This window comes from Rhipicephalus microplus, chromosome 8 (assembly GCF_043290135.1).
Source record: "Rhipicephalus microplus isolate Deutch F79 chromosome 8, USDA_Rmic, whole genome shotgun sequence".
In the NCBI taxonomy this organism is placed as follows: Eukaryota; Metazoa; Arthropoda; class Arachnida; order Ixodida; family Ixodidae; genus Rhipicephalus; species Rhipicephalus microplus.
The window spans coordinates 19714855-19785480 of record NC_134707.1 but is presented as its reverse complement, the minus strand read 5'-3'; the positions used below and the strand labels follow the sequence as shown (position 1 = coordinate 19785480).

Genomic DNA, 70626 nt, shown 5'->3' with positions numbered 1-70626 from the left:
GTCAGCCAAGACGTACGATCCCCGTCTCCCTACAATTAAATAAGGGCGCGCGAGGGACCGTCGCTCCCCTCATTTAAGTGGGGCAAAGTACGCGTGGGAAATTAGAGTGTGCGCCGCCGCGCATTCTGGTGACGCGTGCTCATTGCGCCACCATGCTGATAATGCTGAAAACACGATAGTTCCCCCCGAGATTCCCGTGAGTAGCGGTAAGGGGTAGATATAGATAGCTTGTAGTTTGAACGGTGAAGGAGGGGCTCCTCGGTCACTCAGTGGTTAACGCCTTGCACTCTCACATTTGAAAAGACCCAAGTTTGATTCCGCGTGCCGTAGTTTGTGGGGTTTTTTTCTTGCATTTTCATATATAAAGATACGTATACATAAACGGTGAGTGGCACCAACGCCAAAATCTAGCCGACAGTGTGCGCATGCGCGCGTGCAAGAGCCCATAGTTGAGGAGAAAGTGCAATAATGTAAAAGGGACTTTCCTTCTTTGGTCCTTGTCGCGAGAGGGCGCTACAGGTGAAGCGCCTGAAAGGGAGTAAGTCGCTGCGCCGAAGGAGAAACAGATCCTGCTGCTCCATTTTCGCTCCCACTTTATGTTAGTTTTCTGTTGGGAGGGGGTTAAATTTTTGGTAGACATCTATATCCCCGTGCCGCACTTCGGCATCGCCCATGGTGTTTCGTCATTGACTGCAGTCTAGCAGAGTGAATGTTGCATCCACTAATAGGGTCAGGATCTTCCTAGGGTGCAACTGTGTTGTAATGTTTTCTCTTCTTTTAGATAAACCTGACGTCGTTTCTCGCTACCTTATTCGAGCAGTCCCACGTGTACACCAAGGAGTCTTTAATCGCCGTCAACTCGAAGGCCTATTTCCACCGGCTATTCACCTACCTTGACACTGGCGTTGACGAGTGAGTTCCTGCTTTAATAACCTACATCCCTTCAGGTACGCTTTGCACTTCTGTGTTCCATGCAGAACAGTTGCAACAGTGCCATATATCAAATTACGGAGAGCATCTAATGGGAAAAACCCCAGGTGGACATCGGTAGCACAGTTTGTTCTCTGACGAAGAATAATTTTACACTGACACTGCTCTTAAATCACTGGGCTGTCAATATTGTCCGAAAAAAAAAGAAAACTTCCGGTGATGGCTTATGCTCGGTTGCTTCGACGTTCATGTGTTCAATCAAAGAGCGCTGAAACGCCATCCGAATGCTTATGTTTTACTACATAAAATGTCGGAGCTTGCTGTGTGGGAGTTTGTCAGCTATGCTCTGCGACTGCTTATTCGTTGTATATAAATAATTATTTTCAATTGATGTTGTTGCCGTCCCACTGTTAGTATAATTTTCATAAATAAACGACCATTTGTGCAGGTTTGAAGGATCTTTTTTTGAAAGGAAGACATGTCGATATTGGAAAAATGCCAACAGCAATTAAAATTTGTACCATGGTAGTCATTAAAAACCATGAGAGGACGTGGGAAGCAGCATGGTGGTGCATTCTGGTGGCAGCTTGCAACGCTCAGAGTGGACACACGCGTCTTTTTTAACCTGACTGTCTGCTTATTCACTCGCGTGAAGTGCGAGCCCACCGGAGTTTCATAATAAGCACAGGTGCAACCTTTGCAGTAGCCATGAAAGCACCCATTGATGTTATCCTAATGTAAAAAGCGAGCTGTTACTTGCCTTGCTTGGTTCGCCCCACACTCTACATATTGTTCAAGGATGATCCACATCAAGCAAAACATGCTGTGTCTCAGTTTTTGTCATGTCAACATATGTGATATGATTATCCAACAGATTCATTCGCGAAATTCGATCACGCATGCTTTTTTTTCAATGCTCGGATGAAGTGTCCTGGGCTCATTCATGAGGACAAGGAATTAAGAAACTTGCATTTGCTGTTTATAGTACAAGTCTACACAAGGCATGGCACATGCCTAAACATAAACAAACAAAAACAAACATAAACATAAACAAAAGAATTAATGACGTCTTCCTAAAGAGAACCTTGATGAGATGCGAAGCAGAAGTGTTGCTTTGGACGTGATCCGCGTTTTTAGCTCGCATCTCGTCGGTTTCCTTGGTCTTCTGCTGCCGGCGCTTGCGTCGGGCTTCTCTGGCTCGCTCCCCATTGGTTGTCAGGAGCGACGTTGCCATTCGCTAACGCAATCGGCTCTGATAGCACTCGCAATGCTGGTGATGGCTGGGTTAGGCCAAATCGCTTTGGCGCAAGGTTCGGCGGGCGAACGAGCTCCGCTTTTCGCGGTCCTCCTAACTGCAAATGAACGAGCCAAAATAGCGTTCACTCGATGTTTCGCTAGCACGTTGAAATTGGGGGAGAGGATGAAACAAGATAAAGGTGACATGCGGCGAGAGCGCGGCAGGCAAGGGAGAGAGTGATGCACTGCACACTGCGAGAGAAGGCATGACCTACTTGGCACCGTCCCCACACCTGCGGCGAGGGAAGCGCGGTGCAGCGCGTTGGCACGGAGACACGGAAGGACAGCTTTGCAAAGGCTAGTCAAAGAGTGGCTTAACATCTTGAACAGCACTGACAAAAATTTGTTCTCCACTCTGAATTACGATGAGAATCTCGTCAAATGGAAATCTTTTCAAGCAGACAATCACTCGGTGGTTTTGCAGTGGTACTTAAGCGGCATCTTGCGTTATCTCTGGCGTACTTGGGCAAGCGACTTCTAGGAGAGCGAAAGAGCAAGTAGGCGAAAAACGACGTGCGTGCGCAGTGCGCACTCTCGAACATCTGAAGCAGCCGTCAGAAAACATGGTGGCGCATTTCGCCCGCCACGCATTCCTGTGGTCTTTATTATTTTTATAGCCACTCTACATATCCTAGGCACGTGTAAAAAATGCTCATGCACTCGAGCCTATTTCTAGGAGATGGTACACTTGTTCGTTTATCTAATGTCGTCTTTTTCTTAAATAAAAGCGACATGTTACTTAAATACTAAAAGTAAACATAGCGTGCTGGTTATTACAAAACACCTTGTGTTTTGCGCACCTTAGCTTCACGGCCGTAAACCAAGTGTAACACACTATATATGAATTAGGGATGGCATTTTAGAGGACGCACTGTACATAGGTTTCATGTTAACTGCCTAAGCAATCCGTAGCAATGCGCATTAGCCGAGGGCACCAGAGCGGTTCTATTTAAAAAGGGCACTTGCCTCCAAGTTTTTAGGCGTAAGCGCTATGATGAGGAGTTAGTGCCCAATAGCTGTCATAGTATTTTTTAGAGATCATCTTTGTACTGGTTTTCTGACTGTTCTCCCCACTTCACCTTGCTGTACATTTATTAGTATACGCGTATATATTGTCACGTAAGAGTGAGGGTAGCCCGAAGACAGGAGACCGGGAGGTTAGTAGAAATAGAAGGAGATCCGTTTATTTGGCGGACTTGCGCCCACTAAAGGAAGAAAAGACACACTGGCTTAGCGGGAGGCGAACAGCGCGTTCGACGGGCATCGGGCACAGAAAATGAACGCAAGGTGCGTTCGACGGCCGTCGGGTAACAGAAATGTCCCACTGGAACGCAAGGCGCGTTCGACGGCCGTCGGGTAACAGAAATGTCCCACTGGAACGCAAGGCGCGTTCACCATCCGAGACACAGTCGCCGTAGCGTCTGGCGCTATCTCGTTATCAACGAATGGTCGACGTGCGGGCCATGATCTTCGCAGATGAGTCGCGGTGCATCCTGGACCACGATAAGGCCACGTGCCGGCGGTATCGGCATGCGCAACACTATCCGCAATACGCCTCGCGGCAATATTGCGCACTCCTTGTACGACTGACGTAAGTGTTTACGCAGGCAAGCTACGTATATATTTCTGTAATAACGTTTTGGTCATCTCAAAACTGCTTGAGACGGTGCTCTTTGGCCGAATCTGGCCTTTACCTCTATGAAGTCTATTCATCATGTGTGCGTGTGCCATCAACTTTTGGGGCAGTCTTCCTGCTGGACAGACCTTCTCTGACTATCTCAAGGCACTCGAATTGAGCCATTAAGTCACTCTAGCACCCGCATTGTAAGCCACTCTCAAATTTTGTAACAGTCGTACGGTCCAAAAGAAGCTTAAAAGTACGAAAGGACCACTACACCCAAAAGAAAGCATGCACACATGATTAAGCCTTATATTTAACTACCTGAAATTTGTTCCCAAATAGACCTTATTCCTCTGCAATAGTGCCGAATTTTTATTTTCGAATCTGTATACGTTTTACGCATTTTATTTGCACACTTCTGTGGCAATTTCACGAAGACATATGTGATTATTGGAATGAAATCTGGGACGTTTTCAAAGAAACTGCAAGAAATTACGGCTGACCTGCATGAAAGGCAGAGACAGAAAAATACGTAGAGACAGAAAAATAACCTCGCAAAATCCAAATGCACCGCAGGTCGACCGTGCTGAATTACCTCGGCGTATACTTGTGGGTACACCTGTCTCCACTGTTCCCGGACGAACACAGCAGTGCGCCGCACCTGCCCGGGTTGCAGTACGGAATGCCGGGTGCATCCAAGCGATTTCCTCTGTGCCTTCGCTACGCAGAGTCCCTCTGCCCACAAGGAATGTTCGCGTTTCTCACCGTAGCACTGGGGCAGACCAATTCGTCCGTGGAATTCGTGAGGCCGGTACGAAGTGACGCTGCAGGCACAGTTCACGTTCTCATTTAGGGAGATGACACTTTTTTCCTTCGAAAAGCTTCCGGTTGCTTATCTTCCTGCGTGGTTTTCGATAACTGCGGGGCGAAAAGAGCCTGTTCTCGACCCATTTGGTATTTTAACATTGTGAGACAGAAGTGAACGTTCGTCGCGCATGAGTGAAACACCAACGCGATGGTAGGGGCTGCTTTTTTTTTTACGGGCACAGGTCAGCGTATTTTATCACTACACAAGATCTATGTGAGCAATAATTACTGAGCTCACGTGAGTGAAAATAAACGCTTAGTAGCACTGAATGACTAAACATCGGTGAATGCACTCACTTTCCCACTTCCACCCAGGCTGACATGCATCTACCAGAGCAACCAGCTACTCCATCGGGCCCTCAGTTTTAGAACATTCTTCACTAAAGCCGACACGTGTAATCAATACTTTAATATTATCTGAGAAGTGATGCACTGTAAATACAGAACATGCAAAGGGCTCATCTTCGAAATGCAAGGAAAATAACTGTAAAGGTTTACCGCCATAAATTGATGGCATGACTGGCCGTGACGCCGTAGTGAGGCAATCCGATAATTTCTCAACCTCGGTATTTTTTTAACGTGCATCCCGATTCAACTATTCGGCCTTGAGCACTTGTGCCTCCGTCCAAAATGCGACCGCCGCGACCAGGATTTGACGTCCCGACCTTCAGGCCAGCATTTGACCGCCATAACTGCTTAACTATTGCCATGTTCCTTCCTGAAGTTTTTTTATCGCCCTTTTACACTGTACGTAATTCTCAGTGCAAACCACAACGACAGTGTTCAAGAACCTTCGAGACTGTAGTAGATCAGTTCGTTAAGATCACGCCCACTTCGTGAACAATACAGAATATTCTAGAACCTACATCGCCGCTAATGATAATGCTACGATATTAGACGACACGTGTTCATCGATGGCGGACGCTCTATTCGTCGCTACTAGTGGAAGGGAAAACGGAAGGCTTTGATGTCTGAGAGAGATGGAAATTCTCACATTGCGCTGGTAGCGTCATATGTTAACATGGTTGACGTGGCGTGGTTGTGGAATCATTTGCGCAGCTCGAATGGTGGATCGGTGATTTCAAGGACCTCCTCCTCAGCTATACCAAGCGGCTAACATGGCTGGATGAAGATACGACGCAAAAGATGTTAACCAAAGTGAGCCATGTTTTTTTTTATTTTATGTGCCCTCGTTAATTTGCGCTCTATCGTCACTAATGAACCAGTACCAAGAAGCTCCAACCAGAATTCTGCTAGCCATCTTACTTCTCAGTTTCAATCCAGCTTTGTGAAGGTACCAGCTGATTTATGGCCATTTACAATTTGGAGCTACAACAAAAAATTGTATTTTGTGGTAGTGCCTGTTTTAGAATGTTCGAAAACTGGGCTTGTTGGTGACCGTATTTGAACATTTTTGGCACAGTGCAAAAGCAAGAGGGTGAAAAGAAAAGGACAGACCACGATTCTGAGGGCGCTGATTTTCTCTTCTTCCACGTTGTCGTTCCTCTGTGTCAAAAATTTTGAAATGCAGTGCCTGCTTGCCAGGTATTTTTGTTCAATTTTGGCGATTATTGCACGTACCTGCTAACCTTCAGGCTTTTTAAACTGCCTTCAGTGCACTTGATCACTTAAAAGCATTGCAAACGAACATACCTTCTTTGATGACATTGTTTACAATAAATATGTAGGATTTCATAACTTTAGTGGTGAAGGGAAATGTTCAAGTACAGTGTCTGTATGCCGGGCCCCCTACTTGTAATTTCTGTGAGTGTGACCCCAAAAGAACGTTGAATTTTGGGCTTTTTTCCAACAGAAGTAGTTGAAGTGCCAAATGAAAGTGAAGCAGTTACCAGCTTTTGTTGACATAGATTTGTTTTGCTTTCTCCAAAGGTGGAAAAGATGCGCATCTCCTTCTTAATCCCAGCATCGTTGCTGCAAGAGCCCAATGTCTTCAAGTGGACGTGCGAGGTGCGGCATTAGCGATATAAATTGTGTGTGGTCAGCTTCTTGGGTGTCAGGCCTTTCAAAGAAAAAAAAATCCGAAACCTTAAAACTTGCTATTCGATAGACGCATAGCATCTTAGCTTAACCAAACCCCTCCGCGGTGGTCTAGTGGCTAAAGTACTCGGCTACTGACCCGCAGGTCGCGGGATCAAATCCCAGCTGCGGCGGCTGCATTTCCGATGGAGGCGGAAATGTTGTAGGCCCGTGTGCTCAGATTTGGGTGCACGTTAAAGAACACCAGGTGATCGAAATTTCCGGAGGCCTCTATTACGCCGTCTCTCACAATCATGTGGTGGTTTTGGGACGTTAAACCCCACATATCAATCAAATCTTAGCTTAACTAAGCATCATCATCTTAACCAACAAGTGCGACAATCGAGTATCAACTAACAATTGGATAAGTTAGATATGAACAAAATATGAACACTCAACTGTACAACGGTTTAGAGGATATATGACATGTTGGGTCAGGAGTACCATACTTTCGCCACTGCTTCAACACCGCAGGGGTCTAGAGACCATCAATTCAAACCAACATTTTTTAGGACCCGTAGTGATTAATGATTCGAAGAATGTTATGCCTTGGTTCAAACTAACCTTATTGATCGGATCGAGTGGCGACTTTTTCAAGCATGATTTTAAATATATTTACTTTTTCATCGATCGAGAACATAAAAAAATCGCACTCTCAATGAAATCACGTATACATGCGTGTACATTACGCTTTGTGAACGTCCTAAAGCATGTAAACTTTCTCACCGGATATGTCTGTAGCTGCCCATTATGTTCACTGTGTTCTGATTACCAAGCGCTTGCTTATACACGTACATCCACTAGCATTACTTTAAAGATGCAGCTCGTTGTGTCACATCTTTTCTACCGGTCATACAAATACAGATTAAGTAGATAAAGTGTCTGATAGCGGTGGTCAACCATTGTATTTGCCACAGAGCTATGACGTGAAGTTTGCCGCACTGCCACCAATTCTGCATTTCGTCGAAGCTAAGGCGACTGTCCTACGGAGCCACTGGAACCATGTGCACACAGGCGTCTCTCTGTAAGCAAACAATTGTTGCCAACTTCACCTGGCGAAAGTTACGATATTGCAGGATTTTCTGAGTCGCTAAGCTGATATTGCTCGGGATATATATCACGTTTAAACAGTGTACGCAAACCAACTGTTTGATCTTGCTTCCTTAGCATACGTCCTGAGTTCTTTACAGATGCCTCCAAATCTAACTCCTCTGTGTCCTACGCTGCTGGCGGCCCATCCTTTTCGGATGCTGGCCCTTCACATCCAGGAATAAGTATCTTCACAGCGGAAGCTTACGCGATACTTGTGGCGGCTAAACAGATCAAACAATTACAAATACAAAAAGCAGTAATTTATACGGACTCCCTCAGTGTGGTAACGGCTCTACAAACCCTTAAAAAACTAAAAACCTTGCCCTCGTCTCACTTTACTCCATTTTTACGCACACTCTACACACTCAAACAACATGTTGTGGTGTGCTGGGTGCCAGGGCACCGTGAGATTCAAGGCAACGTGATGGCGGATCAGCTTGCTGCATCCGTCCATGAAAGCACTGCCCCTACACCCATATCAATCCCGGCCCTTGATCTGAAGCCGTCTCTCAAACGAATGCTCCGGGACTACTGGCAGAGCAAGTGGGATAGACACACACAAAACAAACTATACATTATTAAGCCGCACCTTGGCCATTGGCTGCCAGTATCAAAATCACGTCATGCACAGGTAACACTAACGAGGCTCAGGATAGGACACACATACATGACACACACATATCTTTTGTCCGGAGGCGATCCACCATTGTGTGACAGATGTGGTGAAGCACTAACAGTTCTTCACATTTTAATCCAGTGCAAACAGTTAGAAACTCTAAGAAAACAACACGTTCCATTACCCTACCGACAACATGTACCTTTACACCCTGCAATGTTCGTTGGTAGGGAACCACTTTTTAGTCATAAAGCCTTGTTAGCGTTATTAAAAGAAATTCTTAGTTTTCATATCATATACCCGGGCATTCCGTAGCACGACCTCTCCAGAGAGCTTTTCGCTGCGGTTGCTACGCAACAAAGCACTTGCCTCACGGCCCTTGGACGCTAGGGTATGAACGAGTGAGGCACTTGTGCTAATGCCATACATGTCCACCATCGTTTTCTATTATCACCAACTTTTGTCATCTATTCACACCACACACACATTTCACGGCATGGTCATGATTTTATTACTTGTATGTTTTTACCCGCCTTACCGCGAGGAACTTTATGGCCCTTATACAGCCGCTTATCACAATAATTGTCCATATCTTTAGTAAGATGAACTGACGCTCTTTGGCCGTGAAATGGCCCTTGCGCCACAAAACATCAAACATTATCATCATCATCCTTAGCACAAAAATGGAACCTGTGAAGGAACAGAAAAATCGGAGTTCATGCCCGCGAAAATATGTTGCGTTGTCGTCAACGTTTTCTTTTAGGTTGTAAGAGTCGATTGCGGCATGCTACTTTGACTTTGTTTAAATGTTGTTGGTTTTGTATTGTTTCTTTTTTACACACTTTTGTCGCTGTATGTACGTGTGAAGTGTTAGTTTGTTTTCTTGGAAAAACATCTTTGTGCCGAACAATCGCATTAGTCATGTGCTGATAAGACAAAGGGAGCACATGCGCATCAGTGAGTTTGTGTGATGGAAATTATCTCAAGTACAGAGTAAATACTGTTTTAAAAGATGGCGAGCAAATACTTTAACCATTTCACTGTCGAGGACGCGTATTGGGATTAGGCGCGTGTGCTCAGATTTGGGTGCACGTTAAAGAACCCCAGGTGGTCGAAATTTTTGGAGCCCTCCACTACGGCGTCTCTCATAATCATATGGTGGTTTTGGGACGTTAAACCCCACATGCCAATCAACGCGTATTGTGATGAGACTTTAAACCAAAGTGACAGATGGTGGTTGTGTTCGTTGGCAAAAGAAATTGGTCATACACGTAAACAATGAAGACTGCGCTTATCACCTTCGAGATTGCAAACGCGCCGACGTGCTGTCTCGGAGGTCATGCTATACTCGTAATCGTTGTGTTTACCGACGCTAGATAGCCCCACTTGTCCATGTTGTCCCACACTTGTGTCTCGGCTTTCATTTTCTTGGCATTTATAACGCTATAGCGTTAAAAAGGTCGTTTCAGACAATTTATGGTTTTGGTGCCGGCATCATTGGTTGTGAGCGAAAAATTGTCGTCTTGCGTGACTGAAACAAATTTACAAAGATGCGATAAAATAAAGAATACAAATTCTCTTTCTGAATGGGGATCAGATTCGTGTAGTTTGCGTGGCAAGCGGAGGTTTTACCGCACGGCCACGCTTCGCCTTGTGAATACAGTGAAAACAACTTCCTCTGTTTGAAACTGCGGTGAAAGTATCTTTCGTACTTTACAAACACACGCGTGCTGTATACATACTTCACAATACAGCATGAAATATTGCCGTAATAATGCGTGCTACGATTGCACATTTACATCGGGCGTCATAAAATGGGAATATCATATGACCATCAGAATTTAAAGCCCTCATTCACTACAAAAGGTACACATACTACTGCACCCTTAAGGCCCCATAGTTGGTTCATAGCAAGTTCGAGAAAGTTTCATACACTATAATTGAAGTACGCACTACGAACAGAATGTCGCTGTAGCTTGCAACTCATACAGGCGAAGCTTAAAGGTCCCCCTATTTCTCATTTCATTGCTAAGAGCTGAATCCACCTTCCAGATACTTTTTCTTTTTGCGTGAGTTGTACAATATAGAAAAGCCTATTGATCGTAAAGAATGGTACTGTGTAAAACCAAGCAAAAAAATTTTCTAGAAAATTTGGCAGGTTTTCTTTTCTTACGGTGCCAGAAACGATATTTTTTTGTAATCAGAGACGTCACGTAAGGACATTTTCATATTACCTTATGGTTACACTATGTCAAACATTCTTTTCCCAGATTGCGTCACATGCAGAGTTTCGATTACAAGATTCGTTACTCGCATGACACCAACACGCTAAGTAAGTACCTTTCTTGGCTGTACGCATGAAAGATTGAGTGGCGTCTCACCCATTTGCGATAAAAAAATAGTGCACGATTCTCGAAGCATGAACACGTATTTCTGTATATTCAAGATGAGAATTACTGAGTGTGTCTGCGATGAATTTTTCTTCGCAGGTGTGCCAGCATCGTACTTCGGAGAACTTCTCAAGTCAACACCAGTTCTCAGGTGAGCAGATTGATACATATTAGGGTTATTCACGGCCATAGCAAAGTTACTAAAAATCAAAGCATACCATTGGGTCTATTGACGATGCATCGTTCTTTCAGCAATGCGCCGACAGTTTTCCGTCATCATTATTGCTCAGCTGATGGTTGTCGCTTGTTTTCTAACGTCTAACGCCACAAGGTGCTATGCTCATGGAATTATGATATTGTAAAAAAAGCGACTTCAATTAAAAGAAATTCCAGTGCATGTGTGTGTTTTTTTACTGCTGCTGCTGCTTCTTTTGTTGCTAACTTGTTGGTCATTTCACGTGGTTTTTCCTCCAAGCTTTATCTGAGTATTCAGAATAAGTGTTACTACAGGCAAAACTCTTTTGAAATGGTATACGTGAGCAAGCAGGCTATTACTATTCCATCTGGTGTGTCATTGCTAATTTTTATTCTTACTGTAGGGCTTATTTTGTTATCTGGTGAAATGTATTCATGCAACGTTTGTACTACTTACCCCTACATAAATGTAAAGGGGAACATGTAGGCATACGACCTTATGTTAGAGTTCTAGCAACATTCTCTCGGATAAAAGGGCTTAAAAATAAGGTAGATGCTTCGCCCATTACGGAATTATCTAGCAATATTACAGATAACCCATCAGACAAGCAAACACGATCAAGGGACGTAGCTGAACCCACGACATTGTGTACTATAGCGGAGAATTAGATGCGCACAACGGTGCTAGCGGCATCCTAAAAAAAGAAAGAGAATGACGCAGGTGGTGACATGTTGCACCCGTGTGGTCCTATACGCTGATTCAGTACGCTCCACACGTGCTCGTACTGTAGAAAAATGTGATGCTTCAAGAACCAGTTTTAGCGCGAGTAAATTCAAAAGGTGCTATGCAGATCATACATGTGCACGTGCGAGTAGTTCAAATAAGTAATTTGTTAAATAGCTAGCTATAGGTGCGCACATCAAATTTCCGCACCGCATTTTACCGCATTGCATTAACCAGTTAATATAATTTTGAAGTGATAATGATGGGCACGAAACACTGCTGGCGCTTCTCGCTTTGAAACAAGAAGAAAGTCATTGCTGCATGTTTTTTATGTACGTTTTCAGCCGCAAGGTACACATTTATTTATAATCTTGCATTCCATAATGAATGCAGTGCAACTCTAATGTATATTGTTTTGTCGCATCAAAGTTTAAGATACCTATGTACAGTGACAGTTTGATTTATATTGTTTGTTATATAGAATTTTGTCCGACGTTTTTAAAGCGTGTGCTTTCAATTACTTGAGTTATGTGTAGTTCAGTAAACACCTAATCATTTTCGTATGGAAACTTCGGCCTTCTTTTTACAGAAGATTTTACGCAGTGAAAATCCTGCCGGACGCTTTAGAAGAAGTACTAAAGATCCTGCTTAAGCAAGGTATGGAACGTATAATAAAATATTTTTTTCTTCCTCGGATAAAACTACTTCCTCGATTAGTTCTATGACCAAACGCCACTCTTTTGGCAGCTAGATGTTATCAGCCGTTGGGAAAAACGAATATTTTGTGAGTGTTAATAAGTACTCTACTATAATGACTTTATCTGTGCAGTATTTCTAATAGCGAACATTCGCAGCGTTCAATGTTCTCACGCGAAAGAAAATGCCTCGAAAGTGGGCCTTTCTTGCAACTTGTAAGTGCGTTTCATACTCATGTGCGTAAACATCACAGCTGTTCCTAGTTGTGCTCCTATATCAGAACAATTTCTAAATGCTGGTGCTAAATAATTTAGGAACACACGTTGAATAATCATTAATCGCAGAAAATGACTTGCGCTAGTCTCCAGTTGATCGTCGTGAAATGGTTGTCGTACATTCCCTAAGCGCAGGTAGGTTTAACTGCTCTGTCTGTCAGAAATTGAACGTATTATATCATCATTTCAGGATCTTATTCGCTCAAGAACTACACGGTTATCTCGTCGTGGACTGAAAACGCCACATTGCGTTTCAACGCCCTGGAAGACTGCCTCTTGAAGACATATATTGACAGGCTTCTCGCGCCTCTTAACTACACGGTGAGGACGGCAACCTACCTCCATAAACTTGATAATAAAAATATTCGTACTAATAAATAGTAATGATAATAATAATAATATACTATAATAATAATAATAACAATACCTGGGCTTCTACATCTCAAAACCACAATATGATTATTATGGGAGACGTCGTAGTGGACGGAAATTTTGATTATCCGGTGTTCTTTAACGTGCGCTGACATCACACTGCAGACAGGCTTCAACCACTTCGCCTCCACCAACCACGTGGCCGCAGTGGCCGGAATCGAACCCGCGACCTTATGGTCACCAGCAGAGAACCATAGCCCCTGAATCTATAAACTTACCCGCCTCAGTGGCCTAGCGGGTATACGGCTTGACTAGCCAACCAAAAATCGCAGCAACAAATTTCGGCAGGGGTCCTAGCATTGCGATAATATCGAAGTGGCAGTGCCCGTGTACTTGGGTTTCAGTGCACGGTAACAAAGACCGGGTGGTCAAAATTTCTGGAGCTCTCCTTGATGGTGTCTCATAATCATATCATGGATTAGCGAGCGAACCTAAAAGATTTACAACTAACTGTACAAAACAAAATGTTGTAGCAGTAGTCAGCTGTCAGTGTGCAATGTTTGGAGGCGAAAGCGATATTTCGGATACTTATAAGAAGCATTCACAAGCCTCTTGTCTCCCAGCCTGTGACTATCGATAATAAGAAAAGGTTAGTCTCTGCTTCAATGTGATATATCAATCGAACAGCCCACTAGGACGAAGTACTAGTTACTTCGGCCATCCTTGATCCCTTAACGTACTCCTCAATAAAAATGTATAATCAATTTTACGTCGCTTTCTCTTGACCGTGGCGGCACAACCAGAATCAAATCGTGTAACAAAATTGAGCAGCACGACGCCATAATCATTCGAGTACATTGACTTTTTTTATGCTGAGCGTTCTTCCACTTACATTTTCAGTGAAAATTTTGGAAATACCCCTGGCCGTGCGGCTTACGCGCGCACGCAATGATGCTTGCGTACAAGACTAGTTTTATTGCTTACGCTTCCGAGTCGCAGCTGGAGACGACATGTCCGAACGGCCTATTATTGTGATTTGTGTTGTAAACAGCACTACACTCAAAATTTATAAAATATCGATAAAGTATGCGAACGATGTAACCTATGTGTTTGTTAGTTACATCGGTGAGCACCGCAGTATTGTGTCTAAATAAAAACCTGGGCTTCTGCTTTCTACGTTTAAGTTATAAACCCTTTTCTAACAGACTCCCCCTCTTATTACTTTTGAATTATAGCACATCGGGGCTCTTCACTGCAGGCTCAATGGCTTTAAATACCATGCGAGGTTTTGTAAAGGTGAAATTCTTAGATACCCCATGAAACGTCAAGACAGACCGGTGTCCCACGTCGGCGGTGCGAAATATCAGTAGTTGATGACACATCCATGTGACTTCATCATTACACCACATATCGCCCTAACTTGGGCATTCGTCACGAACTCATACATTTCGACGTACTGTAGGGAAGTTATCACGTGACGTCGTTGCTTGGTCAGAGGATGTACCAAGCCCGGAGCCAGTGCAACCTTAGGTCAGGTGCAAAGACCTTGCAAAACCAAGAGAGCGTGTGGTTGACCATGTCGACTTGGAAAGAAACAAAAATGGCCTTCGCCCTCCATTTGACTGAGACATGCACGAGGGAGCTTGTATGCGGGGATGTAGGCAAATATTTTTTTTCTTGAGGAGGGGGGGGGGGGACACCTCCTTGATTTCAAAAAGGGGGGGGGGCTGCAGGCACCTCTCTGACATGGTAACTTTTTACTCTATTGCTATGGGGAAAGAAAGTTTTAGGCGAAGACAGGACGGGCCATTGTGCCTCCCTTTAGTTATGCCACTATTGGTCCGTTATTGTCGAGAGGGTACACTCCGAGACGCCATCTGGCAAAAGAATGCTTTGCATTCTCCGCCGTGAACCAAGTAGTGCTACTAACTCTTCCGTTATTTCACAGGCATAAATACCCAAGATTATGGGAAAAGAAGCGATACTTTCCATAGTTAGGTTGGCGTGAAAAATTGCATGCGTAATGCGAAGGTATACTCGCTTCAAATCACACGTAGCTCCGAGTTGTTGTTCGCTGCGTTGACTTCATCTTGGCTTCATGTAACGTGTATTAAACCTAAATTAGAAGCTAGAATCAAAATTTATTGAACTTTTACTGCTTTCTGGCTTGACAGCATTTTCTAATAAAAAAATATAAATGTCTCGATTCTCTCTTCGTTTTTCCGTCACTACGCTTCCTAAAATTGTGGACCTCTATTTTCTTTTATTGCAGCTATTGAAAACCAATTTTCCTTGGGTGCTGGCCGAGATTGTTGAAGCACGACTGGCCCTCGATCTTTATCTCGAGGTAAATCTATCCATATGAAGTGTTTCTACATATACTTCTCTCGTATTTGTGCCTATGTGATAACGATTAGTTAACCCATACTTGTGCGCATTCTAACTAGTCGAAATAGAATATAGAAGAAGGTAGCGCAAACCAGAAGTGTTCTCCAACGTAGCTCTACAAAGATTATAACTAACCACTGTTGTGTTTTAAAGGAGCAGTGACATCAACTTTACGCAAATCGTGTTTTTTTTTTTTTTTTGCGTCAATGCGAAGTTAGCGATCCCCTAGTAATAATTCGGTACTGATAATGCAACAGAGGAACAAACAGTATGTGTAATAACGATTAGTAGGACCAGTAAAGAACGCAATACACAAAATTATGCAGTCACCATGTGTCACGAACACTCTAGTTGTCCCCGTCACCCCCTTCCCTTTAAGCGGCCGTGCTGCGAAAAATGGCAGCATATCCACGGAGTGGAAGATAGGGAGTTGGGCGAAGCATTCGTCCGTCCATTCGTTCTTGCTTCCGTCCGTTCCTGCGTACGTCTGTGCAACCGCCCATGCGTCCATCCACCCGTCCGTGCGTGCGTCTGTTCGTGCGTCCGTCCCTGCGTTCGTCCATGCATCCGCACCTGCGTCCGTTCATGCGTTCATCCATGCATCTGTCTGTGTGTCCGTTCGTCCATCTATTCAGCACTCCAAGTACCACCATCTCGCATCTTTTCATCATATATTCTCCGTATAGAAGCACCGCCATCCAGCGGACATTTCAAGGACTAAACGGGAGGGGGCACATGCACATTTTCTTACGGCTTGCGCTTCGTGTTTACTTCCCACCTTTAACCACCTCGAGTTCACGGTATATACTAGTTATCTGTATTCATGGCTATGCAGCCCAACTCTCGCTAAACCTTTCTAAAACCAAGGAGGTTACACCCAGCGAGTATAACGTAGCAACCCTTTCTTGTCAGATCGTGCTCAATGTACATGCCAATAGCTGCTAATGGGGATCGCAGCGTGCGCGTTACCTAAAGGCCTAATGCTCCTGTCTCTCACTCCCCCTTAGCAGCCATTAACATGTGCATTGAGCACTATCTTTTATTGTTCAACAACACACAGAAGAAATCTCTCACCGGAACCACTTTGGAGGTCAAAACCGTAAGGACCGTTATTATCGGGTGTGTGCCACTGGTGGTTACGTACTACGAGAGACGCACAAGCCACGCCATAAGGAGCTTCGCCCCTAAAAGGGTGCAAAGCCCGCCAATATTTGGCGTTGCCAGCGCTGCGAAGCGGTCACCTCCCGCAGTCCCATGCCATCGGATCACGCAGCCCCACGAAACGGTGACGCGACCTTCAGTTGCTATTTCGTCCGCCCGGCGCGCACTTGTACAAACATGTCATCGCCACCGTCATCAGCAACCACAACCTAAGATGAAGGCACTGAGGAATGTGCAATCGCGGTGATTGGCAGCGTCGATGCTCCACCGCTGTGGTCTAGTAGCCAAGGTACTCGACTGCTGACCCGCAGGTCGCGGGTTCGAATCCCGGCTGCGGCGGCTGCATTTCCTACGAAGGCGGAAATGTTGTAGGCCCGTGTGCTCAGATTTGGGTGCACGTTAAAGAACCCCAGGTGGTCGACATTTCCGGAGCCCTCCACTACGGCGTCTCTCATAATCATATGTTGGTTTTGAGACGTTAAACCCCAGATATCGATCAATCAATCCCATACTGCAAGACTTGGCCGAGTGAGTCAGTAGCTGCACAACTACTCGCTGGCTGCTTCCCATGAAATCGATCGCCACAGTGCGTGAGATCTGCCGGGGGTTTTGTTTCTTGAAAGCGGGATTGACCAGTTTCAGAGGAATTTGGTAACTTTCCCGATTGTAAAGTCACTAAAATGAGCAATTCTTCTTTTTATTGAATAAAAGATAACAATTTTGGGGGAAAAGTATTCCGCAAAAAGGACAAAAAGTAGATCACAGATTGGGATTAGGAAACATTTGTCTTTGTATTTACCATTTTGCAGCGTGTCTCATATGCCCTCTATAAAGAATAAGCCCAGTAACGAATATTTTAGACAGAGTGTGGCAACATTTTTTTACTTTGAATTTTGTCGCGTTTCTTTTACTACTTTGCAGTTTTACAAGAAGATTACTGCTAAAGCTAATCCAAATGACTCCGGAATATTTCTGCGAGGCTTCAGTCCATTTACGGCTGAACAGATGGCGTTCATTTTTTACGCTGAGGTAGGAGCAATACGTTCACAAGCGCATTCTTTTGTTGACTTAATGACTTGTACAAGAACCATAGAGAAACATACTTACATAAAAAGCAGACACTCCCGTAGGGCCCTGCAATCCAGCTACTGTGCTGGTTGGTCTGACCCGATAATGTCTTCAGCATAAATAAAATAACATTTTTTTTTTGACGCTGCGATTTGAACCCGCACGCTCGTGCTCCGAAAACGAGTGTCTTTACTACTAGGCTACTCACCCGTGTTTTCGTGAAGGAAATGCATGTACAGCACATCTAAACCACAAGAATGTGTCTCTTTGTGCAAACCGAATGCAGAAGGACAACACTTTCTAGTCATACTTTACTGTTTTATGTTGTGATGCATTATATGTCCTCAACGGGACATGATGTAGAGCGGATATAGAAAATTGCACAAGTTCATAAACTTTCTATTTTGCGAAAAATTCATGCCAAAGTTGAGCAATAATTGTCCTCCTGAAGAGGCTATCACATTTCTTAAAAAGGAAGCGAAGGCGAGGATGGGTACGCCATCTATTGGTTGGTCAGACCCTTTATTGCTGGGCTGTGAATAGGCTCCAGTGGCCACTCTTAATATAGTACGCTTCTCTGTACAAGAACTGCTATAGTGCAATATGTCAAAGAAGAAAGGGCCTAGCAGACTGACTCGAGGACAACTCAGCTTTAGGCACAAATTGCATTAAAATGTATAATTGTGCAGGCATACAAAGTACACCTGAACGTCACGCCAAGATGAGACAACGCCATCGCAACGTTGCAGGCCTAAAATGCATGGACGGCTTGCCTGATACCACTTCATGCTCAGATGAAACCAGTGAAAGACACCACCACGCGAGATACCCTAAACTTCTTATTCCAGGTGTATTCGATCGCAGCATAAAAGAAATCATTTACCTGCCCTCGAAGGGGCTCGGTTGCGAGATTATGCAAGTTTTGAAGGGTAGAAGGTTTAACACTCACGTTACTTCGAGAAGCTCATCTCCCAGATATGACCATTGCGGTGCCTCGAAATCATTCTTGATCATTCTGACCTTGCGTAATGTTCTAACGTTGTTGTGACCATAATGAAGTTCCAAACACATCGTAAATCATGCCTAAAGGTATTGTAAGCGCGCACATATAGGATAACCATCAGGGGTGTGCTCAATGGTCTCCGTTGCATTCGTAAGAGTGAGGGGATAAAAGAAGTTTCGTAGTGCTCCCTTTCCCCCTTTCTTTCGCTAATTGAGAGAAACATAAAGCTTCGCATTGGACATAAAAACGAGAGTGAAGCAATGATGTGCTTCTCACGACGGCGTTCCTTGGGTCTCCAGATACCTCGGCCACCAATGCCGTCAAAAACCTCCTGCATGCCCACATAGTTGCACTATAAACAATGACTGTGCAGATGAGACTCAGTTTTTCTATTCTAGAAACACACTATTCTAGAAACCCGTATTCTAGAACACCCCTTCACATAACGCTTCATTTTCACTTGAGAAAGTTGACGGGAGGACCGTCTCTCTAGGTAGAAGTCACTGCCTATTAGCGATAATCCGCAGCGCTTCCCGAGAAGTATCGGGTCATTCTCACTTTAACTGCGGCGCTGTGCTGAAGTCAGTCAAGTGAAGGCTGCAGCTCCAATAGAGCGTTGTTTGAGAATACGGGTGTAAAGCAGACTTGGAGCCCCACTTATCCCCGCATTCTGAAAGAAGCTTTCACTCGAGTTTCAGCCTTCACTTGACCGAGCTGAGCACAGCGGCACCGCTCCACCAAAAAGGACTCCGCTGTTCTCAAGAAATGGTTCCGGCTGTCACTCGTACACAATGAACATTTTTGCCAGGATGTGTATTTCCCTTCGAGTCAAGAAAGAGCGCCGAGTGAAAGAAAGTTCGAGAATCTGGGCGTTAGATTATTAGAAGTCGAGTGAATTGTCCTCCGCCACCCCTCACCCCAACACTCCAGTGCGCAAGCCAGTCATCAGCTTCGTCGTTGTTCACACTTACATGAGTCCATACGAAAGATATTCTATCATTACGAAAATGGCGTTTCGGTGTGGTACTCAATGTTTTAAAACATGCTGTGCCACCAGTGGCCAGCTGAGGTAAATGCATCAAATGGTTTGTATGCAACTGTGCCGTTTGTTAGGTCATCATCATCATCATAAGCCTGACTACGTCCACTGCAGGACAAAGGCCTCTCCCATGTTCCGCCAGTTAACCCGGTCGTGTGCTTGCTGCTGCCAATATATACCCGCAAACTTCTTAATCTCATCTGCCCACCTAACCTTCTGTCTCGCCCTAACCCGCTTCCCTTCTCTGGGAATCCAGTTAGTTACCCTTAATGACCAGCGGTTATCCTGTCTACGCGCTACATGCCCGGTCCATGTCCATTTCCTTTTCTTTATTTTTTGTTAGGTACTATGTACTTTATAGTTTGTAATTATTAGTAATTTCCTTCTTGTTTCACGAATAATGTCGTTTTAAAGCTTTGCTTTCTTGTTTTTGCATTGTTATTTTAATATGTGCTTGTGCCAATCCACCCTGCTACGGCCGCTACTTGGGACTAGCAGTGTTGTAAAATAAACAAACAAAAATAAACTTGCTGACTAGCTCTCCCGCTTCGATTCCAACAGAATACCTGCGAGCCGCTACCGACTCTGAATGCCACTCACCACTTCCTGACTCACGGGATTTCGCCCCGAGATAAGTAAGCAAGTAAACACTGCAGTTCGAGTGGAGTCAAGTTCTACCGCGTGTTTTTGATACGCCTAATTTTATTTATTAGACGCGAATACGAACGCACTTGGTTCCGTAAGAAACTTTTTTTTAGTGAGCATTGATAAGCACGACAGGAGCTTGAGCTAGTAGGTGGGAATTCATACTGCTAGCTCATGTGCTGCCTGCTTGTTTAGCTGTGTCAGTCAATCTCGAGGCCTGGAACGATTTGGACATAAAACCCGTGCTCGAACCTACTTAAAGCACAGTTGAACCCCCCCCCCCCAACACACACACACACAAAAGAAAAAACAACAAGCATTTTGCTGCGCCACTGGTCCCTCTCTTCAAACTTTCCCGTTCCCAAGTTGGCTACGCTTTTGAGTCAGCGAAAAAAAAAAACTCTTTCATTTTATATAGCTTCCTACACAGGAATACCATAAACACATCTTTAATTATCGTATCAACGTACTTTCTCTGCCACGAAGCTTGCATATTGTCTGTTTGCAAATAGCATGAAAATGACTACACCAAAATAAGAAGCGAATATGTTCAACGGCCCATGGTGCTTCTAAATTACCAACGTATCCTCTCATACCTTGAGTATCTATGACTATTTCTGCGATTGAGCTACTGAAAAAAAAAATCACCACAGGATTATTTCCACGCAAAAGATATTTCACAGCTGCATTTGTGCGAATTCTATTCTTCTATGTCTATAGGTTGATAAGCTTGAACTTTTTTTGATAAGTCATAGTATTTAAGGCGTTTCCTATTATAGTAATATACTCCTGGTAGTCTTCAAATTTGCACCGTAGCAATCAGCTACGGCGCCACTTGCTAAGCAGCAGTGGTTTATCTTAATGTTTTTTTTTTAGCTCTGCGTTTACACGTTCGAAGTCGTGGGCAGGATCTGGACCGAACTTGTCTGACTTCTAAATGCTCCATTGTTCATACACTTTTGTTTCTATTTGATTTATAATGACCTGCTGAATTTCCTTGCCCCTTTTTACGCCGTGTTAAGTAATCAGATAATAATAATAATAATAATACCTTTTATTTCTTCAAATAAAACAGTACATGTGACTAGGCCTGCCAAAGCCAATTGGTGGCTTGAGTGGCAGAGCCTGGAAGACAGCAAAACAAACCGGACACGTTACAAGATTGTATTTCATGGCCTAAGAGGGATAATAGGACAAAAAACAACGTGCGTATAATATTAGAAACAACAGGGCATACAAGCAATAGTTACCAGCAATATACAATAGTTACGGCAATTGAAAGTGAAAAGGTATTAAGGAAAAAAGAACAGAATTACAGCAACTGTTGCTTAAGCGAAGTACCACACTGGATGATTATGCATTATCATGCTTGCGAATGCGTGTATATTAAATAACACACGACATGCATTACAATTGTAGACAGATACGCCGTAGCAGTTTCTTTAATTTGTATTTTGTTTTTGTGCGAAAAATGCTGGGGGGGGGGGGGGGGGTAGTACGTTGAAATAGGTTGGAACATAAAAGGCTCGTATTCTAGCTTCATACTTTGTTGAACACCGCGGCCTCCAGCAACGTACTTTGGGCCTTAAAGAACGAGAAGTAGCATACGAAACCAGGAATTTTTTGGACCAGAAATGTTTTGAAACAATCGTTTGAATTAACAGATCACTGAAGTTTGGCATAAACAGCGTTTTGAAAATGTCTCTCTCAGAATTCATGTTCAGGTCGTGAGATATATTTTTTCAACATCAAACGCAATATTCTATTTATTCTATTGTGCCATCGTACTGCACAGTGTCCGTAAATGGTTACTCCGTAACGCGGTATACTGGTGCAGGTGCAGATCCTGGTGCAGGTGCGTAAAAAATGTCGAGGCGCATCGATTTTACTCTCATCTCTGACTTATCTCGCGCAGGACACGGATAGCGCTCGCCAGCCTGCATCACTTCACGACCGCATTTCGCTGCCTGGCCGGAATGGCTATGCGATCGGACGTGCCGGCGACATGCACGCCATGGCGTCGAAACGTCTAGGCGTTTCCCCCTATTTCTCTCCGCACGCGAGCGGCGTCCAGCGCGGTGTGCCATCTTTTGTGACAGACTAACCACGTGACGGGCCAGACGGCCGTATAATTTTTGTCCCGTTCGACCACCTACATAAACTACGGAAACGAGCTTCGGTTGTTCGTTCTACTTTGTCTTTGTGTGGTCACGAATCAGCGGCTACGTTTGACATTTACCATCTGCACGTCGTCAGCAGGGCCAACGCCCATGGCTCGTCATAAATACCTAGTATGTATCTGTGTCCGTCGTGAATACTTAGTGCGTGTCGGTGCTCTGCTGTCATATTGGAATCATTTTTTTTATTAAGCTTCAATCTTTGCAAGGCTGTGGGCCTCAGTGGACGAAAGTCTTTGGTTCGATCCCCGCCACGGCAGTCGCAATTCGAAGGGGACGAACTAGTAGTACTGGCTTGTGTGATTTGCGGTGTAAGTGCACGTCAAAGAGCACTAGTTGGTCGAAGTTTCTGGTGCCCTCCACTACGGCGTCTGTCGCAATCGTATCGTTGTCTTAGTACGTTATAAAGCACACATATCATTTTCAAGGCATTGGCTACGTGCTTCCACCTGTTGCATCAGTGAAGAGTTACAACACATGTGCGGGGAGATTGAAAAAAAAGGAAAGGAAAGAGAAGAACAGAACAGGAACAGTTGTCTCTCGAGGTCAGTCATGGGCAGGTTCAGTTTGCGAAACAGCCTTTCTCGTTTCGTGCGGTTACCTCATGAAACATCTATGTGAGTGGGAATAGTGACGGTCTGAAGCACGGAGCCGATTTCACTGGTGACATTATAGAAATTGATGGCGCTAGACATTTCTGAATTACCGGCGTGAAATTATTGCGAGAGAATTAAATAAGAATGGAAAGAAATTAGTGTAGTGGCATATAAAATTGAATCTACTTCACCAACTGTAATTGCATTGCTCTTTTATCAATCTACAGCGTATTCCTTACCTTATTTCACTGCTCCCGAAACCTTATAAAAGCTTTATGTCATGAAGAAACCACGTTAACATATGCATTGTTGTGGTAGAATAGTTGAATAACTAGGCGCCACAGAATGCGAGTTGTATAACCAGGTGTCACACAGTCTCAATTGCATTGCCAGTGTGTCGCTGAATGCTTCCAAGCAATTACAATGGGCTCAGCTATGCGCCACAGAATCAATGGAGTGGTGTGTACCTCGCAAGTAGCCCTAAGTAGTAGCCCTAAGACATTAGTAGCCCTAAGACAGTTTGCAATGGGCTCGAGAAACGGTGCTTTGCCAACTTTCGTTGTAACTGTTTTGTGCCTTCCGCCCAGGCCTGTCGTTTCTTGACCGATATTGATAGCCTTCATGCGATATCTCAAAGAAATTCGTAGCACAACCTCTCAATAATTGCTGCGATAACTGCTCAGGAGCACCTGCTTTCCAGCCTTTCACCTGAAAGGCCTTGAGGAGAGATTCGTGCTACCTTCCCGTCTGTCACCTACACAATTTATGGTCATTTGTAATTCATACCTCACCTCTAAATGACATGTATTACTCCAATTCATTGATTTTATATAGACACATTTTGCGCTTCTGCATGGTGCGTGATTTGAGGCCCCTATAGAGCCAGTGTACACCCCGTCACTGGTCACGTCCTTGCGTCATAAAAAAACCTTCACTAATCACCAGAATGAAGGCAAGTTGTAGGCTGGAGACGCGATGATGGTAAAGCGGAGGAGAGAACGGAGAATGTAACGAGAGAGAATGATAGAATAGGAAAGCTCGGAATGTCAATCAGTCCAGGATGAACGGTGTGCTACCCTACCCATGGGAAAGGGATGGGGAAGATTTAAAGGAGGAGAGGAAAGGTCGAGAAAGATAGCACATCACACAACACGTGCACAAACACCTAGTCAGAAAGAGTCCAAGAATCTGGCGTGGAGTGGAAAACAGCAGAGCAGCTGGTAAGGCGCCTCAGGACTTGGAATAAAGTGAGGTGCAGCCCCACAAGGCTCTGGTAAAATTACATTAATCATGACGTCAAAAACCATCAACTCAAGCCAACAAAGCTGTCTCACCAGCTACGTTGACCTTGAAAAAAATAGATATAAAATCCTTTAAATAAAGAATGGAGTCTTTTCCCGTTATAGTTTCAGGCTTCTGCGTCAAGCCCTGTAATGTAAATAGGGTTCTTACTTTATTGCAGACACCAGCAGCCTTTTATTGACCGAAAAACAAGGTACGAAATCCATCTAAATATGTAATATTGCGTAGAAGTCTGCCGTATCGTCACATGGTTTTCGACACCGGCAATCATTTCTTTGATGAAACTGCACCCACTATCTAAGCGGGAACCTCAACACCTATAAGTATACTTTTAAAGTATTAACGCAAAATATCGCGACGAACGCAATCTTACGTTCTGGAAAGTTAGAACAAAAATATATATAACGCGCTTCTATCAACGAATGTGCACTTATCGCAAATGCAATACATTACTGGCCTGCTGTAGCATTGTGGATAGCGTGATTTTGTATATGTTTAGGAGATTCGATTGCACGTAAATTGTTTGTCGTATTTCCTGTATCAACTATGAATCCTCCTATGAATACGTGTTCTATATAAATTCTGCGACCAAAACATCTCAAACGAATCGTTACTCCGAGTAGCAGCACATTCGCGAAGCCCACTTTATGCGCGAACCACCGCTCAGATGCCTTCGTACGAAGTCCGTCCCGCAATTAAATTAACTCTTGATAAAAACATTCAACCAGCAGATTCAGAGAGACAGATTCTTTCGCAAAGGTAAAGGTCGCTTGCTGTTCTCAAATCACCGGAAGTTTGCTACGGCTATTCGTCACTCGACTCATTTGTAACTAAGCAACAGACAGCTTTGCGAAACCTCTTCGTAGTCTAACCCCTGGGCGAAATATTTCGCGGGAGTGTTTACAGAAGTTTCGCACACCGTCTGCAGCAGCGGCAGCTAAGGGTCCCTAACCCGATCCTCCTGTAAGTAGAGACCTCTTCCGTTGTTATGGAAGTCAGACATGACATTCAGATACATGCGGTAGCAACATGTTCTCTGGCACGTTTTTTTTTTGTCAGTCGAGCGGCAGCTCTTCGTATTCCAGCTTGGTCGAGTTCTTTGTGCGACGCTGTTTGGCATCCGTGACGTTGTCGCCTTCACTGCCGTGGTCCTGGTCCGCCTTTTGTTCTTGCTTGGCGTCGCGGTTCTCACTGGTGGTTTCGCAGTGGCCGGGTGACAACTGCTCCGGCCGGCGCGAATGCGGGCAGCTGAGCAGGCTGCGCTCCGTTTGCAGTACAAACTGCTGTTGTTGCTGTCGTTGCTGTCGCTGTTGCTGTTGGCGCCCTTGCTGCCGCGATGTCTTTGGCTGACGATGCTGCTCACCTTGCTCACATTGCCCTGTATCCCACCCTTCCTGGCACTGGCGATGTTCGTCTCGCCACTGCGAGGGCTGCGCATGAACCGGTGGGTTGGTGCCCGGAGCTTCCAGGGTCTCTCCGATAGTGAAGAGGGAGGACAGGGCGTTGTATTCATCGGTGTAGCTCTCGGTGACTGGCGAACCACCTGTACCGTAGCGTTACGCAAAGTCAACATGTATTTTTACAAAGCAACGCAAAGTGCATTGTGGGAACAACAGAGACACCGCAGATCGCGTGTGTAATTATTGGCCCGCTGAAAAGACGCTAGTTTCCACCAACTTATGCTTGTCCCCAGGAAATAGAGAATACTTATATCAATCATTCTGCATAGCATAAACTTCTATTTATGATACTTTAGTACTAGGGATCCCTTTTGTACAGATCATTTGCTGGGACTGGTATGACTGTAAAAAGCAAGATGCCACTCTAACGCAAACATCAGCTTGCAGCATGCTGCAGAATCATGCACGCATGCTGCTGTGCTCGCTGTAGCATCCTTGTAATGACTAAACACGCACGCCACGTCTGTGGAAGCCATGTTCTCGCAATTATACGTTCCATCAACGGCGAACGAAGACCGATAAAGCCAACCGTCATCGCAAAGCAGTTAGGCCTCGCAAAGCAAGTTAGGCCTCGCAAGCAGTTAGGCCTCGCAAGCAGTTAGGCCTCGCAAGCAGTTAGGCCTCGCAAGCAGTTAGGCCTCGCAACGCGCACTCGTTGCCACTCTAGCTTCTACAACATCCTGTCATGCTTATGGCTAGAGATCCGCTTTTTAAACTTCGGTCACGTATTATGTCTTTAAACGGTGCCCACAGTTTTCATTCCACAATCTGAGGTGACCAGTAGCTCGACCTGTGTACAGAGCCCCGCCCCGTCTGCGGCTTCCCTCACCACAAACCCTGTCATTTATTTCCGCTCCACGCGTTTCACGTCACTGCCATAATTTTTAACGCATCCAATTGCGGAGTTTTAGGCTGTCTTACAGCCGCAGTACTGTATCATTGTTCATATTCTGTTCACTCACTTTAATAACGTACCATTGCTTTTCGCTGATCAACGATCATGGCGCTCTTTGGCCATGACATGGCCCTTGCGCTAATAAACACCACATATCATCATCATCATCATCATCACTCCTGACAACTCTCCGATAGGCTCGGGAGACATTCAAATTTAGACTGCACCACACGGCTCTGCAGGCGCAGTCATAAATGTGCCACAAAGCTTCCTTTACACACCGCAATAAACAATCATTAAAAAAACGGACGACGGTGGTTCTAAAACTTTCTGGCATGCATCTATTGCATGCAAACTGTTCCTTCAGGTCATTTCCTTTGCAGTGCTTTACAGTTTTACGGAAAACCGTACGAACATTCGGAAGGGGTGACTAACGGTCACGGAACACAACACAACCGACTCGTTAGTTACAAGCACGCGCACGCACCTATGATCGCCATAGTGATAGGGTGATAATCGACGCATAAAAACTTCACTTCATATCATTCAGACCTCTTCACCATATTGCTGCATTCCTATAGATGGAAATGCATGCAATGTTTTTTTTTTTTGTTGCATACATTTTTCCCACGTTTTTTCCCGATAAGAACTTCCTATGGTACGAACATTTTTGGCGACCCCGCGAGATTTCAATCACTGAAGTTTTAGTGTATTATGCATTGGGAACATGGAGGTCTACTAATAAGAAGTTAAACTTGCTTCAACAAGCCGACAGCAGATACCACGTCACCCTTCAAATATGGTCAGTAGGGAACCAGTATTGATAAACAAATCATTGTTGGCTTTTTCAAAAGGCGTCTGTACTTTTCATGTGAAATACTCGGGCATTTCGTATAGCACGACATCTCTTGAGAAATCACTGCGGCGGTGGCTGCATCCGTGCCATAGTTTTATTATCACGACCTTTCGCCATGAACTCTTACAGCTGATATTTCAGGTCACGGCCATAATTTTGTCACTTCTAAATTTTAATGTTTTTACACCCCCGTTAGCGCGAGGAATTTTAAGACCCTTGTACAGCCACCTACCTTAATCACGATTCGCATAACTTGTATCATGACCTGACGCTCTTTGGCCATCAAATGGCTTTTGTACCTTAAAACACCCCACACACATCATCATCATCTATGTGTGGGCTATAAGCTGCAGAGAGTCGACGTTGAAATAATTGTTTCGAAACTCACAATAAAGGTACTGCAGCAGGTCTTGCTGGAAATCTTCAAAGTCGGGGATATCGTTCTCGTTGACGTTCCAGGGCATGATCAGCTGAAGGGAAGACAAGGCGTTACACCCCACGTCCACGTCAATGGCATCGTCCGTGTAGAACGACAGGGGAGCTGGTGGCGCTCGACGGGCTCCGTGCTGGGAGCGTTCATTGTGTTGAAGGGACGGCCTCCCCGGCCGTGGAGGTGACATGCCGGGTGGCCTCTTTCTCGGCTCCGTTTCATTCCAGAGTGCCTCTGCCTGTACAAGCCATAGAGTCACAGTGTAACTGGTCGAGTATTCTATGTATGTGCACTACTCGTACTCACTTTAGCCACGACATCACTTTTCTGAACAAGACGACTGCTCTCTGCGATTGCTCGTGACAATACCACGTCATGTTGCAGCACTAATGCCTGGTAAAAGGAATGTTGATCTGATATGTGTTTTTTAGGGGCGAAGCTCCTTAGGGCGTGGGCTGTGCGTCCCCTGTATGTAGCCACCTCTAGTTTAGTTCTTGCAGTGTTCACTAGATGGCGGTACCGTCCCCTGTATGTAGCCACCTCTAGTTTAGTTCTTGCAGTGTTCACTAGATGGCGGTACCGTCTCCTGTATGTAGCCACCTCTCGTTTAGTTCTTGTAGTGTTTACTAGATGGTGGTACTTGTAGCTGATGATGAAAAGATGCAAGATGTTATAAACTAGAAAGCGGTACTTGTAGTTGATGAAAGACGCGAGATCTTATAAAATAGGAATGATGTCACATATGGCGCGTGTCATTGGTTGAAGGCAATCGTTCGATTTAGTGCGGCGACGTACGCTAGGGAGAGCGATGTAATAAAATCGAGTGGGCAAAATGTACAGAGGATTCATGGTTTACCAGGTTTACCTCCAGAGCTTCGCCCACTCATCATCATTCACTTCGTGGATATGGCGGCACTTTTTTTTTTAAGTACATGGCTCTGATGTCCATCACGCTGGCATGGCAAGAAGTGTAGACAATGGAAACAAAAGTATGTGGATCACTTAGCCTTGAATTTTCTCGCTTCAATTGTCTTGTGCAGCACGTGATCATCTGGTGCTCTGAAATGTATACGACGCAGGGAAGTACGAGACTCCTGAACCTATCTTGTGGGTTTGTTGTCCTTTTCAGGAAATGCCGACGTAAAAAAACAAAGATGAGTCCATGCTCTCACAAGACAGTAATGAATGTAAGCGCACGCCCAGTCTTCCTAATCGTCAAAAACGCTATGGTACTGACCATATAGTGAGAAAAGTGTACTTTCCGCTTCTGGTTGTTTAGGAACTTCAAGTAACAATTACACAGCACAGGCAAAAGGCAAGGTACTAACACTACTTGTCATACCAGCGCTGAACTTCAGCTGTCTGATTTCTATTCACAATCGATGTTTTGAGAACAAGGAAGTTTATCACCTGGCTCGTAATAGAAGCATTACCTGCAAATTTTGGCCGTGCATGTTAAACAGGGTAAAAGAAAATAACGTTGCTACCGTCCTCGCCGACTAAACACTATAGGAAGACTTAATACGTTTCAGCCTTAGAAACCACTTTTCAAGGAAGGTGCACGTTTCACTGCTCATTAAATAATGTTATCAGTCTTTTTACACGCAAACAGTCGAAGGCATGGTAGTTGCATACACTGCATTGGCTCAAAATTGGTATATTGGCTCAAATTGGCCTAATTTCGGACACTTCAAAATTGCACTGCAACGGTTACACTAGAATGCCTAGAATATTCCTTGTCAGAACAGCCCACGGAAGTAAAGGCCTACGGAAATTCGTATCTCGTACTGGTGCACATGCTCCGACATTACAGTTCACTGGATTTTTACTTCGCGCTCTTATCTAAATAAGACCGCGGAAGCCGGCATCAAACCTTAACGCAGTTCATTACTCGAAAGAAACAGATCCTCTAGATATTCAACTTTCAAGGCTGCTGCGTGAAAGAACAGAGCCGATAATTTTTTACAAAAATTACCTCGTTCCGCACAGCAATACCTAGGGCGATTGTCCAGTCACCTGGGAGCGCAATAGAAGAATGAATAGAAAAGGCTCGTGTTGTGTGGTTTTCGCATTCGTCTGTTCTGTATCGTGCGCCACAGTTCACTGAAACATGATGTTTTACCAGCTAGCACATCTTCCTATAATTTTCGCTGTTGTACGAATCCGTTCCTAGCTTCCGTAATTACAGCGCAAGAGGAGACCGCAGGAAAGAAGGCACACAAGACGCAGTGTTCCGTTTACGCCTTTTGTGACTCCTATGTGGCATCGTCCTGGCTACTAGGGATACCGGAGAAACTGCGCACCTTCCCACGCTCTCTATTCACCGCCATTTGCAGCTGCACGTTCTCGTCTTGCAGCGTGAGCACGTCGTTCTTGAGATTGCGAAGCTGGACCATCGCCTTGGCCACGTGCTGCATCGAGCTGCGTAGGTTCCCGTGCCGAGCCAGTAACTGTTCGAGCCGCTTTCCAGCACTGCCGGCGTGGCCACGCACAGCCTGCTGACGACACGATGAAGCCTTTTCGGCACCAGCGACAGAGTCCCCCGGAGGACGTCGATTAGGCTTATCTCCCGATCCCCCCGATTCTCCGTTGCCAGAGTCACCGTTGCCCGCTGAGTTCTGTGATTCAATAGGGGAAAATAGTATTACCAGACACCCACTAAATTACTTGCTTTGACGTTATACAGACGCAATTTGGTTGAAGCACACCGCAGAGGATTCTGGCTCGACCATTTGGACGTCGATTAGGCTTATCTCCCGATCCCCCCCGATTCTCCGTTGCCAGAGTCACCGTTGCCCGCTGAGTTCTGTGATTCAATAGGGGAAAATAGTATTAACAGACACCAAATAAATGACTTGCTTTGACGTTATAGAGACGCAATTTGGTTGAAGCACACCGCAGAGGATTCTGGCTCGACCATTTGTTGAGCCTTGAAGGTTTATCAAGCGCCAAAATTGACAGTAAGCGTCGACACGAGTGATACAAAAAACAATAACTTGATGACCCCATTTAATGCGACGTTTCATGATGACGTCACCACATGACATTGTCGCTTAAGCAATGGTGTTCCTATCGTGAATTAGGTCCAATACCAGGTGAGGCAAATACACTGCTATGCCGCCGATTGGGGAGGCCTTACAAAAACATTTTATGTTTAGAAGAATATCGGCGGGAAGCATGGGACAACCGATAGATTTACTTGGAAGAAGAAAAAGGTTGCTTTCTCTAACGAGCCATTTTAGTAGGTTTTATGAGGGACGGAGGGATTTTTTAATCATGCAGAATTTTTCATAGGGGCCCTCAAACGCTTCAAAACATCGGTGCCGACTCCACAACTCGTATGGGCGCTAGCCTGACCGACTGCGAGCGGAAATGACGCCGGAGGGTTGCCGCCATATGATTAAATAAATATAACGTTAAACGTGATCGTGGCATTGCATCAAAATTGGGATTACCATTGGATTTATTTTTTCATTACCATGATTTCGCCCTCAATTCGACTTTTCCAGCTTGGAAAACTGCAAAGCTCGTCAAAGAATGCGCTGAATGCCATGTGCTGGCGAAAACACGCCCGCGACGATCCGGGTGCCGTTATGCGAAAAGAAACTTTAAAAAAAACGTAATAGCGTTTATATATATACGTCATTACAAAAAGAAAAATCAGTAATGTGACAAAACATTATAGAAGCGTTCGCGAGCTGGCTTGTTTCGCACGTGCCGTTCCCTCTTCAATTACCACATTCTTTGTTATCATCGCAATGACGCCCTTAATACGCTGGACCTAACAGGCAATATGTCATGCAAGCTTCCTGTACGGTAGGGCTTTCAGTTCATTTGATTGGGCAGTCTTCCGACGTCAGAGGGCGAGGGAAACACGGTAAGGTGAGCCCGTGAAAATCGAGTTGAGGGTAAGCATCGATTACATTGTATTTTGATATCTCTACGCCGAATGACTCTGCACTGCGTGGCCCCATCACTGATGTTCTTACGGCACTTATCTCTTAAGCCGTCAGTGTAAGCAACTAGCTAGGAAAACATGCAAAACTATGAAGTATAGCGAATAGTGTTAGAGGGCCCCTTTAACGTGTGCATTCGAATGTGAGAACATTGGCGTTTTTTGTATTTGATTACCAACCAAATGGGCTCACCGTGGCTTGTTGTCAAACGTACGACCTCCCACTAAGCAGCTCCGTAACTTAATTGCAATGGATGTGGATTGTATAAGGGTTAGAAAGGTCTAACGCTTGGATTTGCACTAGCTTATTCATTGAGATATTGAGGCCGCTCAAGCGTAATGTTGCAAGTGGCATCTAGCGAGGGAAGAGGACTTCATCCCGCATTTTGAGGACGTACGATGGTCCGACTACCAGACCAATTTCCGCCATTTACCGATGGCTCAAAAAGCAGCCGCCATTATACGGCCAACAATATACTTTACATTGTGGAGCAGTACTTCTGCTATCGACATCAAGCAACTCAGTGCGATGTGAAGCGTTGGCGCTGAGGTAGCCTATACCTCTTCAAGAATGTACTTAACAATGATCTTTCTTATTCGCCGACTGTCTCGCAACCATTCTACAAAGAGGCACGGAGATGGAATGATGTATGTCGAGTTTAACGGCCCAAAACCACCATATGACTATGAGAGACGCCGCAGTAGAGGGCTCCGGGAATTTGGACCACCTGGGGTTCTTCAACGTGCACCCAAATCTGAGAACACGGGCCTACAACATTTCCGCCTCCATCGCAAATGCAGCCGCCGCAGCCGGGATTTGATCCCGCGACCTGCAGGTCAGCAGCCGAGTACCTTAGGCACTAGACCACCACGGCGGGGCAAGGCACGGAGATAGAATAGCACACTAGACAGGCAGAGCTGGTACCGGCAAAGCAGTGACGAAGGCCACATAGAAGCTTACCTTGAAACGCCTTGGCTTGTTCCGGCGCTCCATTGGACCAGGATGAGATCAAACCACCGCAGACGCAGAACGTCGGGGTGCACGGCAGCCCCGTAGCACGTTCTGATCTCGCGACTCGCGTCTTCTTCTTCTTCACTTCTTCTCATGGCTCTTACCTAATGCAGGGTATTGGCCCAGTGTTATGTGAATATTTTTAGTGCTTCCATGAAATACTTCTCGTATAATTGGGAATGTACAACAGCGTAATTACCAAATATTAGCCTTGAAATATTTGAAAGGGATGAATACTTCTGCTGCATCTTTTTTTAGTCTCACTAATAAATTCCTCTATAGCGTAGTAAACAACCCTGTGGCTGTAGCCCAGAGTAGAAGTGCCAAAAGAAACAACTGATTTGGATATTTCCAGACCCAAGTTTTGAAAAGGCGGGGCTATGAATTTTCTCCTCGATGACGTGTACCAGCGACAAGGTAGAAAGTGATGACTAATTGTTTCCTCTTCCTTTGAAAAGAGACACAGAGGAGACAGTGCTCGACTTGCTCTATGCAGGTAAAGGTTGAGGGAAGTAACACTCAGTGTGGTTATAGCCACTTCAATTATTATGCACCGCGATAACTTACTGTACCAGGAAAATAATAGGCGCTTGTATTCTGGAGAAGCTATATCAAGACAGGATCTGATACGCCTTTTTTTTTAAATGTTAGCGTGTGGAATCTTGCAAATGTAATGCATGCTGTCTATGGGAAAACCCGAATGATTCGAACCAAAAGCACCGCCTTTGCTGAAGAATCAGCGCTTTCGTTTATAAACAAGCTTTCGGTCCTGGTACCCAGATTAAGTGGAGAAATTGAAGGTGCGCGGGAACTAGTATTCCGAAAAGCGTTTCGCCAGATGCGGGGAGAGAACACAGAGATAATGAGTCGGTGATAATTCCTACTACTGTAATTGAGCTGGTTAACTTTTCGGGAGCTAATATTCCTTCTCTTCATTCACCGTACCCCAGCGCCATCCGCTTGCTTGCTTGTTCTTCAGGTAAGTGGTTGGTTGGATCCTAGAGAAGTGGCTCAGCCCACCATGAGGTATTGTTCATGAATTGAGGGGCAGTGAGATCTAGTTCTTCATGCTCTCTTGCATGCTTGCTCCTACATTCCTTGCTCCTACCTACTACGGTGGATTGGCCGTACCAACGGTGGTTTCGTAACAGTCAAAATTTCGCAGTGGAGCTGTTCTGGACGAGGTTGGCTGTGTGTCGCTGGTAGAAAATTATCATCGTCATGAAGCAGCATGCGCGAAATCACCGCCTATGCAGTCTGTGCAGATAGTTTTCAAAAGAAAGAATCACCGGCCCCTAATAGATATATGTTGTATACAACAGCAAGGGATGGGAAGGAACAGGGAGTGAGCGAAAGCCTAGTCAAGGAAGAGCCAAATCTATTGTGACAAAGCCGTGCACAACATTGTGCAATCGGCGGTATGCGATTTTTTTTCTACAGCGAAGCTTTTTGAGCAGCCGTAAAGGCTTTGGCATGTAAAGCAAGCTATATGATCATGTAAGCGTATGTGCCACAGAAATCGGGCGAATCCTCGTGCTTACCGCTCGTCCACTGCGAGGTGAAGCCGGAATGTGGGAAGACCCTGAAGTGATGGAAACGATACGCAGACTAGGGCATACCCGTACGTCTACGCGATGTTACAACACTCGGTTTCCGTGCGAGCTTGCGTTTCTGGAGTTCGCACATCCATGTCTTAAACAGTCTTTACTCGTAGCTTACCTACAGCCTCTATGCACTGAGAGGCAGCCCTGAAACAACCTATCACACTAAACTAACCCCCGCATTCACAAACGCTCCTCGACTCGATTTCCACCCTTCACTTGACATAGTTGAGCACTGCGCCACCGCTCGGCTGAAAATGACGCTGCGCCACTCAACAGTCGCAGCAGATTATCGCTTATATGCAGCGACTTGCGGTGCCTAGAGACGGCGCTTCCACCGGCTTTCACAAGGGAAGGAGAAGCGTTGAGTGAAGGGACGTTCTGGAATACGGGGGTAAAGCTAAGACAATAATTATTAAGAGCTCAAGACAGCTAGTAGATCTGCATCATAAGTTCTTGTTATTTTTAAAGGCAACATTATTGACAACTAACGGAGAAGAAACCAAGGAAAGCACAGGGACGGCCATTTGGTGCAATTAAATGTAAACGTGCAGAAACTAATGAAGACGAAAAAGTTACTGGCCACTGGCAAGGCCCAAACCTGCATACTTAAAATAACGTGCCCCATGCTCTAACAAATGAGCTACCGTGCCTGTCATCCCCCTGTCAATTTTATAGGTATATATGTGCATTCTGAACCTGGCAATATTCGCCAGAACTATTCGTAGCCATGACGACAATTTTTAAACGTTATTTTTGCTGCCCGCAGTCATGAAGGACGGTAAGAACAAGTAGAGCACGAGTGTAAAGGAATGACAGTGGCGTGACAACACTTTCAACAGCCCATGCAGTAGCACACGCTGTCACGTGGTTAGCGATAATGATATCACTTAGGTAGGCCTTGAGGGTGTCCACCGATTACCTATACGGAAATGACGCACCGCATGAACGGAGCCTTGCCTTTTGCGGCCGTTGGGAAACATGCCCACGCGCTGCCTCCCGGTTAGTGAAGCAGTCGCGCTGCGCTCCGCCTGCGGCGTTTGATGGGCTGCACGAAGTAGTCCGCGCTAGTCACGCTCCTCGGAGATGTTTCCTTCGTATTGTTAACTTTGTACAACAACGAGAACTGTTGGGGTGAACACGATAGCGCGTGGTTGACGGCACCATCAGCACCGCGTCACAGCTATCGTTGGAAACATTGGACGTGCGCGACATGTGTGCTCCGGTACACTCTTTCCACCGCGCGCTCCACGTCATGGATACGCTCGTTCATCGTTAGGTGAGTTATTTACTGCTGAGTTGACGCATCCAACCTATTAAGTTACTTCTTTCTTTGCAGTGCTATTTATAAATAGTAGAAATGTAAACTTTGGTACATACTCATTGTTGCATTAACGCACCAATTTTAATCTATATGGACCTTAAAACGCAGGACGTGCCAGCTTAGCCGATAAAAATATGGCTAGCAGGTGGCGAACTAAGGTCTGCATGACGTGGTGCTTGCGGTGGAAAGAGTGTATCCCATATAGCATATGCGGCGCATGTGCTATGCTTCCAACGATGGTTGCTGTGCGGCGCTATCAGGGCTGTTGGCCACGCGCTAGCATGTTCACTGTAACAGTGCTAACCACTGTACCTATGTACAGAATACAATTTTCTTGGAACAACGAGCTAGGCAACTGGTGAAAAATGCGTGGTTTTCCGCTGCTGTGAAATGAGCTGCCTCAGCAGAGGCTAAACGCCACCAACGCCAGAATTCAGAGGTGCGTGCCATCGAAGCGGAAGCATTTTGCGCACGTTAACGCGAGTGCAAACGCCTAAAAAGCTACACTCAGAATTTGCATCGGGCAGTAGCGTGATTATGGGTCAGTTTTTACTGCGCGTGATGATGTCTTCGCTCGTACAAGCTGTCTATCGCCTGTTGTGCCAAAGTTGTATTTGTCTACCGAAATCAAAATAATTAGGGAGTTTTAGAATACCGTTTGCAAGCCCTGCGGGTGTTGCGGGCGTAGCAGGCGCCATATAAGCTTTAGAATAGCGTTTCCCTGCTGCTAACCGCCACGCACGATCACAGCGACACCGTAGCCTTGAAACCAGCGCTTACGGGCCACATGCGGGCCGCCATTACGCACGCAATTTCGTGTTTTTTGCGTGCGGTCCGCGAACGCGAACGCTGACTCGCGTTGCGACGCATGCGCTGTGGCAGCGACCCCACCGCAAGGTCTCGCGGTGCACTACTCTAAACCTCCCTATTTTCTCCTCTATACGCAAAACCTGCTTGTGCCTATGCGCCACAGGTATTGGGCAAGTCATACAACTCACAACTGGTCCACTAAAAATGAAAAAAGGCTCACAGGAAACGATATTTTTAAAAAGACGTCATCAATATTTCACGACGACTATGAAACGTATAGGACTAATCAAGCGATAAACAGAGAAAACGCACGTTTAAGCTTCCCTAATTCAGCGTTGGCAAGAATTGCGTCGGTGGCGTTTTTCCTCTCGTTTTTATTGTGATAGCAATTATACTGTCGGCTGGATTTTGCCGCCGGCATCGGCGTCGACATCGACTCCAACGCTCTCTTCTATTGTGTATATGCCACAACGTTGTCCGCTAAGTTACAGACTGAGCTGTTTTTACACATGACCTTGATTATGTTGGATTGGAGTATCTAACCGCCCATGACATATAACAATATCATCAAACATTACTAACAGGCAAGGAGAAAGTTTACACTCTCCCTCAAAAAGGGAACTGAGTGCAAGTGGTCACAGTTCGCAATTACAAACACAGTCTTATTACTCCGAGGCAAAGACTAAAGAATTTTTTGACCTAAAATATGTGAAGGCCAATTTGAAGGCATGCAAAAAAAAATATGCACGCTAGATAATGTGCTCTGTGGCTGTGCGTCGCTTGGCCCAGGCATTTCCCGCGAATAGTCTGCAGGGATGATCAAGTAGCGAATCCATAACCACCACCCCCCCCCCAGTCCTGCCTGTTCAGTACTCCCATGACAGGCCCAGGAGGCTTGATCTCTAGTTCACGACGTGGGGTTAGCGAGAGAAGTGCAACACCCTGTGCATAATGAAAAGTTATTCCCATCAATCCATCTATCGTACCCACGATCACACTTAAAGACAAATATGTAGGGATGCCACGGGAGAAACCATTCGCGCCACGTGCGTGTCACGACCTTCAGCACTTATTTTTTTTTCAATGTACTGTTGATTTAGAGGGTATGGCTGGCAAGTACGCGGGCACGTCGTGCCATCACTTGGTCGCCACGGCAAATCTGCATGTCAAGACGCTCGAATCAGCCAATTACCGTAAGCTTTGGGCTTATGACGTCATATTTTGTTTTGGTGGCGTCATTTGTCGAAGAGAGAATGAGCGATTCCTAGCTGAGTTTAAGGGATTGATTGTAAGCAGCAGGCCACTGTGATCAAATTATTCCTGGCTCAAATTCTCTCAGGAGCCTCGACTACCAATCGGCAGCCTTTTTTGTACGTTCTAAAAAGTTGCAGGGGCCTCTTTATTAAAACAGACACTAGCAACGACAATAATTTCGGTACTTTACCGACAAACATATGTGCACTAACACTGACGTTTTGCAAATCCTGGCTGCGGCGGCTGCATTTCTGATGGAGGCGGAAATGTCGTAGGCCCGTGTACTCAGATTTGGGTGCACGTTAAAGAACCCCAGGTGGTCGAAATTTCCGGAGCCCTCCACTACGCCGTCTCTCATAATCATATGGTGGTTTTGGGACGTTAAACCCCACAAATCAATCAATCAATCAATCAACTGACGTTTTGCATAATTGTCAAAACTCTAACGCGCCATCACGCCGCCAACAAATTGTCAGTGTGGCCTGCTGAATTACCCGAGAAAGAAATCTTGACTTATTGGCAAAGGTGTAAAAATTTTATTCCCAATCTCGTACAAGAAGCCAGGACTGCCATAAAAAATTGCGACTGCTAGCAGCCGTTGTTGGATGCAGCAATCCTGAGTTGAAAAGCACTTGTGCGAACTTGCTCTTGAATAGAAGGTGCGTTGTCAGACAAGCTTTTTTACTCTACTGGTGGGCTTTTGCAGCACCTCAACGGTTCGCTCTTCTGCGCGTCCAGGGCACGTTCCAACTGAAAAGAAGGTAATTTCAAACACTGTGTTCCTCTCGTCAAGGATGTAACAGACACGTTATGTCGTAGTGATACTGCATCAATATTAAAAGCAGGGGCAAGAAAGCGGTTGTTTCAGAAGACGAAGTGGTCCGAGTAGGCTCTGAGTGGAGGTTTGTGTTGTTGTCTGTTTCACTTGTGAAAAGTCTTCGTAGTCTGTGTTTGCCAACAAGTAACAATGCATTTTTTGCTTAGGAATTCGAACAAGTCAGAAACTTGAGAACATAAAGGTTCAAGGGGCAGAAGAATTTTAATATACTAAGAGTCACTGCAATGAACGCTCCCACAAGTGGTCCTGGCTTTGTCAATGGGCAGCAATGTTGAAGCGATTGCTGCGGTTATTGTCTTAAAATCACGGCAACTTTCCTACGTTTGACTCCAGCAGCACTCATTTAAGAATACTTCATTTTTGTTTTAGTTGCATCCACCTTATTAGTTCTATAATTATATACTGAAGCAAGAATAGGGTGTTTCTTTGACGGCCAATATGGGATCGTCACAAGTAAGAAGATTCAATTACGGTAGCGGACTTTCTTAATAGTTTAGTTTTTTTTTTTTTTGCAACGCTCACGTAGTTCTTTGCATTCCTATCGCACTATGTGGATCAAAAAATTCATAAGTGATGGATCTGGGCTCGATCCCACGCTTTGACCAATGGACTCTGCATCTTCAAGGCTATTCAGCTTTGAAGAACGCACATCGGTGAAAGAAGGAAGATGTGCGTTCATAGTTTCTTTGATCGCGTTTTCCTGTCTCAGTTTTATTTTTACGATATATACGTATCTTAAGGGCAAACAACAAGCTTGACAAAACTCACTTGCTTCACGGCCGCCTTAAACCGTTCCAAGTCGCGGGCACCCATTCGCTGCTTAAAGTCATCTCTGGTGTCCATCTGCTCCCTCACCGTGGCCAGTATATCCTGAGCTTCGTCCAGGGCTTCTCTGGCCAGTTCTTGTTCTCGAGCCCTTCCGCGGCTACGGCAGGTGCCGACGCTTCGCCTCGACGTCGGCCCAGGACCAGGTCCCTGCATGGGTTCGATTTCGTTGCGAGGCACAGGAGATGCACTGCGGTCCCTCGGAGGAGGTGAAAGTGACATGCCTCGACGGCTTCGAGACGTCGGCGCTCCGCAACTCGATCTTCGTGTAGCCGTGCTCCGCCTGGGCATGCCTCTGACACTGACGTTGTACTGCGTGGGAGAACCATTGTTTGGAGGACACCGTTCCACGTCAATATCGACGTGTCCTGGCACGTTGTCGTAAGGTGCGGCGTAAGGCGGATTGCCAGCTGCAGGCCTCGTAAAAGTCTTTCCATCGAATGGACCATAAGGAGAATAGCCGGTCGCAGATGGGGCGGCGACGTCATGGGGTGTTCCGGGAAATCGGTTGTAGGCACCGGAAATACGGACGGAGTTTGCGAAAGCCCTCCCGTAACTGGTGGGTGGCAAGGCACCGTGTCTGTACTGCGACGAGGCGGTGTTATTGTCGCGATACGGTGGATAGCCATAAGCGCCACGCGTGGAAGATGCGTAGGATCCGTACTGTGACGCTCCGCCAGCAATGGTCCACGGCGCCGCAGAGCTGTAGCGCCGAGAAGTAGAGGGCATGGCACCACCCAAAGGTTGCGGCACGGTGCCTTTGAACCCGGCCATATTGTAGCCCATGGAAGATGTGCGAGGAACGAATTCCCGTGCCGCTGAAGAAGGTCCGGAAGCATTGGTGATCGGTGAAGTAGCGTTGCCATCGGGTACTGGCTCCAGGCTCACAAACGTAATCGGCACGGAACCTCCGCCTGGTTGGTTCAGTAGTCCACACTGTTGCAGCATATTCGCAATCTGGGTACCTGCCAGAGCCCTTGTGTTGGCCCCAGACACAGGCGTGGTGGTGAAGCCACCGCCTGGCATTGGAGTTAGGTTGAGAGCCGCTACGGACACTGCTCTTACAGTGCGCGACTGAGTCTGGTCGGAACCTGGCACCATCATGGGTCTCTGTGCTTGAGAGGTTAATTTGCCGCCGCTCTTTGAGTAGTAGGTCATGGTTTCAACGAACGTGCATGCCGACCTACCACGGCTGCTTCTCACACTCCGCGGAGATTCGGCGTACAATGGCAGTATCCCCAATTTTTCTCTGGGCTCTTGCTTGTTTGCTTGTTCCTATATGCTTTGGCTCGTACCCACTATGGAGGATTGGCCATTTGACCAGTGGATATTGTAATGGAAAAAATGAGTTGCTAAATTTCGAAGATGAAAAAGAATTATTCAGTCATCTAGGGAATATGAGAGTGGATAATCATAAGGTGACTTACGAATAAAGTAGGTAAATAACTTATTATTGAAAGGAATTAGTCGACGGTAATTCCAAAGTACTACAATTGCATCAGGTAAAAAAGAAAGAAAAACGAAGTTTACCAAGCAAACCTTCTTGTGTCTCTGAGAAATTCACAAACTACTACGCAGACGCTTTTGTTGCGGTGACCCAGAGAGGAAGCCCCAAGGAAAAGGAAATTTTTTTTAACTAAGGGTAATGTTTCATTTTCTGGACATAGTTTCTAAATGTTTCTTCCGATGGCTTGTGAAACGTCGGCGAGTGATAAAAAATTGATCGATCTTTTCTGGCTGTAGGCAGTGAGAGCAAAGGGGAGGTGGCACCTCACCGCACCTGCGAAAGGGCGTAGCCCACTACACTGTTTTGCTTGATCATCCAGGGAAGTGCTATGATTCATGTGGTAGTCGAAATATAAATAACATGGCGTGATTTCCCGTTTCGTAAGTAGAAAACATTATATAAGATAAAGTTTAACGCAGAGTTTAGTGGTACGCCTTCGAGCGACCGACAAATTTTTTTTCATAAAAATACCTCGAGTTGTACGTTTGAAGAAGGGAAGACACGTTCACCTTGCTTATGGTTTGTTAACTCGTACTTCTTCCTTTCGACAATATCAGAATGACGTTTACCTATCTCGGTTGCGTAATTTAAAACAATCTAAAACACTCATTGGGTAACTACTGCAAGCACACTTGCATGGCGCCCCGCCGCGTTGATCTAGTGGCTAAGGCACTCTGCTGCTGACCAGCAGGTCGCGGGTTCGTATCCCGGCTGCGGTGGCTGCATTTCCGATGGAGGCGGAAATGTTGTAGGCCCATGTGCTCAGAGTTGGGTGCACGTTAAAGAACCCCAGGTGGTCGAAATTTCCGGAGCCCTCCACTACGGCGTCTCTCATAATCATATATGGTTTTGAGACGTTAAACCTCGCATATCAATCAATCAAATCAAATCATCTCCTGCATCATTTTCTCCGTTTAATGGTGATACGTCGAGAGGAATATTCCTCTCATGAATTATCATAATCGGAATCACACACCGTTTTGGATTGCTCAGCAGCTGGGTAGAAAAAAGGTAGTGATGGAGCAAGAAAGGTAGTAACAGATGCAGTTACTACCTTTTTCATTACAGTGACTGTTTACTGAGATAGGTAGTAAACCAGCCGCAAAATATAACGGCTGCAGCTAGTAACTGTTTACTAAGGTAAGTAGTAAACAGGTTGCAAAAGAGTAGTAATGGTTAGAAAAAGGTAGTACGCGCTGCAGTTACTACTTGTTTGCTTCCAGTTGCTACCGTTTTACTTTTTTCTAAGGGTGTATTCACTTCGTGTTAGGGGCCTGACGAAGGAAACCGGTGTGCCACTCGAACACTGTCTCATGGCTCCCGTAGTATGCCTGCCACCGTGGCAGTGGCAGGCGATAGATTGCGACGTGTCTTTCCTAGAGGTTACGAAGCATGCACCAATTGCACACATCCAGACATACTTCCTTGAACTACAACATAAATACGCATGTCTTGAGTTCGTTACGGATGCTTCAAAGTCCGACACTTCTGTCTCGTACGCAGCTGTCCTCCCATCTTTTTCGGAAGCTGGCGTCTTGCACTCTCATACAAGCATTTTCACTGGCGAAGCTTAGGCGATACTTGTGGCGGTCAAACACGTTAAACAACTGAAACTAGACGAGGCATTATTATACACAGATTCCCTAAGTATAGTAAAAGCTCTGACAACTCTTAAAAAGCACAAGAACCCTGTCCATGTCTCGCTCTATTCGCTCTTATGTACAGTCTACTCATCTAAGCAGCATGTTGTAGTCTGCTGGGTGCCAGGACTCCGCGATATTCAAGGCAACGTTCTGGTGGACCAGCTAGCTGAATCCGCCAACAAAACCGCTTCCAATACATCGATACCAGTTCCTGCACACGACTTCAAACCTTTTTTTTAACGAAAGCTCAGAGGCTATTGGCAGGTCACATGGGACACACAGACATAATAATATGCTGCATGTGATCAATCCGCAGCTTGGTCATTGGCCGCCAGTATCAAAGTCACGCCACACAGAAGTAATATTCACAAGGTTAAGAACAGGACATACACATACAACACATTCATTTCTTTTGTCTGGGGGAGATCCACATTTGTGTGATAGATGTGGAGAAGCGCTCACCGTACTTCACATTCTGATCCAGTGTAGAGAATTAGACACGCTAAGAAGACAACGCTTTCCATTGCCCTACCGAGAACAGATACCACTTCATCCTGCAATGTTCGTCGATTGGGAACCACTTTTCACACATAAATTGTTGTTACCTGTTTTTTCAGAGAAGTTCGTACATTTCATATCATATACCCGGGCATTCGGTAGCACGACCTCTCCAGAGAGGTCTCCCCTGCAATGGCTGCACTCAACAAAGCACTTTCATCACGGCCCTTTGACGCAACAGAGTGAACTATCGAGGCAGTTGTGCTAATGCCATACATGTCCACTGTGGTTTTCATTATCACAAACTTTCGTCATCCAATAACACCTCACACTTTTCACGGCATGGTCATGATTTTATAACTTCTATGTTTTTACCCACCTTGGGGCGAGAAATTTTAGGACCCTTATGCAGCCGCTAATCACAATCATTGTTCACATCTCTTGTCTCCCGAACCGGCGCTCTTTGGCCATCAAATGGCCCTTGCGCCACAAAGCACCAAACAACATCATCATCATCAAAGTAAGTAAAGTAAGTAAGTAAAGTACGTAAATAAGTATAGTAAGTAGGTGAGCAAAGTAGGTAAGTAAAGTAAGTAACTAAAGTAAGTAAGTAAGCAACTAAGTGCCTGGAAACTGTGGCACACATCCACGCTGGGGGATTGGCCAAGAAACGGGTAGTTCCGACAAAATACTGTTACTTTGTTAGCTAACGGTTTTTAAGCTATGAAAAAAGGGCAAAAATTGAATGAGAAATGAACAATTAGAAATAATTACTATAGGAAATGAAGCAGATGGTTTCACCATCAACAATCAGTAAATGAATGAATAAATCAATTAGGAAAAAAGGTAATTTAGAAGTAATATTTGGCCCTACAGTCAGAATCTTTCGAAGCTTTCATAAACTCCTGCAAGGCATCAGCAACTTTTCCGTCCGTGAACCCTATGGACAAATCTCTCAAACAAGAATGAATGTTGTCCCAACGTGCCCTATTTTCTTTCTTGTCCGGACATCTTTTTTGTCTTGGCCTCTTTTTTTGCGCTACGTTTACTTTTATGTGGTACGTTTCAGCGTTGACGTCCGTGACTTTCTGCGCGACACTAACGCGCTATCAGTGCACGAGTTCATGCTGTTCCACAACGCGGGCAGCCCGGTCCGGGGTGGTCTTGTGCTTGTCCGGGTCCGTAAAGTGCAGCAGTTTCTTTTGTATTCCTATATGTGGTCAGTGGCTTTGGCGGGCCCGGCTGGCATTCCAAGGAAATGTGGTGGAGGGTTGCATGTGGTAGTTACATTGAGAAAAGAACGCGGTGCATGGTTCAGGTTATATGCGGGAAAGAAAACGCAGGGTGCTTTCCCGTTATCAAAGTGCCGGTCTGGAGGCGGCAGCCGATTATTTCATGAAAATTGACCAGCAATCGGTAGGGTGGAAGTGTCGTCGGCGTTTGGCGCGATATGCCTGGGTCATCTCGTTGAAAGAATGCATGTGCTTTCTGTAAGAGCCAGACTCTGATTTCGCCCCCGCCTGGTTGAGGAGACCTCGGACGTGGTCATTGGTAGTTTCGTTGTTGGGATTTCCTTAGTGACCATGCACCTTGATCAGATCCGCACGGCGTGCGGGGTTATTGGTGGCCGAGCTGAGAATGTGGAAAGCCGTTACTCGTGGACTCGTCCTGGCGCAGAATTTAGGATCGCAGTTTCCAAGCTACAAAAGACTCACCGAGCACCTGTGTGTGTGCAGGCAAATGCGACCGTCACTTTTTCCGAGGATGCCGTAGTGGATGACGGAGGTAGTTCGAGTTACAATGTGGTGTACCGTGTTCAATGTGTTAGGCAACTGTGCAGTTTCGTTACAGATTTACACTGTACGTAAGGACAGAATCGGCTTCTACACTTGACAGTCACCTTAACATGGTGGTGCTTTTCGACCAGACGTGGTCATCAAGCAAAAACAGACTTTCAGCGTATACTTTTGTTCGCTGCTTTTACTCATTGCTTCTACGCCATGTTATGTAATTTGCTTTATTTATTCGTTTCCCTTTTCTATTTCCTCGACATAATTTTACCCACCTGACTAAATGTTTTTATTAAAAACTGTGACGTACAAAAAAACTACCATCGTCATCGTGAGCAATAATGTTGCGCAAATACCCTACGGCGTACTTTGACATATATATTGGGTTTGGATGTTCTTCAAATTATATATTTAGACCTCAATGCATTCACAGGTTATTTACTACTGTACTGACACGTTAGTTCACAAACTATGATAAACGCTCACTAACACTGCTCGGCGAAAACAGACTTTAGTGTTACTGGAAAGCGTTTGCCTATTTCTACCACAAATTTAATTATTAATACCTAATCATCTTATAACCAACTACATAATTTGCCAGACAAATGATTTAATATTTCACGGAAGAGCAAGTTTAATTCTCGGCCAATCAATATAAGGCAGGTATGCAGGAGCTGGCACTCTTGCAAAAATTTTATAGCAGAATGTTGTTTCTTGGACCATTCTTGGTAGTAAAGTGTAGACGATGCGGAACACTCAAAATTTCATCGTTCTTGTTATATCAGAACATTATGACATCTTCCCTATGCGTTTCCCACTCCGCTATTTTCATTTTCAAGTACAAACACTTGCGCAAATCTCGTTGGGGTTCCACCAATACACAAAACACATCCCCAACTACCTCGCCTTCTTTGGCGGGAATCGTAAAAATGCAGCCTCAAAAGTTCAAAACTCCGTCGAGAATTTTCGCTCGTATGGGTTTATTCAAAATTTTTACGTCATCGTCAACCGTTCCTTTCCTAATCTTAACTCTGTACCTGTGATGTCTTCGAGACACAAGTTGCACAGAGGAGGACGTGGTCGCACAGTTTATCACAATTTTTTCCACGGGGCTGCCCAGGTGCACCCGACTTTTATCAGTCTCACCTAGACCGCGACAGTGTTCTCAGTTAAGGTACGTGCAGGAGTCGAAGAAGGAGAAGAACTTCTGGCCAGCGAATTTGTTGTTACGGTTGTTCAGCTTCATCTGGAGATCGTTGATGTCGTTCTCGCCCGCCGGAGGCCTGGAATCTGCTGCCAATGGTATGGGCGACGTCGACAACGGTGGTCCAGCGAGCAGAGCGAATCCGGGCGAGGTCGGTGCGGGGGAGCTCGAACTGGCATTGCTGTCGTTGCGGGTCAGTGTCCTCAAGGAAGGTCTCGGTCTTGATCTCAGCGCTGAAGCGCGGCCTCTCTTCGAATTTGCGGACTTCTTGGCTCCTGCGTGAAATATCGGCAGCAGTGCAGAAGTTGGTGTTGAATTCCTTGTTCTTTGAGCCCGGCGTGGTCATACTTATAGACTCTGCCATGTTTCTCACCAAGTTGACTACTATCGGTTGCCTCTAAAGACTAGATATGCAGTAGTCTTGCAAGGTAGTACAACGATTATGGTTTTTGCCGGCTGATCGGACTGCTGATCAGTGAGTTGTCGGCTTTATCAGGGACGCAGCGGTCGCCTTCTAATGGCCGCTAAGTACTAGGGGCCCTACAAGTTAAACAACAACAGATGGTGTATATTCCGGGGTGGGGGGGGGGGGGGATCTGTCTCGGAGTGCTTATTAAGCATATCGTGATTTCGGCTTGTGATATTCCGTAAGTTATTCTTACGCGTAAGTGGCCCCGTCATGGAGCCAGCAAAAACTGAAGGCTCAAAAGACGCAACAATTTTATTCAAATTTTTGTAAGAGGCAGAATGACTTCTCAAATATTGTTCATCATAACGTATGGGAGTTTTGCGTCACTAGGTTGCGGTGTATGATTATGAGGCCCACCGATGGCAAAGCCTTTGGATTACCTATTGGGGCTCTCTAATGCCGAGCTGTAATGTGTGTCACTAGTGTCCCACAAAATATATAGATACTTCAATACTTTGATTTTTCTTGGGACCTTCTAAACACCCCAACAAGTCGCAGCCATCTCAGACATCTTAGCAACCAACAACGCCCCACCTAAGTTTCGTTAATAGCGCACCATCTTATGGAAGTCACTGCCTGGTCATTTGCATTCTCATGGAGCAGGTAGCGCAGCATTAGCATTTAGAACTGGAAAGCCAACGGGATATACCTTGCTCCAAAGTGTTACTGATGTCTTTACGAAAACTTTATCAACTTTTTATTTAATTTTTTTCTGGCTAACGGCGAAGAGTTTAAGTATAGTTACCGAGAGTACGACGGGGCGTATCTACTTCAAAAAGATCTGGTGGATGACAACACGTCGGAGGCACTAGTGCTCTAATATCAGGCATGATCGTCACTGATTTATTTATTTTTCAACTACACCATTTCAGCTTTCTTTTGATGCAGGAGTCCTAGTACTCATTTTTACCGCGAACTTGAGAATTTTCAGGCGTGTGACATTCACCTAATTCATTCCAGGTGATATGGAATTTCTCGCAAGACAACGCGTTGCTAGACGAGTTGGTATTTGCTAGCAGACAATTTTGTACCACTTAAGCACAATTACAAAAAACATAAGCTTATTATGAAGATAAAAGTGCCATTTCCTGCCACTATTTGGTATATTTCATCACTGGTCTAAAGAAATTAGCCAGGAAAGCGGATGACCCATCCGCACGTTTTCAACACACATTAATTCATTCTCCTGAATAAATCCTGTTAAGAAATTGCAATTTTGATAGTGCTATACGCAAGTTTTGAGAAACTTCGTTTAACCCTGTAAGTCAAGTTGGGTGCACTTTGAAGAACCTCAGGTGGTCAAAATTTATCAAGCCCTAAAATGCGGCATCTGCCACGACCGTCTACTATGACGATGGCAGACGCAACCCTAGCGAAGCCGTTGATTATTGCACAGAATTTTCCAATTGCCTCAGTACTTTAGTTAGATGGCATTTGTGCTCCAGTAGCCCCGCCACGGTGGTCTAGTGGCAAAGGTACTCGGCTGCTGACCCGCAGGTCGCGGGATCGAATCCCGGCTGTGGCGGCTGCATTTCCGATGGAGGCGGAAATATTGTAGGCCCGTGTACTCAGATTTGGGTGCACGTTAAAGAACCCCAGGTGGTCGAAATTTCCGGAGCCCTCCACTACGGCGTCTCTCATAATCGTATGGTGGTTTTGGGACGTTAAACCCACAAGTCAAATAAATTGTGCTCCAGTAGCGTACAGGTCACCAGATCCGGTATTCGTACAATATCATGTTGGGAAAGTTCTCCGTGATGTTTAAGCTATCTGAAACACCAGCTGAGCAGCAAATAGAAGGAAAACGTAAGAAAGGCTCACACTTTAGCTGGTTTGATGCACGTTGAATTCACCTAGCGGGATCAGCATAAGTGCTTCTAAATTTCACTGATGCTAAGAGAAAGTAGCCTTTGAAAGTAGTTCCCAGCTGATATCCACGCGCGTCTACGTAAGCGATCCCCCTCCTCTACTTCGCTTCCGCTCCCTATTATGTAGCAAGCTCTTGCGAAACTGGTATGCTCGAATCTCATTCATTCATGCTTCAGATAAATTTCCGAGCTTCTGCACGTGACAGTCACTATAAAAATATGATTGACTTTTTCTCACAATGATTGCACCCCGCTATTTGCGCAAGACATCGTGGTCGATTTTCAGAGCACCGGGAGCAAAAGCAAGACCTTCGAGATCTATATTTGAAGTAGGTGCATATGATGAAAAATTCAGAAAAAGTAAGTTCTCCGAGAGCTGTGTCTGACGCTTAGAGTTGTTGCGCTTGCTCATCATAATCGAATGTGCTTCCATAACGTGGCCAAAGCGTTTCTTGTGGGTTCGTAATGCACCACGCCACGAAGAGAAGTGGGAAACTTTGAAGAGCATATGCTCTTCGCTGTTTTATGGCCCAAAAAGCTTTGTTGCTGACATATTGAATTTTGGTGCCTTTTCGGCAAAGCGTTCTCCCAGCCCACCCCACCTCTTAACATTGTCGATAGTCTCCAGAGGCTAGAGCTTGTGATGCATTTGCTCAGGATCCCACGGCGTATCAAACAAAAATATTTATATCTGTACCTGCTACATGGATTGCGCTGCGGCCCCCTCGAGTCATTCCACGGCCCCTACGTGATGTTCCGGAAGGTCCTGGTATACTGCTCGCACTTGGAATGACCCTTGACATGGAGGCGCTACTCCCGGTGCCCTCAAACGTCAAGTCTTTGTTGCACGAGTCATTGTCGCTGAACGGCTGGTACCTAGAAAGCACGACAAGAAAGTTTTATAACAAAGATATGTTAGTCCTGTGGCAGGAATTGAAAGGTTACGGCACTGTTGTATCGATTGCATTACAGTAGTGCAATTGATTGGGCTATTTGGCGCTCTTTCATTTTGACAGGGTAGGACGTGGACACAAACGGGGTCACTCGTAGAAAGACGCGAAAAACACAAGTGCTCCAGCAGGACCAGTAATCGCTACCATAGCGTGACTGAAGTTCTGAAACCATTTGACCAATTACGATATGGGCCAAACTTCACAATTGTACTTGCGAAAGAATACGAAATTCAGTTTTTATATTCAAAATTGCATTGTGAAGTAAACGCCGTGCGACGGGAATGATGCTCGGCTTTGAAAAGACAATACTAAACTTTAATCCAAGACATTCATAGATCGTTAAGACGGGCATTGCAATGTTTTGTAATAATTCTGCAATCAAAAGTTATGTTCCAGAAAAGATAAGGAAAGGTTCACGGCAAATAAAACTAAAAAGGATGAGCATGGCTAGTTTAACCTATTCCGTCCTGCTCAAAGTTGCGCAGAATCTACTGAACGCCGTATAATTGGACGACCAAGCAAGTGTTAAAATAAAGGAACGGGATGAAAATCGTACTATCGTGCCACACATACACAGCTGTACAGAAGTTGCTCCATGGCCTAAACAACGTTGCGAAGGAGTATGACGCCAGGGTGGTACTTTCGGCCCCCAAAAAATAAAAGTTACGCTGCCGAATGGACAGCAAATCATCTTGAAACACAAAAGGTCCGAAAAGACAAGCATGCAGCGTGAATCGCTACCTGTCCTATGTAGAATGCGCGAAAGGTGTTTACGAAGAATTGTTGTCCTTTGGTGATATCTACATAAGTCGGACAGGAATATGTATAAATACCAGGTTGCAAGAGCACTCAAGATCGTTAGAACAAATGTAGTGTGCACTAAACCTCAACATTCTAGTTTTCGCGGTTGCGCTCTTCTTCTTTGATTCACCTATTCTATGAAAACAATTTGTTCAAATCACCAGGAAATCAATGGAGGCATTATCACACTGGGATAGGCGCGTAAAATTATCTAAACGCCCACTTCGTCACTTTAGCAGAACTTGAATTTGGATCTCCTCAAAACCCACCGGGCGTAACCTATTGTACTTTCTTTTAGCACATTGTTTATCTTCTTATATTGTCTTTTCAGGGGCGAAGCTCCTCACGCCATGGGTCGTATGTCCCATGTCGATGTCGTCGTAGTAGCCGCCTATCGTTTAGTCTTTAGAATGTCCGTTGGATGGCCGTACTTGTATATGATGAATATTTGATGAAAAGATGCGAGATGGCGCTACGTGGAGTGTTCACTAGACAGACGGACGAACAGTTCGACAGAAATATGGACGAAGGGACGGCCAGACAGAGGCACGGACGGACGGACAAAGAGGCATAGAGACAAACGCGTGGACGGACGGATGCACGGATGGACGGAAGCTTCGTCCCACCCATCATCATTCACTGCTTGGATATGCTGTGGTTTTTTTTTTCACCATACCCTAGCCGAGAGTAGCCAGATGATGTGGCGGATGTTACACGTGAAACTTTTGTTTTTAGTCAATTGCAGTTGTGACTTGAAAGACAGTGCCTGTATTGTTTGCGTCTTTCGTCTAGTGGCCGTATATGTGGACGAAGCCATATCCTGTCAAAATGGCGTCGAATCCCCACCACCGCGACCGAATTTGGATGGAGCTGAAATACATGAGGCCTGTGTTCTTAAATTCGGCCGCACAATACGAGAGCCCCGGTAGTAGAAATTTCCGCAGACCTCCATCCCGGAGTGTCTCGCAATCATATTATGCCCTTTCGACGTTAGACCTCCAATACTGACATTGTTATTAGGTTATTCTTCCCGGTTTTTCAATTGCGAATTGATACCTACACCATGTTGCAGCCGCCTCAGCTTATTATAACGGCAAGACCATCGCTTCAATCGTAATGTAGTTATCGAATATACACAAGTGCAAAAATACGAAAATTAAACACTGGCGGAGAGTTTAACTAAATATATAATTGTCATGTGTTTGCTAAAACAGTATTGCAAGGGTATTTAGATTTGCGTTAGGAGCATTTAAAGTAACAGCGCAGCACGTGGGGCAGTGGAACACATTCGACGCTGTGCTGTCCGGCGTGATTTAATGTCTGGCATTTGGAGCTCATTTTCCATAATGACTACTAACTTACTACCCAACTAAAAAGTCCATTTCGTTCAGGATTTGGTGCTCTCGCCACACCCTGCCACACCCCTTTCCCCTAATTTTAGGCGTAGACCAATGCACTGACAGACAAATTCGTTTACCTCGGAGGAGCCGGCGGGCACATGAGCGGTCGCACGGGGTTAATGAAACTGCTGTCGCGCCTCGGCAGCATCGGCGGCGGAAGTCTGCGTCCACCTCGCGCGATGAAGGAACCCCTGCCGTCCCGGCAGTGCAATTTGCGTCGCTCTCGCACCAGGGCTCCGTGCAGCTGCACGTTCTCGTCTTGCAGAGTGCGCAGCTCGTTCCGGAGGCAGAGCCTCCTCTCCACCAGCGTGTCGGCCAGTGACTCCATCTGGGTGATCATCTTGCTCACCTGCAGGGGAAGCTAAGACTCGTATATAAAAAAAGAAAGACTGCTTCCTTTTAACTCTTTCTGAGGCTGGGTACATGACTGTGAACACCCCCATCTTCCGGCTGTTTGAATCATGTAGGGATACAACTCCACAACGTTGCTTGTTGAGCGAGTTGGGACACGTCGTTCATAATGGTATTGAACGCAAAAACAAGACAACAGATGCGTGGTCCTTTCGAATCAATTCAGTTGAAAAAACGCACTGCATCTTCGTCCTGTCGCTTGTCTTTTTATCTTGTGTTTCCACTCAACACCGTTATAAATCAACTAGAGACTAAGAAAAGAGTAAGACATTTAGAGCTGTGGATGAATCGAACCTCCTGGATAATAAATATGTCCCGATTTAACGTCATTTAGCAGTTTACAGTTACTCAAGTCATTCTACGTTTGACGACTTATTCGACGTCCTGCTTCCTAGGAAGATTGTGTAAATAAAGTATACTTATTTTGCTCAAAATGAGCACCACCAAAGGTCAACTTTCGCTACATTTCTAGTGTGACAATTTTTTTTTCATCTGTTTTAAAACGTCAGTCCTTATTCCCGGATAAAGAAGTATTTATTTGCAACATAATTAGGATTAGTGTTTTGAACACATATAAATTTACATAATGTGATAACATTTTGTTCTACAATAGAATATTGCGTGCCTTGAATTAATGTCATGTCCAGTTGACAAATCACACACATTACAGGGGGTGTCTGAACCAAGCCTTGGTCTTGCAGCGACAGCACATTCTGCACATATTGGGCAATCTGACACCTTCATGAAATCTTGCAGTCATGCTCGGTAAACAAATAGACTTCTTGCACAATTTTTTTTTCCAGACAACGGGCGAAACAGACACGGATGGGTGCAAACTCCCAACTCAATGTATTACCGAAATGAGGCACATATTTAACCTAAAACACCAATGTCACAGGTGCACAGTGTGACAAGGTGCATCAGCTACTTCTTCACCCTGTCATTTCCTTTTCTGTCAAGGATATTCACGTCATTCTCATGCAGTTGCTGCGCTCCTGTTGTATTTGAGTCGCCTCGACAGTCTCTTGTGTGCGCTGATCACCGTCATCAAAAACAACAGTGCACTCTTTTTAGAACATTTTGCAGCCACGCTCGTCACAATGGCTGTCCAAATTTCCATTGTTGCGCCGTTCCAACCGGCTCGCATGTTCATGCTGGCGGTGGTTTAAACACTGATTTTTTAAACGAACGTTGAACCGTCTCTTGGGCTCAAGAGCATTGAAGAGACATTCGTCTCTCTATAACCATTTCGTACCCCATAATTCTATTACCTCGATCACTTAGCATTCATTTTCACTGCGCACATTTCACCCCACTCTCAAGGTTTTATTACTCATATAGGCCACCTATAATAATATATACCCATTTATTATAATCATCGTTCACATCTCTTGTCCCATTACCTGGCGCTCTTTGGTCATCAAATGGCCCTTGTGCCACAAAGCACCAAACATACCATACTTATATATGTTTGACGCGCCTATATTGCGCATAATTTTAAGCCCTTATGCACCTACTTAACACAATCATTGTCGACATCTTTATCCACATGAGCTTGTGCTCATAGTGAAGAAAGTACCCTTGCGTCATGAAACCCCGTATATCACCAGCATCTTTACAGCTGGCCCATGCTTCCACCCTTGTATGAAAGTAGACTTGCCTCCAGCAGGGCTTTCTTGAGTTGCGGATGGTCTTCGGGAGGCACGGTGTCCAAGGAGTCCTCGACGGCGACTAAGTGGTCCTTCAGGACTGCCGCGTGCTCTTTGTAGGCGGCCAACGCGCTGCTCGGCCCACCGCCGAGTATGCGGTACGGAATGAGGCCTGTGCTGGGACCAGCCTGCGTTTTGCTTCGCACGGTGCACAACGGTGCAGTCCGTAGCGGAAGCATCGGAGACAGCCGCGGTGGTGGTGACGGTACAAGTGCGCCCGCCGTAGCATCGATCAGGCTTGACGGCAGCTCGATAGCGCTCATGGTTGCAACAGAGTAGACTACTTGGGGCAAATTTTGTTCGCGTCGGTGCAGACCTAACCAGCTTGTTCCATAGAGTTTGGTGATGATGATTGGATTTTTTTCTTTCACGTGGCGCGTGCCTGAAACGGAGGATAAAGACAGAATTGTTAAGCAGGCCGTTGAGTTCTTCTCAAGAAAATTAGATGCCGCTAGTAACTTCAGGTTTCAGACAGTTAATACACGAACCATAGTTTTGCGCAGTTGGCAGCCACGTCAGACAGACGAGACCTGTTAATTTTCGCAGAGCAGCTTGAAACAGCGATGGCATATTTTGCCACTAACGTATTTGCTAGAAGTATTATTAAGTGCGATTGAGTGCTTTTGCTCAACACTAATATATGTGGTGGTTTCATACATTTTTGTTGTTGGGTGACAGCATTATCGGCATTAAACGAGCCCTTATGGCTGAAACTTACTTATTGACGAGCCGTCAAAGACGACTCCGCAGTTACGATGATGATAACGATGTCCCTTCACATATGACTCGTACCCACAACGGGAGATTCAACAGACACCCCTTAACCATCATTCCTGTGGTCGAACCTGCTTATAACAATACCAGTTTTAACAATATATTGTGGCGAACTTTCGTGTTTTTTATGGTGAAATAACGTGTTTACTAGAATACCCCCATGTCTCGCCGCGGTGGTGTAGGGGCTTAGGTGCTTGGTTGCTGACCCGCAGGTCACGGGATTGAATCCCGGCTGCGGCGGCTGCATTTCCTGTGGAGGCGGAAATGCTGTAGGCCCGTGTGCTCAGATTTGGGTGCACAGAAAGAACCCCAGGTGGTCGAAATTTCCGGAGCACTTTACTACGGCGTCTCTCATAATCATATGGTGGTTTTGGGATGCTAAATCCTACATATAAATCGTCAAGAATGCCCCCATACCGCATATTTGTGGTGTCAAGCTAGCTTTGGTTCTGGCTCCGCTCACAGGAATGCCGCCGCCCTCAGGGAGCGCTCTATAGTGGCATATATGGACATGCTTTTCTATGGTTGGCACTCATGTTGGCGAATGGTGGGTGCTTTCTGATTTCTAACATCTCTCCATTTGTAAATTTCCGCATCGCTTAACATCCACATATACAAAACCAACCATTTCATCACCAATCATGTGCGTTGCTAAAGTATTTTTTATTGTAATAGCTACTAGCCGCGTAACCTATTGGTCGAAATAGTTTGTACGCATACTTGTAATTAGGTACGTTTTATTAAAGAAATTTTTATTTGATTTCATTTAAATTGATTTCAACTTGATATTCGCCTTCCTTGTGAACGATGAGTGTTGCCATGGGACCAAAAATGTAACTAGTAACCATGACGAACTCAATATTCTTCATTGCGACCGATGAGTGCTGTGATGAGCACAAGAATATAAGTTGTAAGCATCTTGAACTTGACATTCTCCTCCTTTACGAATGATGAGCGTTGTCGTGAGTCCAAGCCCTTCATTATGGCGCCTCTCATAATCTTGTATTTTCGGGACGTAAAACTCCGCAGAATATTACTAGGATATGGTTCAATCATTGTGTCACGAAAATAGTGATGTGTATTCGTAGTACAATTTCTCGGCGATTTCGCTGAACGCACTCGCGTCTTCGCGGTACAAATATAATCGACGTTCTTCCCTTTTCGTCGTATTCAAAGTAACATTCGCATGAATTGATTGAACCTTATATATAGACGCTCGTGTCTCCGGTCCAAAAGTGAAATTTTAGGCACGTACAAGAACATTGTGGGCGACCCTTCCAAAACTGGAACACGTGCATGCTGCGTCCATCCGCGTCATTGTCGTGTGGTCACACTCCCGTACTTTACCTTTGTTGCAGGAAACTGTCTTCTATAGACACGTTGTGTGTGATTCGACAGAGGCGTGGTGTTATCAGCAGTGTCCGTTCGAAATAATGATTGTACAGTATCCAGAATTTAGCGTGTTCATATGGGGTAAAAAAAAAACGCAATCGTTCTCGTGAATTTCTCGCCTGGTCCGAAACTCTGACATCAGTTCTGCAGGCTTGCGCCGTTCGAATCAGTTGGTGGTTGCTGCTGCACCGATGTTGGAGATTCAGAAGGCGTTGAATCCTGGGCCGGTCCTGAATCGGCCTCTGTGAGTGCGCTGTTCAGTGTGGCTACGGCAGGCCTACTCGAGCCGTCGCTATTTTCGCCGCTGGTCGTCGGTGTTCTCGGAGGCCGGCGTAATCTCGACCTCTTCGTGGATCCGCGACCCCTTCTTGGGGCGTTGCCCGTCCGTCTATTCAAGCCTGCGATGTTTGTATGTGGGGATGTGACGTGCAAAGCAAGAAGCTTGAGCCGAAACAATAAACGCGATACAAGCTGCCTTGTCTCTGCGCACTACGTCTTAGACTAAACGTAAGCACGATCGAGAGAAGCCACAAACTAGCCTCCATACAGAAAGGTCTACCTAACGATCGTTAACGCCGCGTTTTGCCCTTCAACACACTAAATTAGATGCCTGTACTAACCCTTATTACCACCTTCTCTTGGGGAAATGAACGCAACCATTATTAGAGTGCATATGTCTCTTTTCGCAGGAGTGTAGGCAGCAATATATTTCGGAAGGAGGAGTTCGACACCCGTTTATATATGTTAGTGTACATGTTCGTATGCATTCTGTCGCACTCAGGATCAGTTACACCTTGCGAGCGCGTCACCGAACGCGCTTCAATATTGTACAGCTGTCAACTCTCATGTCTGGAACGATGGAGCGTCGCGCTCGGAACAGCACGAGCGCCATCTGCCGTCGCTAAAACGCCACATCTGAGCGTGCGCGGCAGAAGTGAAATGACTGCCTTGCATTTCCAACCTTATTTATCTTCGTGGCCATGATGACTGTTTACAAGCTGATATCACCGCAGCACGAACTGATGGCAAGCGTGCAAGCGAGTAGGGGCGATGCGCACTCACAGGAACGGCCGAATCGTCTCCTGACAACTCTGAAAACACGTCAGGATTGATGCAACTGTGCGTTAAGCCACACGCCCCCAAATTGTACATCATAATTCGTGTGATAGTACGTGTATCCATACGAACGCGACACGGAAAAAAAAGTTTTTCAGGGCAACATTTTGGGCAAGCTGGTATTTCATGAATTGAGCACGACTACCAACGACAAGAGCACGGACAACAAAGAAGACAGAGCCATCGCAAACTTTCAGCTAAAGTTATTGAGCCACTGAATCTATTTATACATTGACGCAGTGTACCTTACCAATGCGCACACATGGATTCTATATAAGAACTGCGCATATGTGTTCACTGAATAAAACAAACAAACCTTACACGCAAAAAGCCGCTGTCAAGAAGACAAGCCTGTTTGTCGGTGAGGGCCAGTGATAGTGAACTTACGCAAGTGTCCCATCATTTTACAACCGCCTCGGCTTCTGTGCCTTCGCGAAATAGCTACATTCTGCCACGGGCCACAGTCGCGCAAAGATTAAAGGGAGATAGACCACCACAACCTGGAGAGTCTATCACCAAACTTGTCCTGCCCCGCCTCCCGTCCCCCCGACTCAGTGGTTTTACGTGAGGTACCTGAAAAGAATACGTGGTTCTCTACTATAATCATATTGTGAGTGTAACATTTCGTACGTGTTTCTTGCAAATTATTTTGTTTGCTCTTTGTCGTGGTCACTCTTCCGTTTCGTTTTCAATGCTGCTGCAAGAGTAGGTGTTGAATGTTCTCGGCATGTGCACTTGTGTTTCGCGGAAAAGTGGGAATAGCCAAGCAACTATATACTCTGCAGCTTTTATCCCATTATTCTCATTCTGTAAGCGCGTTATGTACCAGCTCTGATAAATAATTCGAAATTCAATTCGAAAAATTCACCTGTCATTGTACCAGCGACGTTGCTTCCACCACGCCAATTTCGGGTAGACGCACGCCCTCTTCTGGCAGTCACAGAGGGACCGGGACCACTTCCCGCGCTGGCGATTAATCTGCTGGAGGAAGCGCTGCCCGCCATGCTTTCGTTCATCAAGTCCACCAGGGAGGAATCGCTATCGTTTATTGCTCGGAACCTGCACACCATGAGATAAAGAACAGAAGCGTGCTGAAAAATGTACTTGCAGACAAGTTTTGAATGACGCGATGGTTACAGAGTACGCGAGCGTGGGTGCCGATGATTGTGGTCCCTCAACTGCGTCCAAGATTTCCATGTGAAAAATCTGCAACGAGCAACGTTAATCCCTCTTCAGTAGGATGCTATTTTAACGAGCACGAAACACACACTGGTGAAATATTGTCTGTTTCATGTTGTTTCACGTGTGGATCACCTTTCACGTGAACCAGAAAGTGCGCAAACGTTAAAGGTGCCTTGCAACACGTTTCGAGCGTTGTCAAAAAACGCTGCCGATCGGTAGAAGATTCTCCCGACAACACGTGACCCAAATAATATGGCGCAGCATGCTGCCCGGAATTCACAATAAATTATCAATATCAGCTCAAAATGCTTTCGTTTTCTTGACAAATGACGGAAGTTCCTCAAATTTCACATGTAGCAAACGCATCTATCAGCCGTTGGCTGATTTGAGCATGGCGCGCTCGATCGTTACAGAGATCGCCGCGGGAGGCCGCAACTTGTCCACATGTGAGCGCGATCACTTCGAAAAACCCGGGCATTCAAAGGAAAAAAAGTACTCAATGTCACGAGGGGCGCGTAACGTATTTCTTTGCCCCTTTCATTCCTCTCTGCTCAGCTTGTAGCGTTTTCGTCGGGACGAGAGAACAGCATTGGCAGCGTGCGACAAATAATTGTAACTCCTATCGTGCAAGACGGATTCTTATAATTTTGGGGGCATTGGATTCGTGAGGAAATAAGCTCTTCCTGTGAATTCATTCCGTGGTTACTTGAGTAAATGTTTCAGGGCCCCTTTAACTTATTGCTATTATTCTTATGTGAAAAAAAAAAAACTTGAGATGGATTTCAGTCACAAATGGCTGGCTGAAACAGCCAGAACAAACAGCAACCAATAATTGTGCCGCAGAGCCATTGCTTTCGGTAGCGAAGCAAAACGTGCGCCAAACCACACTGCTTTCACGGAGGGGTGCAGTTGCGGAAGGACTCGCTTTAAGACTCACTCCATTGTACGGAACTGTTGCCTGCTAGCATAGTATCGAGTGCTGCTGTCGCTGGGGCTACAAGACCTGAGAACTTGCGTGATCGGCTGAGTACATGAAGCTTCTAAATATATTTCTCATCTCAGAACGCAAAGCTTTTAAAAAACAAAGAGAAAGAACTGACATGCAATACAGAACTGGGGCAGACAAGTTAATACATCAAAGGGTTCTGTTTACGCTGTGTTTTGAAGCCGTGTAGAAAGAAACGCGTGGTTTCATTCTGCTCCACCAGGTGTCTCAAAGATCTCTGCTTGTCGCAAGAAAACAGGGTGCTCTTTAAGAAAGTTCATTCAACTGTTTTCGAATAAAAAGTGTGAGAGTTACTTGGTCCCTGCTACAAGTGTATTTGCCATCCAATATCATACTGTCACGTGCACCGGTTGATTCCACGGAAGCAACCTCTACTGAAAGTGAACAGGATGCTCCTTTTTTGGGGAACTGTCACTGCATCAGAGATGGCACAGCAGCAGAAATCTGATCCTGAGTTGGTGCTGGTGATCAAGTACTTACAAGGACAACCCATTGACCTTCCTCGTGTCTTTTCCCGAAGCCCTTTGTCCCGAAGCCTACCAGGATCGACAACACGTACCCAGTATAAATCTCAACTTGAACCAGAATCCACACCATTTCTACCGGTTTCATTTTTAAAAAGGTTTCTTCGCGAATGTTTGCGAATGTTTAGAAAACCGGGTGAGAGCTGGACGCGAAACGTTTGAAAGAAAAGAGTGCAGCTCCCCACTCGTGCCTTTAAATAAAAATGAATGTTTGCTGCTTTACCTTGTAAGCAATGGTGGACAAAAAAACGACCTCATTGGGCTGTACAGTGTGGCACTGTCGCGGCGGGGAAGCAGTGGAGGTAGAGAAGGAAGAGGAGGCGGAATCGGTATGCCTCTCCCTCCGTGCAAGAGAGGGCCGCCACGACCCCGGCTCTGGGATTTGCGTCGCTCGTAAACCAGCGCCCCTTGGAGGTTGGCGTTCTCGTCCTGCAGCGTCCGCAGCTCGTTCCTCAGGTTGTGTCTCTTCTCGCCGAGAGTTTCGGCCACCGCTTCCATCTGAGATATCATCTTGCTCACCTGCGTGATTAGTTAGAGCAGCGGTTCTCAACCCATGAATGTTTCGAGAACCCGTTTTGGACTGGTTGAAGTGATGAGGCACCTCTCGCAGTTAGAGAACATAGATAGGGGCCGCAAATTAACGCAGTATGCTGCGTGAAACGGGTGCCTTTTATTCTCCTTCAGGAAATAATTGTCGAACTGAAGCGGCAGGCTAGGTCTATCTCATGAGCTTTCCAGTAAGTTGGATGGCCTGCTGTCACATTGAACTTGTTCATAGTTATGCTTGCACTTGAAATATTTAGTCCTAAGAAAGCATGCTGGCGTGCACGTGATGAAGAAAGCTCTAGAGCTAACTCCTGAAGAAGGGCAATCTAAGTCAGGTCTTCCCCAGTGTACTTATTGTGTGCGGTGAAGCATAGCAAAGATTAGAAGCCGCTGTTATCACGGTATTTGGCAAGTCTTCAGAAAAAAAAGGCTTTTTCCTTTTAGAGATATGTTCCGCGCATCCCCAAAAACGGCTACTTGAAATCAATTTGCGAACCACCAAGGCTTAGCAACACTCTCTACTTATTGTTGCACCTTTGGACCCTCAATAGGATGGATTGCTGGGCGTGCCGTCAACTCGTCTTAGTTCAGTGGTACGCAAAAGGGCAGGATCACAACAGAAATCAACACACCCTTGTTGGGGCAAAAATTGCTCAAGTTGTTCGGTGATACTGTAGGGTACACTTTAAGAAGTCTAAAAAGACCCCGTTTTTCCGATGGAGGCGGAAATGTTGTAGGCCCGTGTGCTCAGATTTGGGTGCACGTTAAAGAACCCCAGGTGGTCGAAATTTCCGGAGCCCTCCACTACGGCGTCTCTCATAATCATATGGTGGTTTTGGGACGTTAAACCCCATATATCAATCAATCATCAATTAAAAAGACCCCGCTGATTCACTCTGTAACGTCCTCCTAAAGGGGGGTGACCGACCGTACAGCTTGTGACGTTAATCCAGAATGCGCACCGATTCGTAGAGGCTCGTACGCATGCGCTAGAGACTTCGAGTTACGTAGGTCCTAGTAGGCGTCTTCAAATATGTGACGTCACCGCTAATGATGCGAGAACTTCAAGTTGCCGTCGCTGCCCGTATATTTTTGCGCGTTGTCTCCCTTACTAGGAGTCTTCAAGCAAGCTTGCTGTCTTTTATATCGCGAAGAAGCAATTTACTCACACGGTAATAATCCTTTTGTTCTTCAGTGTGGCTTTGATGCACGACTCACGAAACACACGACAGCTGGCTCAGATCCCACGGACGTAAGTGTCGATTTTAATCCATCGCAATATAAGTAATTATTATTACACTACAACTAGAGTCGAAATTCAATGATCCATTCTCTTTCTGTGGCTTAATTTTCTGTTTGCGCTATCTTGCAAAGGAAAAGGACCCTCGAGAAAAAATCTCCTTTCGTTCAAGCATCGTCAGTGTTGTAACAAACTAGGTATTGAGTTTTGTATCCCAGTCCATAGAATCGTGGTGATTTGGGCTAGTTGGTCAGTGATCACAATCGTTCTGAGCTCACGGTATAACAATCGTTTAGTCTATAGGCTATTTTATGAATGGGTTTGAGTGAGACCATAGTACGTTGTTACCCTTTCTGTTTTATATCATTAACAACTAAACAAACAGTGTTACAGCAGGCGCATACGCTTGAAAATATGTTGGTTGTTGCATACGATGGTATACACAAAAAAGTAAACATCGTTTTAATAACCCAAGATGGCGGCATCCGGATGTTCAATAAAAAATAGTCAATACTTACTCATACCTCTTCATTCATGAAGCAAATGGTCCGTTAACAGCAACCATCACAGTTAAACCAGTTGCGAGAAATAAGGGAGTCGATATTGAAACGTTATTAATGAAAGAGCTCCGTTATATATGCATGTTAATAAGTCAAAATGATCTTCATAATATTAGAACCCCTATTTGTACACATCATTTCATGGTTCGCCATGGGTTAGCTAACTTTGTTGTTGATGTCTTTCTGAATGCTTTTTTTTTACCCAGTCCAAACTGTTTCCCGCTTGTTTTTTTTTTCTTTATTATAACAGTCCTCTACAGTTTTCGATAATATGTGTCAAAAACTCTTGTGTACGCTGCAGTCTGTAAATGTATTTATTTGTCTTACTCACTGCCTGCTGCTGTCCTACGAAGGAAGGCTCTCAACACGGCTACTCATTGTAGTAGCTTTTTGTGACAGCTCCTATCTTTTCATTCTTCGAAATGTGAATAAACTTCATTTGCTTTCGTCTGACTTGATTGATACGTAACGGCGTCAGGGGTTGTAAAACCAACAAGCATTCATACTTCAGAAAATTCAATCTGTAAGTTTGCGTCTTCGTTTGTATACAAGTAGTTGACGAGGCCACTAGAAAGTTGTGTGTCCTGGCTGACTTTAAGCAATCCGTTTGTGTTACTCAATGATCAACTACAAAGTACACTCACCTGGAGAAGTGCCGTCTTGAGCTCCCTGTACTCCTCGGGTGGCACAGAGTCCAGGTTATTCTCTGTGGCCACGAGACCCTCCCGCAACAAAGACAGGTGCTCTTGGAACTCGGCCAGAGAAGGGCTCGATTTTACCGGCGTGGCCAGGACTCTCTGGCTGCCGCTGCTAGCCACTGTGGAGGTGGCCGCGTCCGAACACGTGCTCGTGGAAGCCTCCATTTCAGCGGGTTCTTCGGCAACCGTTGGCAGCTGCGTTGGTTCCGACGATGCCTCCGCTTCTGATACCGGCGCTGCCGCTCCATCCCGCTGTTCGGGGCTGCTCATGGTCTTAAAAATCGAGTTCCCAAGGTTGAATTTTGTCCAGTATGCCTCGCTGTCTTCTTGTCGTTTCCCCGGTTAGTGCCACTAACCCACTTCGGTGAAATTGTGAACAGCTCAAGATTGAGACCTTAGAACCTGGTGTCGGGAGGGTAGATCAAAAGCTGTTGTAGCTTCACAAGTATCCCTAAACTATCAAGAATTGTCACTTTCAAACGTGGCCTTAGGTGAACCGAGATATTCTTCGTGAATGGAGCTGTAATCACGAAGCTTCTTTCATAATTTTAACTAATTCACCAATATTAAAGAGTACTAATTAGAACTGTATATTTTGAAGACTTCTGCAAAAGTTCCATGTTCTTCGCGAATCCCCCTGGGTCTGCGCGACAATTTCCTGGTTATTCTCTTTACTTTTCGCATGCACAGCGAATGTCCTCGGATGTACCTAATACCTCTGCAGTTGGTTAATTATTCTTTATTGTATTTTGACATCTATTCAGCCTGATGGAATTATTGCGGACGATATATATATATATATATATATATATATATATATATATATATATATATATATATATATATATATATATATATATATATATATATATATATATATATATATATATATATATATATATATACAGGTAAAAGTGATACGCCGATCACTGGGTAGGAGAGCCGAAACATCTTCTTCCATTCATGCTGTTCTCATGTTTGGTCACCGCGTTTCTTTCACCTTCGACTATTAGCGTTCCCGACAAGATGGGGTTTTATCCAACCTTCAATTTTATATATAATTATTCTTATTCGACGAGATGTAAGTGACCTGACTCTGAATTTTCCGAATTTTAGTACACTGAAAGCTTGACTTCTAAGGTATGCAGATAATCCTATTTTCAGTGTTTGTAGTGTGTCAGAGATATGTAAAACACTATATGTAGAACACTGGGAAGGCAAATATGAAGCAGTGGTCAAGAAATTGTATGTAGCGGCCAAGCAGTGGTCAAGTACTGGTCAGCTGTGGGAAACGGAAAATGAATAAACGGTCATTTCTCTTCCTCCCAGTGAGTGCATCGTCTGTTGCTTGGGCCATCGCTCGTCCTGCTGGCGAATACGTGACAGCATACACGAAGAATTCACCAGCACGAGAACATCTGCCACTTATTGTTATGCTTAAGGAAGAAACAATTTTGCTGAAATGTTCAATCAGAGAGGAATAAAGTGCCACATTTGTTCATTTGTTTTATACACCCATTGTTTGACACTTGGTTTATATACAGCTAGGAAAATCAGCTAATAACACCTGGACATCGTAGTATGCAAAGAGAGCAGATCAAAGATATGTGGCTGTGAGTTTGAAAACCTATTTTGTGATATATCACATTTGCTGGTAAACGAGCACTAGATGTGTAAGCTTTTTTGGAGATTTATTACATCTTCGGGCATCCAGAGCTTTATGCGTTCGCAGATATCTATATGATGTGTGACAGAATTCAGTTATGTACGACGGTCATAAGCAACTTCTGATGTGCTGCAAGTCTCAGGATTGAGCGTTGATGCTAGCTTGATTTTGCTAAGCCAGAATTATTGAGTTAATCTTGTAAAGGTGTTAAATGTCCACCGTACATTCTGCATCAATGCTTCCAATTCTTCTTTAGTGTTTTCGTAGATCAAGTTCATCATTCAATGAAAAATAGTACGAGTGATAATTTCATATCGGAGTCATTGTAGCCTAAGAAGCTCTACACAGGAGAGGGAATCAACTCTCTGTAACTGTGGAGTTCATAAAGCAAATGCATTTTTCGTAGCTCTTTGAATACGACCAAGTAGATGCTGTCACACCGAGGTGACGTGTGACCACTTCGTTATGACCCCCCCCCCCTTCGAGGGGCTATGATAGTCGTCCACCGCATAATTAAATTAAGTGTTTTCTTTTTTTCTCCCTCACTCAGCTTTAATATTATAAGAGCAGAGTTGAGTAGATCCTTGAAATTGTGGCCCACACCAGCGCTGTGGGACTTGTTGCACCTTTCTTTAATTTGGGGGATTAATTTTAGCAGTGTAGCAAGGTATGGGCGTAGCTTGTCTGTTGCGCGTTATCCGGCCCAACAGATATGAGACACCCACTATACTACATGATGATGATGATGATGACAATGATGATGATGATGATTAATAAGCGTGTTAGCGCATAGGTACCCCATGACGATGACTCAGCCATTACGACAATGCACATGCAAGGTACCCGCTATACGCCATGGCGATGACGCTGATGATGAAAAATTAAAGTGTGCAAGGCAAGACATTCTCTTTCTGGCATAAATTAAAACACTCCCGAAAGCGATCTAACCAGCTAAAGTCTAAACGGCCTCGTTGACAACAAGCTGCGATTCCGGAGGTGAGAATGTGGCATGCTATGGCATGCTATGGTTCAACGTCTGCGCAGACAGCAAGCTACACCAGAGGCAAGACCTCAGGAAGCTGTGGTAGAACTGCCATTCCGACAGCAAGCTTTTACCCGGGAGTTGAGGGCGCGGGAAGCGGCTACTCAGGGCGAAAAACACATTGTATATACTGCACACACTCGCTGTCACTCATTTATAAGCGCCAGTGGGCAATTTCACGCTGGATTGGCGGTAAGAACAAGTCCCAGTATGACGTCATGATCCACTTTCTGAATATGAGCACATTTTTCTTTCTTTTTTTTCCTGACACAATCTGTTTCATGACTGACGCCTGATAGTGGGCTTCATTGCTCTCTGGAGGAAAAGTCAGAAAACCACCTCGTGCTAGCGCGAGCCATTTCGCAGTGCGTGCTGATGGAATCGGCCCCGCTTCCTTTGCAGTCGCTGGCCTGCCTTCAAGTTCCAGCAATGAGCACTGCGGAGGTTCCGCCGATGGAACCGCCGCGTACCAGCCAGCCGCCACAGCGGATGACGTCCGTGGTGAAGCCACCACCCACTGCACTGTCGGCGTTCCAGGAACACGTGCATGTGCTCAGGCAGCATCTGGTTGGCGCAGAGCAGTCGCTAGACACCACTGACCCCGAGGACCACTGCTTGCTCAAGAAGGCACTCATACAGGCGAGCTTGACTTGGTCCATTCTAAAGGGAGGGTGTTCAAGGACGGATACTGGGAAGAAGTCAAGACACCACAAATGCCGACGAAAAACTCAAGATGCGTACATAGGCGGGAAAACAAAAGGGCACGAAAGCTTATCTGCGCACGCCCATGCGATAACGGGTGAACCTATTATTCTGGCACGCGTAGGGTGCACATAAAAGGTGACTGTTAAGGGTATTTGCTTTCATCTTTATGCAGCTTAATCAATGGTTAGCTCGCGCGTTTTGGTAATTCGTGGCTCCTTGGCCATCCGCCTTTGTGGGCATCCTCAGTCAGTCGGCGCTTGTTGGGTGTTGACTTTGTTGTGTTCGTGTTTACAAGCCCTGTCAATCGGAATGAATACTTACCAACTAACTCAGCTCTATTATTATTAAGCTTAAATTTGTCGGAAGCGAAGGGGAACACCACATTAGAGTGGTTGATCTGAGAGGACAAACAGCAATCGCTTGGTCAGAAGCGTAGCGAGAAATATTTTAGAGGCGAAGCTCCTTGTGGCGTGGCTTGTGCGTCCCCGTTGTGGGTAACCGGCCCTCATTAATTATTGAACTGGCCATAGAGCAGTACTTCTGCTGTACACTGAAAAACGCGAATGGTAGCACACAAGAGGGCTTTACTTGTGGAATAGAATCGACATCACACGTACGGAAGGAGAGAAAGAGACACTATCACGCGATCGTAGTCACGTGATACACTAGAGGCAAAGAAGACTATGACGTGACTACGATTGCGTGTTTTTCGTCAGCGCCGTACGGCAGGGGGCGCTCTATAGTACCATGAAAGCCCCGTTTTGCAGCACACGCACCCATTCAGAGGCGCGGCGACGGAGGAGGGACAAGGCTCCTGAGCGATGTGCGCGCAGGACGGCGGTGGCTCGTGCTCGAAGAAGGGACCCCGATGTGCGGGCGCGCGAGGCAGAAACGCGCCGTGACGCTGCGCGGTGGTGCCGCGAGGACCCTGCAGTACGACAATGGGAGGGCGAAGGGGCGCGACAGTGGCGTGTGGATCTAACTTCGTCTCCCTACAGTGCTCTAGATATCTAGTTCACTATAGTCCCATTCTCCATCATTCACCCGTGGATATGCTGTCATTTTTAAGTGCTGGTGGGGGAGACGATACATGTTTGTGTGTTTTGTGTGTGTGCGTCAATTTATGCAAACACATTTTTTAGACTTCAGGGAAGCTTGAAAACCCGGATTTCATCCCATCACTGATTACGCCGACGCATTTGTGCTGTAACTTTTCGTTGTGTATGCAGCAAAGCAGTAAACATGGTAACACGCACTGAAATAAAGCGTACACATTGAAATGCATCCACAATTATTCCAAAACATGACACAGACGCTGCTCGGCGTGGTGGGCGCTAAGCAGTGTGATCGTACAGTGAGCGGGAATGCAGCCTTTGCCATAGGCGGTGGTCACTAGGAAGATTTTATTTCTATCAATTCCTCAGAGATTATGCGTCCACAAACCCATGTGCGCGTCATATCGGAATTCATGCTTCAACCACTGTTTGTTTTCTCGAACGTTCCACACTATCTCTTCGCTGAAACTCCCTGGCCGTCGTTTAGATGACACACGAGGCGCATGAAACAAAGCAAATCACAAACGCTCGCGTGAGCTCGAGAAACGTCGGCAGGAACTTATCGGCTAGAACATAGCGCCATTTCGTTGGCAAAGCGAATAGTCTTCAGAAGCGCTTGATAAGCTGGCAAACCCAGGCATGACCTTGAGTTTGGCCTAAAAATGTTATTCGCGGAACAAACGTTCTTCGGTGTTTGCCCCCGGAAGAGCAGAGCTGTTTCTCGGAATCTTTCACTGTTTCTTTGCCTTCAATAATCATTCTAACGCATAATTGGACAAAGTTTGACTAACTTCGGGCGTTACGCACACTCTGTAACGTTTCCTCCAAGAAGTGCATGCGTATAAATGCTTGCGGTGAGCAAGTCAATACCTGGCAGCGAAGGAACAACCATGCGCCGATCGTTTGCGTAGCCTACCACAATGCACTGCTTTACACCTCCAGGCTCGCACGAAAACAAGCGAAACGATTGCAGACCATAGTGAAGCCTAAACAATATTAGTGCATTCTCTCAGACCAAAGTTTCAAATACGAGCCTTGTCAAGTACAAACAGATGCTTTGAAGAGTAGGTTGCAAACACCAGAACGTCACTGCACGCAATTTTGTTTTCGTTTTGTGTGTGCCACGTTAAAGCAACATGCACATACGCCTACGCCTTATCTCCCTCACAAATACTGGCACAGTTTAAATTCTCAATAAAGGCCCAAGGGCCATGGCATTCTGTTTTTGCAGGTGAGCAAGATGATCTCTGAGATGGAGGCCACCGCTGACGTGCTCGAGCAAAGGCAGGTCAACCTGAGGAATGACCTGCGCACCTTGCAAGACGAGAACGCTCAGCTCCAGAAGGCATTGTTGCGCGAACGCAACAAGGCGCTCAACAAGAACGCGAATCGTTGTCTGCTGCGGGGACAGCGAAAGGTGACATCTCCCTCGCCCTCTTACCACCTTGAGAGCGGCGTCGACAACGAGCCACTGCGACAGCTCCTGTTCACGCCGACACTTCTCGGGTAATGATACTGCTAGCGATAGAATTATAATATTATTAAAATATTATTAATAATAAATAACTATGCTGAAGACTTTCATGAAAGTTCATTTGGTCACGTATCATCACGGGAATGTAGATGCGGTCACTGACCAAGTCAAGGTGTAGAAAGAAAAACACAGAGACGTTTCGGGGCCCATGCGAGTTCTTTGTACTCGCTTCGAAATGCGTCCGTGTTTTTGCACCTTGACTTGGTCAGTGACCAAATCAATATCCGCAATAACTATGCTTCTTTTACGTCCCGAAACCACGATACAATTGTGAGGGATGCCATACTAAAAAGCTTCGGAAGTATTGAGCATCTGATGTTTTTTGACGAGTACCTGCATCTTAAGTACGCGAACCTCTAGCATTTCGCTTCCATTGAATTGTGGTCGACGTGGTATTGCAATGCTTGTTTCCTCTCATTTTGATTTTTGAAGAGTGTCTATGTGATACTGTTTATTTGTATTGTTTTATTTTTCAATGCGTCTCTACTAAGACCCCGTGGTTGTTATAGGGCCGTTATATATTTGATTGATTGATTGATTGATTGATTGATTGATTGATTGATTGATTGATTGATTGATTGATTGATTGATTGATTGATTGATTGTGACGTTGCTTCCTAACGTAGACATTCATTTCGTAGCTATACTTCATCCAAGCGCTCACTGTTCAATCCACTCTAGGGACTTTAAATATTTTCCTCAACTAAACTCCTGCAGAGCCACGGCCCATGACTATGTTGATTTCCTTAAATGTCCTACAGATTCCCACCAGCGGAAGATAACGATTCACTGGTGCAGTTCCTGTTCGATGAGATTGACAATAGCACCTTTACATCTAAAGCCAGCACATCCTATGGTGCCAGTCCTGGACCTTCTGGAAGGGCCAGAAGGGCACGTGGAGCCTCGCCGACAGGTCCGAGTACCAGTACAACCACAAGTAAGATGTCCAAGCCTGAGCAGCCTTTATTTGTTCGCCAAAAAGCTTACTTACCTTAGTGTGGCAATCCAGCTGCTCACCTAACACAAGCAAAAACAAAAGACCTAAGAGACAACAGCTAACACGATGGCTGTGGCGTTTGGTTCTAAAGCGCCAGAGTTTGCACTTGATCTCTGTCTTTGTGCTTAAGCTTAGGCGCACGTTGATCAACGCAAGTAGGGAATTTTTTTAATTAAATGAGCCATGTGTGCGATAGCACCAGGTGCTCTGATAACTGCTGCCAGCTAAGTTGCCTAGTATTCATGTGACCCGACTTCAATCACTTATAAAGCTGGTATATTTCTCGGCTGCCCGCTTGCATTTGTGCCACCATACTTGCGGCATGATGTAGCAATGAGGTGCTTGCTTCTGCTCTACGTTCCTCTCCGGGCCTTTGACGTAACCCAGTGCACCTACAGACCAAAGGTGAACGGCCTCAATCAGTGGTCACGCAAGTCTAAGCGAAGCAATCGCTGAGCTTCGTCACTAAGTAAGAGCCCCACCATTTCGTCATCGCGAAGTCTCACAGCCTTTCACCGCTAGGGATGCTCCCACAAAACAGCCGTAAATGAAGGCACCGGCTGGCCAAAGGTGCATCGGGGCATGC

The 70626-nt window shown here is 45.4% G+C and overlaps 6 protein-coding genes across 6 annotated transcripts in view; 2 read left to right on the top strand and 4 right to left on the bottom strand.

Moving 5' to 3' along the window:
* Window positions 1-10735: 10735 nt before the first annotated feature.
* LOC119165243 (uncharacterized) lies at window positions 10736-15476 on the top strand. Its single transcript, XM_075872605.1, has 5 exons — window positions 10736-10791; window positions 10949-11000; window positions 12358-12425; window positions 12930-13060; window positions 15384-15476. The coding sequence occupies exons 1-5, from the start codon at window positions 10740-10742 to the stop codon at window positions 15474-15476; spliced, it is 396 nt and encodes a 131-aa protein (XP_075728720.1). The 5' UTR covers window positions 10736-10739.
* A 10069-nt stretch (window positions 15477-25545) lies between these two features.
* Window positions 25546-33080, bottom strand: LOC142769388 (uncharacterized). The gene is made up of 4 exons (XM_075872604.1): window positions 33048-33080; window positions 30435-30749; window positions 28090-28369; window positions 25546-26033 (listed from the first exon to the last, which is right to left on the bottom strand). Exons 1-4 carry the CDS (start codon window positions 33078-33080, stop codon window positions 25546-25548), a joined length of 1116 nt encoding a protein of 371 aa, XP_075728719.1.
* Window positions 33081-38599: 5519 nt separating this feature from the next.
* Window positions 38600-41036, bottom strand: LOC142768408 (uncharacterized). Its single transcript, XM_075870378.1, has 2 exons — window positions 39694-41036; window positions 38600-38837 (listed from the first exon to the last, which is right to left on the bottom strand). The coding sequence occupies exons 1-2, from the start codon at window positions 40906-40908 to the stop codon at window positions 38769-38771; spliced, it is 1284 nt and encodes a 427-aa protein (XP_075726493.1). The 5' UTR covers window positions 40909-41036; the 3' UTR covers window positions 38600-38768.
* Window positions 41037-46132: 5096 nt separating this feature from the next.
* LOC142768407 (uncharacterized) lies at window positions 46133-54817 on the bottom strand. Its single transcript, XM_075870377.1, has 4 exons — window positions 53955-54817; window positions 51961-52232; window positions 49427-49605; window positions 46133-46667 (listed from the first exon to the last, which is right to left on the bottom strand). The coding sequence occupies exons 1-4, from the start codon at window positions 54264-54266 to the stop codon at window positions 46354-46356; spliced, it is 1077 nt and encodes a 358-aa protein (XP_075726492.1). The 5' UTR covers window positions 54267-54817; the 3' UTR covers window positions 46133-46353.
* A 1490-nt stretch (window positions 54818-56307) lies between these two features.
* On the bottom strand, window positions 56308-63450 carry LOC119165723 (uncharacterized). Its single transcript, XM_037417806.2, has 4 exons — window positions 62988-63450; window positions 60221-60516; window positions 58154-58344; window positions 56308-56567 (listed from the first exon to the last, which is right to left on the bottom strand). The coding sequence occupies exons 1-4, from the start codon at window positions 63309-63311 to the stop codon at window positions 56308-56310; spliced, it is 1071 nt and encodes a 356-aa protein (XP_037273703.2). The 5' UTR covers window positions 63312-63450.
* A 5288-nt stretch (window positions 63451-68738) lies between these two features.
* LOC142768406 (uncharacterized) overlaps window positions 68739-70626 on the top strand; it is a 7737-nt gene continuing 5849 nt past the window's right edge. Inside the window, exons 1-2 of the mRNA XM_075870375.1 lie at window positions 68739-69015; window positions 69805-69980. Of these exons, the coding sequence (XP_075726490.1) occupies window positions 68750-69015; window positions 69805-69980 (442 nt within the window). The 5' untranslated portion in view covers window positions 68739-68749. The remainder of the gene's footprint in view (window positions 69016-69804; window positions 69981-70626) is intronic.

Bases quoted from the DNA above. Each gene is read 5' to 3' on its own strand.
- LOC119165243 (XM_075872605.1), top strand. From the start codon at position 10,740: ATGCAGAGTTTCGATTACAAGATTCGTTACTCGCATGACACCAACACG. The intron at 10,792-10,948 runs GTAAGTACCTTT...TTTTCTTCGCAG, and splicing joins GCATGACACCAACACGCTAA to GTGTGCCAGCATCGTACTTC. The intron at 12,426-12,929 runs GTATGGAACGTA...TCATCATTTCAG, and splicing joins AAAGATCCTGCTTAAGCAAG to GATCTTATTCGCTCAAGAAC.
- LOC142769388 (XM_075872604.1), bottom strand. From the start codon at position 33,080: ATGGAGCGCCGGAACAAGCCAAGGCGTTTCAAG. The intron at 28,370-30,434 runs GTGCGCAGTTTC...TGGCTTGTACAG, and splicing joins TGAATAGAGAGCGTGGGAAG to GCAGAGGCACTCTGGAATGA. The intron at 26,034-28,089 runs GTGAGTTTCGAA...GCTACGGTACAG, and splicing joins CCTGCTGCAGTACCTTTATT to GTGGTTCGCCAGTCACCGAG.
- LOC142768408 (XM_075870378.1), bottom strand. From the start codon at position 40,908: ATGACCTACTACTCAAAGAGCGGCGGCAAATTAACCTCTCAAGCACAG. The intron at 38,838-39,693 runs GTGAGTTTTGTC...CCTTCTTTTCAG, and splicing joins TTAAGGCGGCCGTGAAGCAA to TTGGAACGTGCCCTGGACGC.
- LOC142768407 (XM_075870377.1), bottom strand. From the start codon at position 54,266: ATGAGCGCTATCGAGCTGCCGTCAAGCCTGATCGATGCTACGGCGGGC. The intron at 52,233-53,954 runs GCAAGTCTACTT...CTTCCCCTGCAG, and splicing joins TCAAGAAAGCCCTGCTGGAG to GTGAGCAAGATGATCACCCA. The intron at 46,668-49,426 runs GTACAGATATAA...TATTTCACGCAG, and splicing joins CAGCGCAATCCATGTAGCAG to GAGCCAAGAAGTCCGCAAAT.
- LOC119165723 (XM_037417806.2), bottom strand. From the start codon at position 63,311: ATGAGCAGCCCCGAACAGCGGGATGGAGCGGCAGCGCCGGTATCAGAA. The intron at 58,345-60,220 runs GTAAAGCAGCAA...CATGGTGTGCAG, and splicing joins TGTCCACCATTGCTTACAAG to GTTCCGAGCAATAAACGATA. The intron at 56,568-58,153 runs GTGAATTTTTCG...CAAACATCGCAG, and splicing joins CGTCGCTGGTACAATGACAG to GCTTGAATAGACGGACGGGC.